Raw genomic sequence first — 71,871 nt, forward strand, 5'->3', positions numbered from 1 at the left:
TTTCAAGACAGATTTTTAAATAACTATGAATAACAAATACAAATGCGTGACGTATAAAACAGGACACGGTCACTTCTACAGAGAAGCAATTTACTCCCTGCTTGGCAGGGAACCCAAATATATTCAGTTTATCTGAATAAGGATACCGCTCCTCGCATAAAGCTGAGAGCGATTTCAAGCAGCAGAGCCAGGGCCCCGGGAGGAGCCGTGGCGGTAGGGGAGGGAGGGGGTTTTTGGCTTTCTTCTTCTTCGGCTTAGTTCTGGCTTTTCCAAACGCTCAGTCAGGGATTTCAGCGGTGCAGACGGCACCTGTGCAGAAGTTTCCACATACCCAAGCTGAGCTTCAGTCCAAAAGGGTCAGAAAGATTGCACCTTCCATCGCCAGTAGCAAAATATGAGAGATATTTGGGGTGTCTGAAACGGCAATGTCTCTTTTTCTGCCTCGGTAATCAGTGCTGTCTTCCTGTTAATAATGGTAGAAGCAATTCTAGCTTCCTTGGTAGGCTGAAACAGGATTTAAAAACATGGATCAAAAAAAGTATGTCTAGCCAAAAATAACATGCATGAAATTTCTGTAAGATTTATATTTATAACTATCTGTGTGAGTTGTACAACTGATAAAAAAAGGATTTGTGCTGTATTCTATCGATTCTGATGACTCATAGGGAATGTTCCCCTCAATGTGGTAATTTCTGCCATCTCCAGAAGGACAGATTGGCATTTTATCTCTTATTTACATGGGAAAAAAGGTGGGCTTGGGCAATATCTAGGGTCCTAAGGTGTGACGCTGGGAGAAACACATTTATTATATAAATGACACGTTGCCCCCAAGCCATTCTGGCTTTTCAGCCTGAAGACAGGACAAGCTAATGCGAGGGGTTTAATCCAGCTGTTAGTGAGTCAGCCCAGCTGTGCAGGAGAAGGAGCGGTGGCTTTAGAGATCTCCATTTTGGGGGGATCCCAGGGAACCCCCAATACTGTGGAGGCCTGAGCAGTAAGGGGAGGGCTCTGGTGCTAAACAGGACGAGGAAGGCAGAGCAGAGGTGATCCGAGCACTTACCTTCTGTGTGCAGCCTGAGGGGCTATGACCAAAGAATGAAAGCTAAAGAGAAAAATAAAAACAAAAATAAAAACTGAAAAGGGGAGGGAGGAGAGGAAAAAATGGAAGAGAAGAAAGAGAATAAGAGTTTACAGTGTGTTTAGCTGAGAAATAAGCTGTGGTTACAGACAGAGTACAACAAAACTTGCCGCTGAGAAGAAATGCGAAGGGTGCGGTGAGCGCCGGGGCTCGGCTGGGCTCAGCAGAACCCAGCAGCTCCCACATGCTGAGAGTCGTTCTGCCCAGCAGAGCCCAGCCCAGCCCAGCGCAGGGCTCCGGGAGAATGGGGAGGAAAAAACCAACAGCTGAATTCTTCTGATACCTCAAAAAATACCCCAAACCCACACTGCTAAGGTTTGGGTTTGGTTCCAGGTGAAAGTCCAGCTCAGCCCCTGTTGTACCAGAACAAGTTCTCCCCTGGAAATTTCACTAGATGGCTTCAGATGAGGGTCATTTTTGGGGTGAAATTCAACAGTTATGCCTTGACCGGAGAAAGCTCCATGACATTGACTGTGGTGAGAGCGACTGTGGCGACAGCGACTGTGGCTGTGGGCGAGGAGAGGAGAGGAGAGGGAACCCCCTCGTTCCCTTGGAGGGCAGGTCTGCACCACTGCACGTGCAGATGCTGCAGGCGAGAGGAGGAAAGATCCCGAATCCTTTCCCCGAGGAAGACCTCCCCCTCTGCAGCCAGCAGCCCTCCAGCATCCCTGCCCAGGCACGTGGAGCCCACGGCCTTGCAAGCCCTGCGATTAGGACTTTACTGAAGGATAACAGAAGGAAAGACTCCATTTAAGCTGGTAACCTTTCCTTCTCAGAGGGACTAATGCAAATGCAAAATGGTTTCCTCACGTTAGCTCACTGCACTAACGAACACAAACTTCTTATAAGGCTGTTTTCTTAGCCAAGGTGAAATGAATATATGGTCATGTGCACATACAAAAACTGTTTCATCTGCATTACCTTACCTTTTCCTCTAACTCTTTTATTTGTCTTTTTTGGCCTTCAATTCTTTCTTCTAGCTCTTTAATTCTCTGTCAGATTTCAAATAAAAAAATATTTATTAACCAACCAAATACAGATGTACCCAGAAGATGCATTATTTTTTGAGATATAAATTGTATGTGCTTGCCCTTCTAAAGAAAAAAAAAAAAGGGTTTTAAGCTGTAAATGAATTCATGAAAATCAAGACGCCCTGTTTGCAGGGATTATCCAAGGCCACTCAAATCCTGGCCCCAGGACCAGCCATTTCTGGGCCAGCTCTATGAGGAGAGGCTGGTGCTCCCGGGTTCATCACGGTTCCATCCAAGGGACCGTCCCACCCCGAATCTCACTGTGCCCACGCACCAGCACCCACCTGCTGTGCGTGTTGAATGAGCTCCATCCTTTCCCGCAGGATCTGGGCGTCCCTCTCCCGCAGCTCACTCATCACCTGCCGCTTCCATTGCTCTACGGCGCTCTTCAGCTTCTCTTTCTCCTCTTCTGAAAGAAGTTCGGAAATTTTGGCTCCAGCTTCTTGCTGCAGGGCATCATAGAGCATGGCTTCTAATTCCAGAATTTGCTAATCAAAAACAATATAAGGCTGTCAGCTGGACCTTGTTTCTGGTCGGATGAGGATTTTGCGAGGAACTGGAAATCCTCCCCCAGGAAGGCCAGAGGAGCAGCAGAGGGTGTGTGCTGAGCATCCCACACAGGATGGAGCAGGAAGCTCAGGACAGGATAAACCACTGCAGGCTGATGTGACCCCGTGGGCTCTGAGCATCCCACACGGGATGGAGCAGGAAGCTCAGGACAGGATAAACCACTGCAGGCTGATGTGACCCCGTGGGCTCTGAGCATTCCACACAGGATGGAGCAGGAAGCTCAGGACAGGATAAACCACTGCAGGCTGATGTGACCCCGTGGGCTCTGAGCATCCCACACGGGATGGAGCAGGAAGCTCAGGACGGGATAAACCACCGTGGTCTGATGTGACCCCGTGGGCTCTGAGCATCCCACATGGGATGGAGCAGGAAGCTCAGGACGGGATAAACCACCGTGGTCTGATGTGACCCCGTGGGCTCTGAGCATCCCACACGGGATGGAGCAGGAAGCTCAGGACAGGATAAACCACTGCAGGCTGATGTGACCCCGTGGGCTCTGAGCATCCCACACGGGATGGAGCAGGAAGCTCAGGATGGGATAAACCACCGTGGTCTGATGTGACCCCGTGGGCTCTGAGCAGCACTGGGGCTGGGCCAGCCCTGGGCCAGCCCAGTCTGCCTCTCAAAAATACATGAGCGTCAGCTTCTCCTTTCTGGAGATGGGGAGATAGCCATGGGGAGAAAAGGCAAAAAGAAAAAAAAAAAGGAAAGGAAAAAGGGAAAAGAGAAAGATGTTCATAAGAGACTTATTCTGTGAGTTACAGATATTTTTTAAATGTCATGTTCAGTCTCTCCATTCACCTTTCCCGGCTGTTGTGTCAGCAGCAGGAGAGGATACGGCACCACTTAATACTCCTGTTGAGTGCTTACAGTGCCTTGTACCAACGAGATTAAAATGCCCATGTGAAGGCATTTCCAGCACATCCTCTGGCAGAGCTGCCAGCTCTAAGAGGCTTTATGCTCAAGAAAAATAGATCTGGTAGCTGGGCCCTGCTCCTGCAGTCTCACGGTGATGGATGTACCCTCCAGATTTACTGAGATACACAAGTGTGTAGGACACGGACTGGCAACGTTTCCCCAGGGTGACCCAGCCTGGTACCCTCCTGGGGCAGGTGACCTGGCCAGACAATGTCTTCTGCTTAAAGTCCAAGATGAACGTTATTCCTTCATGCAAGCCAACAACACGACAAAATCTTCTTCAGCAAGTTTGACATAGAGCCAGATAGGAAGCAGCAACTGATGGCATTTTTGCACACCCTCTCCAAAGCTGGTGGCATCTTGCAGAGCTCTGTGGCCTTAGGAGAACACGACTGCAGCAATGGTGTGGTTTGAACCCTGCAGAGCTCTGTGGCCTCAGGAGAACACGACTGCAGCAATGGTGTGATTTGAACCCTGCAGAGCTCTGTGGCCTCAGGAGAACATCACTGCTGCAATGGTGTGGTTTGAACCCTGCAGAGCTCTGTGGCCTCAGGAGAACATCACTGCTGCAATGGTGTGGTCTGAACCCTGCAGAGCTCTATGGTCTCAGGAGAACATCACTGCAGCAATGGTGTGGTTTGAACCCTGCAGAGCTCTGTGGTCTCAGGAGAACACGACTGCAGCAATGGTGTGGTTTGAACCCTGCAGAGCTCTGTGGTCTCAGGAGAACATCACTGCAGCAATGGTGTGGTTTGAACCCTGCAGAGCTCTGTGTCTCAGAACACAACTGCAACAGTGCGGCTTGAACCTCTAGACAGGCTGTCTGAAAATGCCATAGATGTCTGCTGTGATAATTCAGGTCAACTCGAAATCATCAAGGTTTTCCACCTGGTGTTTTCTTACTGTGTCAGCAGAGTCAGGACAGAAGAGCACAAGCATTTACAACACTAACACCGTGGCAGGAGTTACAGATACCGATGGTAACTGAAAGACAGCAACCGTGGTATCTCTGTGGGGAAGATCACGTCAGGTCTCAGAAGAAGATTCTGCTTTCACTCTTAAAAATAATGCCAACGTCCTTGCTTACCATGTCTCAATAAAATGCTGTTATTTGAAACGTGGATTTCTGTTGGCCCCAAACCTCCACTATACAACCGCCATCCCTCTCTGATTGCTCTGACTGTGAAGCACAAGGAGCGTGGGGAAATTCAGGGTCTCCAGAGCAGCAGCAGTGTCAGGAGTCTCTATGTGAGCCAAATCCCCCGTCAGCAACCAAAGGGAGTGAAAACCGTGCAAAAAGCTTAGCGGTTCCAGCTGGTAATCTTGTTTGCTGTAGGTAGCGGGGGAAGATTAGTAGCTCCTCATCCCAAGGGGCACAAAGGAAACATGGAAGTGAAACAAATTATACAAATCTAAAGAGCTTTTCCCACTTGAATTTTGAGGCAAAACAAAACTTTCTTGTTGCTTTCAGGCTGCATTTGTGCCAGGAGCAAAGACCATGGCTTTGCCTGGGGACATTCACTGACGCCGTTAAAGAACACCGGACAATGCAAACAACCCTCAGCCAGTCCTGTGTGGGCTGCGATACATTCGTTATGCTCGTTCCTCCTCCAGGAGAGGCAGCGCCAAGGAGCTTCTTGTTGTTGGCCCTTTGGTAAATTTGGGATCCTGGACCTGGGGACCCACCTCCCAGAGGAGGGCGAGCGGCTGGCCCTGAGCCACAGGGATGCTGAGGGATGGACGGCCAAGGCTCCAGGCTCCATGATGCTCCATGAGTTCCCAGCAATGCCAGATGATGTTTCCCACTCTGCTGCTATTGCAAGTTTCCCCGTACTCAGATTTATGGATCCGTTTCAGATTTACAGATCTGTTTCAGAGCTCGCCCCATGCCCGAGGATCGCCCCTCTCAGGGCTGATCTGGGAAGATGAACCCCACAGGCTCAGCCCTCGGCAGAACCAAACTGCTGCTCAGAGTGGCCCGAGGCTGCACGACATGATCTGGCGTCAGGGCTGAAGGTAAGCCAGGGCTTGGGTACTTCCCAGGGCTTCCACTGTGCACAGACTGGCTCCAGATATAGCTCAGCGTTTGGCAAAATCAATCTTAAAAATCATCCTCAAAGAACAGAAACCGTGCTGAGGAAAAGCTCCCTCAAATGGTTTGAGATACCGATAATAGGTATCCAGCAAAAGAAGCATAAATACTCATGGCTTCTCAGGAAGCGTGACTCTGCTCAAGATTTAAATGGAACTGAAAGAATGAGATAAATCAATATGAAAATTTATGCATTTATGTGTTTCATGAGTATATATTGACCTTTTTTCTAACTGAAGGTAACAAAACAGCTGATGACTGAAGAGATGGTTTAAATGGCTTAGGATCAGCTAAAGATGAACCCGACCTAAAAGCAGTTTCATTTCAGCTTCACAAAAATCACAGAATATTTGCAGCTGTTTTGGCTACAGAGGCTGTAATCTAAGGTCTAAGGAAATGTCTAGGCTAAAACCTCTATTTTGAAAGGAAAAGTTACTGAAAACATCATTTTCTTATTAGTCATTTACCAAAACCTCTACAAATAAAAACTTGTGTTAAGTTAATGTTTGGGTCCTAATCCTGCAAGGATCACCCAAACACGTGGAACTCTGTCCATAAGGAACTCATCATTAGCGCATAGTATAGAGGATTTGTTTAAAATTCAGCCTATTTAGTCCTCGGGTCACTCCACGAGCAGTACTGCCCAAAGCAGAGAGTTTTTCTATAGAGGACAGACCACACATATTAATACCCGCCACGGGAAGTCAGTTGAGGTGTCAGACTTCAGCCGAGACCAGCTCTCCTCACCTTGTGAGCCTGGTCCAAGGACTGTTTCCTGAAGTCGAGCTCATCATCCAGGTAGCCCTTCTGCTTGCTGAACAGCTCCTGGGGACACAGCAGAGGCGGTGGGTGCCCGGCTCTGCTGCTGCTCCCCGGCCCCTTCCCGCCCCCCTCGGTACCTTCTCGTTCTCCAGGTCCAGCATCTTCTGCTGCAGCGCAGACTCCGTCACCTCGATCTGCTGGAGCCACTATGCACAAAGCAGAGCAAAGTGAGCCCGAGGAGCAGTGACCACACGGGGTGTCAGCACACACTGCAAGTACTTCGGTACAGTCACCAAATAAAGGGGAAAATTAACTATATTATCACATTTTTTCTTTTATATGTACTGGTGATGGGAAAAAAGCATTATTTCAAAGCCAAGCCATTTACCTTCTAACATAATTTTGCTAATTAAGTAACATTTTAAAATAAGCAACATCTGCCTGTATTGCCTGAATGTTGCCTTTAATATGACAAAAACTGGTGCAAGTGTAATTCCACGTAAAGAATAATGGCACTTGGTGATTAAGCTATCATTTACATCACCGTGGCTTCAAGCGAACTGTTCTGAGAGGGTCAGATGCTTTCATGACACGCGTTTACTGACGAGTGATGCAGCTGTTATTACCTTTTCTGCCAGCGTGAGAACTGTCCTTGCTTGTATGACAACTACTTGCTCTTCATTGGTCAGATTCTGCACCAAAAGCAGAATAAAATTACAACAAATCCCAGTGTCTGGTTATTAATCCACTACTTGGGCCACTGCTGTATTAAATAAATATGAAATTAAGTATGTTCGAGGAATAATAAACTAAGGCAAAGAAAACTAGTATTGTAATGTAACATTGTTGTAAAAACAATTGTAACTATTCATGCTGAATTCTTATCATACATATAGTTAATTCTTCTAAAATTCTCACATTTACCAAAAAAAAAGGTGACACTGGATCTATTTTCACCCAACAGGGGATAGACGTACAGTTACACAAGACAAGATCAAGCTCAGCGCAATGTGCTATTGAGAAAAGAGATGCAGTCTCCAGGCCTTAAGTCCATTATACGCACAGTAAGTTAATACACAAACCTTATTTTGCACAGCCAAATGATGATTTTGGAAAACATCGGTTAAGATGTTAGCTATTCAACCCAGATTTTGTTGCTTTCCTAAAAAACTGAAGTACTGGAACGATGTTTGGCATTTCACCCCAAACTTGGGTCTTACTTAGTAGAAGAGGTGACTCCTAGTTAGGGACCCGTATTTGCTCAGAGCCAGCGAGGCGCTGGCTGTCATTGCCCAGGGTCCCTGGGGAGCAGGGACACAGGGTGACGATGGGGACACAGGGTGACGATGGGGACGCACCGCTCCCCGCTGACCTGCTCCTAGACGTACTGGCTCCAGGGTTTGCCTTCCTCAGAGCAACACTGAACTCACAACAGCTCAGCTGAAGCTGCTGGGGGGGGCTTTACAGAAACACAAGTGAGAAACAGACAGAGATGCTGGAATCCCAGGCGGGACGCGGGTTTGCTTCCCCAGACTCCCTACAGCCCAACAGGACAACGGGCACCCCCGGGTCTGCCAGCAGGGGCTCAGCCTGTGCTGTCCAACATGCGGAAACAAGAAAAAAACCGTGATAACGAGGGTCTACGGTCAGCTTAGAGCTATCTGAGAACTGGGAACTCCACCTTGTGTCGCGTCTGCAAGTTAGCTGTTGTATGTAATAGCGAAAAAATAAAGCAGGAGGAAATAATGCTATAGAGATCATTAATACAAATAAAGAAGCCAAGAGGAAAAGAAAGGGAATAGAAACTGTGAGAAAAGCTGTCGCTTCGTCTGCTCCTGTTTCTCTCCAGTCGCCTGCTTGGGACCCTGCCTGGGACTACCCTGACATTAATAATTTCACTGAAGACAACATTAGTACAGGGATTAATAGATTAATGGGTATTATCTTTCTACACATTAGTAGGGTCAGTCTTAGCTCTTAGGCAATTAAGCTTATGTGTATCTTTTCTTTTTATTCTTTGCATTAAAAAGATTTTAGGATTCCTCACACTTCTGCCAGTGTTAATATCATAACTGCAGCAATGGTGAAAATTATTAACGGCTTCAATGTGTTTCAGCTCCTCCTCTAACTCCTGGCTTGACTTTGTGGGGCAGAGTGTGCAGATATATGAGGGCATATATATATTTTATATACATACATTTCTTCTATTGTGTTTCTTTTCATGCTGCTGTTGTGACTTTTTTTGTTTAATATCCTGGTTACTATCAAAGGCTTACAGGTTATTAGACAAAATTAAAATACGCAGCTGCCAAAATGCAAAAGCAAAGCAAAGCAAGTGCAGAGTAAGCAAATAAACAAACCATGTGTGAACAGTGACCAGAAAACAAACCAAACCCAAACCAAAGTTTCAAAATATTTTCCAAATAATTGAAACTTTAAAAGCAATATTGTGACAGCAAGGTCCCCCACGGCGCTGGCCAGAAGGCTATAACAGAATCTCCAAAAGCCAGCGAAGGCTTGGCTGGCAGCGCCAGCTCTGAGCACAGGCAGGACAGGCTGTGCAGCAGCAAACCAAGAAGGCTCTGCTCGCTTCACACGAGGACAAATATTTACCAAAGCATGCACAATTTATTAAAGGAACATACACTTACGGCGTTATCCCCTAAAATGTCCAATTTTTTCATCAGCTCTGCTACTACTATGTCCTAACAAGAGAGAAATGGAAAACCAGGAGTCAGAACAGAGCGGCTGGTTTCGTTTACGAGAGGGAGAGCAGGAAAGGAGAATCCCTTACGGTGACACCTTCTGCCTCGCAGTACACCTGGAGAGGGCTCTTCCCCTCGGGGAACGGGCCGTGGTGCAAGTTGATGGCAGGCGAGCGTCTTTCTCTCTCCTGAAATGACAGCAAGTGCTTGGGATGTCACACCGCAGCTCACCAAGAACTCGATCAGTATGGTTCGAAAAAGGCCACTCTGATAGCAGGCGTCCCAAAGCAATGCTGCCGCAGGGTGGCTTTATTTGGGGTGCAGAGCATGGAAACCCTTTCCCTGCAGCCCATGGCTACTGGCACAGCTGGGAGCAGGGGACACTGCTGCTGGGAGGCACTGGGGGCTGACGGGGACAACCCCAGCTCACTGCAAAGCAGGGCAGACATACAGATTGACAGCACTGGGATTTTCCCACCGTGCGGCTTCATTGGGCGCCCATCACGACCACTTACCTATTATTTTGACTACATAATATATTTGAACAAAACTAAACACTTGTACCTAGCGTAATATAAATAGCATTTAATTTTTTTCTTGTAAGTGGTTGCTTTGTTAATCTCTCTTTGAGAATTTGGAAAACAGTTTCCAAGAGCTTACAGATTCTGTTCATCCAGGTAAGGATACAGAAAACAGACAGCTCAGTGGAGTCGATAGAGCGGTCTAGGCCATGTGATTCATTCTCTGCAGGTTTAGCGAGAGACGAAACACGGCAATGAAAAAGAAGTTCCTTTTACTTTTTGCCTTCCCATGTGTGATCTGTTCTGGTTTTCTCTCTCTGCATGTTCATAACAGATGGAGTATAGTGAAACGTGTATCTACATCGTGAGCCGATCTCCTGGATTTTAAAATTACTTAAGCAGTAAGACTGCCAGAACAACCTATCAAGATATCACTATTGATCCCTGCGTGTTCGTCTGTTTTTCTCTCTTATTAGCACTTTGTCCCAAACCCTGTGGTCTCATCAGTGCAATGTGTGTCTCACAGTAACGGTGGGGGGTTCCCAGCCCGCGGTGCCCCCGGTTCGCTCCCCAGCCCGCGGCAGGGCTGTCCCTGCAGCATGTGCTCACTTCCAGCTCCAGGATCCTGAACTCCAGGAGCTCGTTCTGATCCTTCGCATCCTGGACATCGTGTTTTAAGCGAGCTTCCTCGGCTTCCATCTGCTTTATCTGCAAAATAAAGCAACACGTTAGCCCAAGCTGTGCCGCGCGTGGGCTGTGCCGGGACGACGCCGGGTCCGGGCGAGCACCGGTGGTCCCAGCCCACCCGGGACAGCAGTGGGGACAGTGGCACCAGTGCTGGGGAACGCGGGGCTCTTCCCCACAGCCACATCCCCACAACACCGCGACACTTCATGGGGCAAGAGGGAATGCCAGAAAACCACTTTTTCTGGCAGGTTTACAAGGATCTTGTTATTATATGTGAATGGTCTGTGGGATACAGATTAATGTACTGCACTTTCTGCATTCCTTAAGCTACAAATATTATTTGAGTAATACAAATAGAAACATTGAGCACCTTTTCTACCAGTTCTTGGTTTCTTCTGTACAATGCTTGCTTCTCCTCAATCCATTTCATGTCCTTGAAAAAGAAATAACCAATATTGTAGGTGAAGCACAAACACAGCAGCATTTCATTAAATCACACATCTAAAGATGGACAGAATAGTATTGCATATGAAATTGTAATTCCACTATTTCCTATGTTATAAAAGCTCACTCTGTCATGTTTTAACAGTTTGTTGTATACAAATAGAATAGAAACACTACAATGATTCAAGAAACCTTTTCCGATATAAGATCGGTTTGCATTAAAAGGGGATATTTCTAGCTATGTAGTTACTATTAAATTGCAATTATACTGAATAAAAATTACACATTTCTGAACACTAGGCAAACCAAATCTTATTTGGAAACTAATTTCTTTGTTTGATGGATACATAAAAGCCACAAACTCAGACATTCTTTATCAGTAAGGCTAACTAGCAGCCGCAGCATCGCAGGGTGAGGTGAACAGGAAGGTTTCCCGAGCCAGGGATGGCTCTGGCCATGGCATTACCTGCCCCTGCTCGGCAAGGGCCTTCTCCAGATCTTCTATCTGCGCCTGGGAGCGGTGGATTTCTGCCTGGAGCTGCTCACGCGTCTGTAGGATAGCAGGGAAACAGGAAAAATAACACATCAGACTTTTAGGGAAAGACAGAAGCTAACGCAGGTACAGAAAGCACTTAAAACATCAAATACTTTTAACAAATAAGTTTTGAAGTTCTTTGGCAGAATAAATTGGCAGCACACAACATTAGCCGTTAATCGCAAGAAGAAGTCTGTAAGAAAGGGCAGTAATTTTGAGACTTAGGTCCAGATTGACATCAGCAGCATCCCATGAGGCGGACGGCAGGACAGCAACGCGTAAGTGGCTCCTTGGGGCTGCTGTGGCAGCTGCAGCGAGCGGGCGGCCCCGGGCCAGAAAAGGGGCTGGAAAAAGCCCGTGTGACGCACACAGTCACCGCTCCGTGGACACAAAGGAAAATTATTATGCCACAATTCTGGGCACACCTGATTCCTTTACATTTTTGATGAGTTAAAAAGCTCAGAACAGAGTCTACGTATGTAACGTTACAAACTGGCAAACTGCGTTCCTCCTCACGCATTCAGTACCCTGTCTTAGGGTCTTCCTGCATTGTGTGCAATTTTTTTACCATGCCTGTAGCTTCACACTTATTTAAATATATACCACCTTCCTACACACGTTTACTGGAACAGAATTTGTCCCTTTATTTACTGTATTCGCCCTTAGCATTCTCCGCACAAGTCCTACCAACTCCTTGTAATATACAGTATACTTATAACAAATGTCACATCTTATGCCGTGTTTGAAGCCACATGGGCCGTGTGAGGCAGGTAGAATAACACAGGCCACTTTGCAATTTAATTAAGAAAAAGAAACTCAGTTTAAGCCTTCTAGACATTTCATGAGGAACCATGTAATCTCACAGACTCCAGAAGCAATTAAATACCAAGCATTATATATTGAAGGTTATCTGTCCTGGATTTTTTTAATTTTAATGATTTCCCATACAAATTCCCACTAGAATTTCTATTAAGCCGATCCAAGGTGCAAAGACTGAACGGTAGGACGGTGGCTCCCCAGCCCAGCAGCCCTTCCCGGGGATGGGGGACACGCCGGAGCCCCCGCACACAGCCTGAGCACGTGCGATCGGAAACCCCCACACAATCACACTCCTTTATTTTCACGTAATATAAGCCATTTAGACCTTAACTTCTCGCTCTGCATCCAATGTTCCTCCGACCTGTTCTTGCAATAGGGCGTAAGCTCGTTGCAGAGCCTGGTACTCCATCGTCAGCTGCCGAAACCGCAGTTCTGTCTCTTCCTTGGCCATGCCCTGGAATTAAACACAAATACGCATCGCACCAGTTGCTTTTTTTCTGCAATGAAAGTATAAAAAATTATAAGAGTGGATTACATTTCCTTTCTCTAAAATGTGCCAAGATTATTACTTTCAAAATGCACTTTGGGAAGCGCAGTACTGCCGAACTTGTTTATGTGCCCTCAGACTAATTCTCTTTTGTTCTTTAAACATCTCTTGCATACACTTACTTCAGGAAAATTCAATATAGAAAAAAAAAGATGATTCCCCCCACCCTGGAAAGATAAAAACTTGCCATCCGTATAACATACTAATGACTGAATCAACCTTTATTACTGTAACAGGCAAAGTCATCACATTTAAAGGTGAAAACACAACTTTCCTCAAACAACAAAAGGTTTCGAATCTGGAGAATAAGCCAAGCCTGACAGTCTCACTCAATTATTAATACACTAATCTAGAGTTAATACTTGTAGAAATGGTGACATCAACATGAAAAGAGCCCTTCATCTTCCTCACTCTCCTGACAATATCCAGCATTGAATGCTTTCACATCGGGTTGATCGGAATAGTTCATTCGACATGAAATGAAATTATACTGCTGGTTGCATGCATAAACTCCGTACTGTCTGAACAGGGAAAAAACTGTCAATATAGGAATGAAAAATAGATAGGTTCATACATATAAAAATACTTTTAGATTTCCTGCAGCGCAGCACGCACCTGGTAACCAGTCATGGATCTTTTATGATGGAGATCAGAATCCTCCAGCTTCCCTTTTACCAGATCTAATTACAACCCATGAAACAGGTGAAATAGTGGACGAAAACTTGCAGGCAGCAAACTATAAAAAGGCTGCAAGTCTTAAAGAGCAATTTTTTGTTTATTACAGGATTCTTGTTAAAGCCAGAACCATGTGATGGTTCAGCAACCTGACACACACTCGGGAACACATTTATAGGGAAGCCCTGCAAAACACCAGGAATAGTCACGTTTATTTGTATTACCAGCTCCCTTGTGTACTCGGCATCCAGAGCCTCTGGAAAGTCACAATCCCAATATCCCGGCGAGGAGCCGGGTGCTGTGTGACCGCGTGATTTCCTTCCAGAAACAGTCTTAGCGCTTAGGGCCACGCTTTGCCGAGGTCAAAACAACCAGAAGCACCTGAACCAAACTACACATGCACAAACCTGCCGTAAATCTCTGCGTGAATAGATCTTCCCAGGGTTGTCCAACTTCATAGTCTTTTTAGACCTATAAACTCATTATAAATCCAACATTCTTAGGATATAATATTTCCAACCTGGCTAAAAGTTGTGAAATTACTGAAGACTTGAAATCCAGGGATATTAACCAACAAGCACAGTATGAAATTTAACATAAGTTTTAAGTTTTCTGGTCAGAGGTGATGGACCAGGAATTTAACTAAAAATCAGTAGTGAGGTTTCAAAACAAAATAGCACATATTTTTCATGAATACCTCTTCCAAGTCATCTTCAGGAGTGCAAGGGGTTTGATCTGTCCGGTCAGTTTGGTACGAGATAGAGGAACCATCAGACTCCAAGGAAGCTTCTTCGTCGTAGCCGAAAAACGTCTCCACAACCGGCTTCTGGCAGAGACAAGGGGTCAGCGAGCGCAGCCGTGACCCGCGGCAGCAACGCCAGCGGTGCCATTGGCCGTGCCACCAGTGATGCTATCGGCCGTGGCACCAACGCCAGCGGTGCCATCGGCCGTGCCGCCCTGCGGCAGCAACGCCAGCGGTGCCATCGGCCGTGCCGCCCTGCGGCAGCAACGCCAGCGGTGCCATCGGCCATGCCACCAGTGATGCCATCAGCCGTGGCACCAACACCAGCGGTGCCATCGGCCGTGCCGCCCTGCGGCAGCAACGCCAGCGGTGCCATCGGCCGTGCCGCCCTGCGGCAGCAACGCCAGCGGTGCCATCGGCCGTGCCACCAGTGATGCCATCGGCCGTGGCACCAACGCCAGCGGTGCCATCGGCCGTGCCACCTTGCGGCATCGCGGGGACAGCGACAACTTTGGACACACGGCAAAGCCCTGCACCTCTGTAGGATTTGAACATATATACCTTTGGAGGAATCTGAATCCCAGATTATCGGTAATTTTCACTCTGTTGGTTTTTGGAAAACCACGCAGTTCTTTACACGCATTTTGCAAAGCTTTCTCAGCCCGATGGCAGTGCTCTAACGACAGCTGAATCTTTTCAAATTGCGGAATTGCCGTGTTTGTCATTAGGTATGATGGTGTGCAGCCTCAAAGCCCTTGCCTTGCTTTAATGTATTTTCCTCCCGATTTCCCTAGCTAAGGCACATCACCCTTTTTACTGCTCTGTGTGTTCACGTCCCTGTGAGGTGGGACATGCGCATTCAAATGTCTCTGTTAACACATCGTCACCACCACCATGTCCCTCCTGTCATTACCACAACTGTCACACGCAAAGTTAGATTTTCAAGAAATAATTTACTTGAAAATTTGAAGCTAATCACTGCAGCAATGTTTTTACAATTTGAAGAAATTAATTTTTCCATTCAAATCTGCTCTCTGTTTAAAAGAATGAGGGTAGCACTGGTAAAAAGAAGATTTACTGTCAAATGCTTGAAAGTCAAAGATGACATTTCAGTTTTTAAAGATATTTTAATTGTTGATGTACAAAAAACCATTTCTAGACTTGGGCTTTTTTTATTTTTTTGATTTGCAGTGGATATCTTTTTGAAGGAGACAAAACATAACTCTCCTTCACAGGCCCAGCTGCCATTTGCAGGCTGCCAGGAGTTGAAGATTTATCTTGCATCGCCCACAATTCATTGTTTATAGATTCATTAGCTCCATCACTGCCTTAATTGTTCATATGCAGAACACGGCTTTCTCTCAGGCCCCTGACAATATACCTTACGAAGTCACTACAGTGTTAATATTTATATTAACATCCTGCCAAGTATTCATTAACTAACATTTTCTTTTTCCCTGAGCTCTAACCACTGCTCCTTGTAACCAGCAGTTTTTGCATGTTACTAAACTCCATAGTGAATTATTTACAACCTACATATGTTTTCAGGCAGTGTCATTAAAAGATCATTTTGAGATGTGCTAATTCACAAATTCTGTCTCATCTTAAGACAGTCACACACCACGGAGGTCCCACGGGACAGTGAAAGCGCTGGGGGTAACCGCAGAGCGTGCAACTGCTTGTAACGCACAACGCAAACAGCTCCCCTGCTCCTGCCCCGTCTTGTCTGAATTATCCCGACGCTGTCTGGGAATGTCCTGCAAGCCAAACTTTAATCAGGACCCGTTTCTAGACCCCTGAGAACGTCCCCGCCTGGCTCCGCAGCGCTCGGAGCACCCCGAAGCCAACATGCCCATCACCATGCCATGACATAGGCTTTTTTTACCTTAGGAATTCTTGTCATTTTTTTCCTTTGCTTCCTATACCGTAACAGCTTATCACGCTCCTGAAAGAATCAGAGACATACGTTAGATGTTTTCAGAGAGCTGTTACTTAAATTAACTATGTCAGTACTAGTAGTCATTAGGCAATCAAGACCCCCTCTATCTTTCATTTTAACCATTTGGTAGAAGGATGCGACGGCACTGTGGACACTGACAATGTGCCGCCACCACCAGCCCCACGGCAAATCCTAATAACAGCAGCAGTGACAGCAGAAAATTAAATACTTGTTTTGCTTGACAAGACAAGCTTTGCTGCACACCTGGCAATGAAGAACAAACCAGTACAAGTTTTATCAACACATATTAGTGGCTTAACTTCACGAAATCTTTCCTGACAAGAGCGAAGGGGTGAGATGGCGGAGGGCAGTGACCGAGAACATGCCAGCGTGGGTGAGACAAAGCTGCACTCTCACCAGAGCTTTGCTCTCCACTATCACTATGTTCTTCTCTGCTGAACAAGTTCTGATGAACAGTCTTTGATAACATCTACACTGAGCAAAACACAGAGATCGCTTGCTGCCTCAATAGAGATGTAAGTAGTGATAAATATTATTACATCCTGCCTGCTTTTCATGAACATCAATTTAAAGCTTACAAAGATGAGGATGAAGTTAACTTCATTCTTACCATGACACTCTTCACATAGCCAGCAGTTTCCAGCGTCTAATAAAAAAGAAAGAAATAATGTCAGTAAATGTAAAGACATAAAAAAAATATAAATTCTTGAGGTGTGTTATGATTTCAGTATTTGCTCTTTCCAAAGACTGAGAACACAACGCTACAGAACACCCGCCTCGTACACAGCAATCTTTAGCCCTGATGCTGTCTCCAGCTACAGCAGCTCTGACTTTCTCTTGCAGGTGCAGGATCTGGGTATCAGCACATCCACCGGCCATGCCGCAATGGTTCTGTCATGCAAGTACAACGTGGACTGAAAGGATTTTTCCAAATACTGTACCACAGATAACTTACATTCAGCTCAATCACTACTGATCACAGAAATATCTACCATGTGTCCGCTGCTGCGAGCCGCGCTCGTTAGCCCACCCCTTGCTTCGGTCGACCTCCCGTGAGAGCGGTGGGGTTACATCTCACCTTGGAGAGTTCGTCAATGATGTTCTGCTGTTCAATGACTTGTAGTCTCAGGATATCGACTTCTCTCTCTTCCTGGCTGTGGTCGAGGTCATTTAAAGAGCTCGGTCTCCTTATCGTTCCAGCTCTTTGCCTCTACAAGAAACCCAGAGGGCAGAGGGGGAGATGGTGAGAAGGCTTTGCCGCAGCACAGCGCAGAACCCTTCCCTTCCAGCGGGGATGTGCCCCCGCTGCCGGCGGTGCTGGCGGCTGCCCCGCTGCCCTTTGCTGGGCCATATGCCGAGTGCAAACACGCCAGCGGTTCCTGCTCCGCAGGCCACCGCCTGAAACTTGTGGCCGTGGGGGACAACGGGGGGAAGTTTGATGGCCCGCAGGCTTGCTCTGGGCAGAGGGGGAATCCGCAGAGCTGGGACCACGGGCGCTTCTCCCCGGTTCCCCTGCTTGGCTTTGATCCGCAGCACCACAGGGGTGACCTCAGCCCCGCCACATCAGTACAAAGCCACAGCTACGTGCTGCCAGCTTTTGCACACTACCAATATTCAAATGAAAACAAAGGGAAGAGTCACAAGTGCCGATTTCCTAAGGATTCCGAGGTGATTCTGGCACAAAAGTCCCAGGTGAAGCGGGTGATTTGTGCTCATGGGAAGCTGAGCAGCCAGTGCCTGAGCAGCTGCCTGATCAACACGTGCAAAGCTCACACAATCTCTTTTCTTCAGGACTATTTCTTTTAAAAGTAAAGTAAAACATTTTATGTAAAACAAAACATGTTGAAGGCACAAAGCACTCAGCAGTGCACCGCAGAGTGCCTCTGCAAGCACCCGAAAGGGGACGATTCCTATTGAACTCGCAGGTTTGGGATGACGCCCAACTCCATCGGGAGAGCTGAACTGCACGTTCTCCCTGAGCACACACACACTTACCATTGCTATATTTTCTTGGGTTACAAATTTTAATTTGTTTTCCATTCGACGTAAGGCATGTGACAACTCTTCATTCTTCCTACTGAGGCGTTTGTTTTTGTCCAAAATGGGCTTATACTGACTTTCAGCTTCTCTAAGACGTTTTAACTGAAAGATAAAGAGAGAATTAACACCTCCCCTTATTTTTCACCAGATAAATTAATCATTTTCTTTCTTTATCATGCCAGCAGTATTTTCTCTGCAAAGCAGAATTGATCAAAACCTCTTGGTATTTTCCATGGGGAAGCAGATCGTTCTTCTTTCGTGAGCTATTCAATCTGCGTAATGAGTGTACCATGTGGGGAACGTATTTATTTTTAAAAACAAATACAAATAATTCCAGTTAACGTCACCTTAAAAATTCATTGTTATGTGATTGAAGACGAGTGTGATGTGGCGTACCACCAAACACAGAGCCCAAGGAGGAGCCAGCTAGTCCTGCAGTGATTTCCAAACAGCGCAGGGGAAAAATCTCGATATTTTGTGCATCATGTGCACTCACCAGCTCGTTCCTCTCCTCCGACAGCAGCGCGTTCCGGTCCTCTAGCTTCCTGATGATGGAGCTCAGCTCGGCGATTTTCAGTTGGAAACGCCGGGCATCCTTTTCATCCAACTGCTGTTCCTAAAACAAAGATCAACTGCAAATAACTGCTCGTAAGTGCACGTGCAGTATCAATATTTTTCAAAGCTCAAACTTTTTCTTATCCCACAGCCAAACATTTCAAAACATCATACAGCAGAGTGCAACCTGTGTGACCTAACTGATCGCTGAAAGCTGCGGGATGAGACCAACGGAAAGTTAGGAGTGAAAACATAACAAAGTATGCAAATGCAGAAGTATGTATATGCAAATACAAAGGCACAAATGGTAAACTTGGAAATAGAAAAGAAAATATCAAAAATTGAGGCAATGGTTCCAATGTATGCCACTGTTGAACTGAGTGCTTCAGACACAACACCCACTCGGAGGACTTCGTTATAAGAAAATGATATTAAAAATATGGAAGTACAAATGGGGAAAATCCATGCAATTATATCATTGCATAAGCTCTTCTTCCATAAAGCTGTGGCCCTTATTGGGTTCTAAAGGGTCACTCATAAAGCCAAAAGAGTAGCACTTTATCTGAGTTAAAATGTTTAAATCAAATTATAAATGGAGATATAGGTAGACATTCTCATTCAGAATCAGAAGTTACAGCTATTTACAAATGTGACACTTTTTCCCCTTCTCTGGAACTTGTTCTGGTGTTTGGCAGAAGTCGAGTACAAATCAAAACGAATTAGTGTCTGTAGTGCTGGTGGCACTTTTGGGATGTCCAGGGTTCCTCATTCAACAGGTGCAGGAGAGGCTCGAGGCAAAGAATAAAACAGATCGGTTGGCTCGTGTCTAAGTGTTTACACTTCTACTGAGAAAATTAAGGCTGTTGCAAAAGAAATCTTGATGAGAACCAGCAATGGAGAAAATCTGCATACGTCAGATGTATGAGGTCAGTTAACTGAGGGTTTTTTAATATTAGCAAATTAAGGCAAAAGCAGATAGGACCCATAGCTATATTCAAAAAAATTGTGAAAGGTTGACTAAAATTTAATGTTCTGGATATTGCAGTGTAAAAAGGAAATAGGAGAGAAGAGGTTAACAGGTGTTTAATTCACTTTCTGGTGCACTGAAAGCGAGACAGCAGCAGCAGGAGATCCCGAGCCCACAGCGGTGTTTGGGGATGGGGACATCCCGAGCCCACAGCCATATTTGGGGACAGGGACATCCCGAGCCCACAGCCATGTTTGGGGACAGGGACATCCCGAGCCCACAGCGGTGTTTGGGGACAGGGACATCCCAAGCCCACAGCGGTGTTTGGGGACAGGGACACCCCGAGCCCACAGTGGTGTTTGGGGACAGGGACATCCCGAGCCCACAGCGGTGTTTGGGGACGGGGACATCCCGAGCCCACAGCGGTGTTTGGGGACGGGGACATCCCGAGCCCACAGCGGTGTTTGGGGACGGGGACATCCCGAGCCCACAGCCATGTTTGGGGACGGGGACATCCCGCACCTCGTGCACCCGTCACCTCCCCCGGCTCCCTCCGAACACTGGCCTCGTACATCTGCTCACAGAGCCCGGCATTAGCGGTTCCGAAAGCGAGCACACATACATCACTTGGGTTAGAAATGCATTTGCATCATTTGTTGGCAAAAGGGTGTCAAAGTGTCAAATCAAGGCAGGTGGCAGCAGCATGGTACAGTGAGGAAAAGGAAGAGAAAAAGAACAGAAAAAGATCCCCCACTAAGAAAACCAAACCAAACAAACCAGAAAACAAACCAACAACAAAGCAAAAGCTCTCCCATAACAAGGCTGGATTTTAAATCTGAGAGTTTTGGCTCACAAACGAGAGCAAGACCCGGGTGCGCGGCTATGGGAAAGCTGTTGCTCCGGGGCGCGCTCATCAAGATTCTGTCACTTGGTGCCATTTGGTCACTCTCTGCTCATTTGTGTAGGTGAAACCACGTGAAAGTGCTTACGGGGCTTCCCGAATGATCTGAGGCGTCTCCTGCACCACTTGGATAAGGAAGTTCCCGCTTGGGGCTGCTCAGATGCCGATCGGCCTCTTTGATCTGGGACAGTTGTTCATCTAAAGCCTCCTTTTGGAGCTGCAGTCTCTGAGCATGCCCGGCTCGCACCCCTAACTCTCTCTCCAGCACGTAGACTGCTCTGTCTTTAAATTTAATCTCCTCCATCTACAAGGAGAACAGAACACAATCACACAGGCAGCAGCGGCTTGAAACAACACAGCATCTCCCGACCCCGACCGCGGGCAGAGCCCAGCACGGAGCTGAGCGCCCTGGGGACATGGTAACGCTCAGGAGGCGACAAAACAGCGACCAACACTCGACAGTGAACGTACCACCCAAATCGCTTCGCCAGCTCGGGAACGCTGCTCTTCTGGGGGCCACCCAGAACGAAGCTTCTCTTTCCAGCAGGAATTTTTTCATTAAAATTATTGGGAAATACCCCATATTTTTAGTACCATTTCAGAATATCTTTTAAAAAGATTTAAAACCTAATACTCATATCGCAATTTGTATCAGTTCGCTCAAACATTTTAATGATTTTGCAGCATTTCACTTGGCCACCACCTTTTGAAAATCTGGATTCATAATTTTAAAAGAAAAACATTAAAGCCTGAGTACTCTTTAAAATTCCAAAGTACAGAAGCAATGTGAACTTTTAAAACTCTTTTTTTCCAAAAGGATCCCATGTGAGCAATTTGTTTAATTACCCCTTCCCATGACAGTTCTGCCTATGCATACTAAACCTTATGTGAAATCATTAAGCAGGTAGATGACGGTGTCTCTGATTCTCTTGGTGGCCCTGGCCCGCGCTGTCCCCAGCTCAGGACCCGGGTGCCCCTCGCCGGTGGGTCGGGCACGAGGAGTCTGCAGGTGCTCCAGGAATAGTTTCTGGATCTTTTTTCCAAACGCTAATGAGGAATTAGAACCTCTCTCACTGCAACAGAATCTCCAGCTCCCCCTGGCTGGATTACATGCACATACATTATACATGAATGTAAAGTATTAATTACACTCGCACACCACAGGGCTGCCCAATGTGCTTACAGATAATGATTCTGTGGAAAGAAAGAAATCACATACATCCCTAAAATGTCTGGCGAGCTGGTTTCAGACACCATACAAGCAGAAGATTTTTGGCACAAGTTTTTGAGACTTTACACATTTAATTTCAATGATCAGTTTTTAAAATGTGGCCTGCTTGAAATAAGTACATTTTGCCTTGTGAGCACTGTGTTTGGTACTTTTATATTTGCTAGCTTTGTCTGTGAGCCTGGAAAAAAAATGACGCTGTGAATTAATTACCAGATCACTCAGAGTACTTTGTTTCTAATAACTGCAAAAAACTGCGAAAAAGGGCAAACCCAAGTGCTGGGCGTTACACAGAGCCAGCAGGAGAACCAGGTACAAAGGCGGGGGTCCCGCATGGCCCGGGCAGAGTCGGCCTTCGCCAAAAGCCAGGCTGGACAACTCCGAAATACCTGCACCTTCAAGGTTATGCAAAATCTAGATTCTTTTAGTAAAATGGAGCAAATCTAATGCACTTTGGGTGCCATTTTATTAAGGGTGCTTTCAACAATTTCCATTGGGGCAAGAGTCTACTGACTTGGAATGAAACAAAGAGATGCCAACTGAGGTCTTTCTGCTACATACCTATCAGGTAGAAATCTAAATGGGTATATAGATGAAAAGGTAACACAACATCCAGTGAAGATTTGTTTAAAATAAGCAGAATATTGGGTAGTTGATCCCCATTTATATGAAAACAAATACATGGTACAACACAAGCAATACTTTAAATTAGGAGGAACAAAGAAACTGGAGAAAACACAAAACATTTCACAGTATTTCATTAATGGCTTGTACTTCAGAAAAAACCCTAAACGTAATCTTCAGAAGCAACAAAGGAAACATCAGTATTCACATGATTAAATATCAGCCTTCATATGATTAAATTCACATTCATGAAACATGCATAACAGTTTGGTGTTTGCAGCCCATTATTAAACAGAAATGCTGTAGAGATAGTACAAATGCAAGGAAGCGTTTCACTGAAAAATATTATTCAGCACATTTCTTCCTAGCATTAGTAACATTAAGGAAACGTAAAGACAAGAAACAACTTGCAACTCACTGGAAGAGGTGCCGGTCCCCAGGTGCTCCCCCCAGATGGGTGCTGCGCACCCCGAACTCATCCTGCGTGGGGAGGGGACCGGTGGGCCCGCTCCTCCCCACCCGCGTCGGCTCCCCGGCCGCGACGGCTGCAGACACGCAGCGCTGGGGAAGGCGTCAGCACACGGGAGCATCCAACCCCCGGAGCGGCCGCCCTGCTGTGGATGTTCCCACCTCGGTTCTCACAGCCCGCCTTGACTTGGGATGAATATTTATGTGGGAGCGCTAATTAACAGCCAGCCTGTGAGCGCAGCTGATGCCAATTAAGCAAGCATAATCCCATGCAAAGTTACATTTGTTATTCCCTCCTTGTGCTACCCAGCGCAATGCCTAGCACGGCATGACATGCAGCCAGTTTTAAACTGCGCGATTCTTTTTAAATGTATTATTTCCATCACGTAGGTTCCCTGGTTGGGGAATTTCTCGTTGCGCCGTTCCTGGGGTCTCTGCAGCTCTGCACATTCACAGAGGCCACTGGGCCACAGCCGCACACCCCAGAATCCGCCTGCAAGGAACCGGCGTGCAGTGAACAGCCGGGCGGCCGCGGGCAGCAGCTCAAAGGCAAAGGAGAAGTTGCCACCCAGCTGGGGCTACTTGTGACAAACGCGTGTCCCAGGGCACGGTGTCAGAGCCAGCAATTAGCACAGGCCAGCAGCTGCCCGGCCCTCGGGAGCAGAGGTGACGCAGCTGCCATCGCCCGGGCTGACGGCAGCGGGCGCAGGTGGAAGGGGACGGGGTCACCCTTGGCGGGGTCACCCCCGAGGGACGGGGCTCCCAGGCACGGGCTGCAGGAGGGGACGTCTGCCCCGCCAGCCCCGCAGCTCAGTCACCTTCCCTCCCAGAAATGAATGCGATTGCCTCTTTGTGCTGCTGCACACGTCACCGCGCAGCAGCAGCCAGCTACGTCAGGTTAACCAGCTTTTGCCAAATACTCCACAAGAATAACTCCGGTCAGCGTTCTGACCCTGCACATTGATATCAGCTGCCATGACCGATGTTTTCACAGAATCCCAGAATGTCAGGGATCGGAAGGGACCTCTGGAGATCACCCAGCCCAATCCCCCGCCGGAGCAGGAACACCCAGCTGAGGTTCCACAGGAAGGTGTCCAGGCGGGTTGGAATGTCTGCAGAGAAGGAGACTCCACAACCTCCCTGGGCAGCCTGGGCCAGGCTCTGGCACCCTCACCGGGAAGAAGCTTCTTCTCAGATTTAAGTGGAACCTCCTGTGTTCCAGTTTGCACCCATTGCCCCTTGTCCTGTCACTGGCTGTCACCCAGAAGAGCCTGGCTCCATCCTGTGACACTCCCCCTTTCCATATCGATCCCCATGAACGAGTCAGCCCTCAGTCTCCTCTTCTCCAGCTCAGAGCCCCAGCTCCTCAGCCTTTCCTCACACGGGAGATGCTCCACTCCCTCCAGCATCTTGGTGGCTGCGCTGGACTCTCTCCAGCAGTTCCCTGTCCTGGAGCTGAGGGGCCCAGAACTGGACACAATATTCCAGATGCGGCCTCCCCAGGGCAGAGCAGAGGGGCAGGAGAACCTCTCTGACCTACTGACCACCCCCTTCTAATCCCCCCAGGTCCCATTGCCCTTCCTGGCCACACGGGCCCAGTGCTGGCTCATGGTCACCCTGCTGTCCCCCAGACAGCTCGGGGCCGGCAGTCGCACACCTGCACAGCGATGCTGCTGGCTCGTTCCCGTTGCTAACCCAGGGCGTTTGAACCCGCTCACACGCTGTGCACCCCAGCCCGGCTGTCACACAGCGCTGCAGCACAAACCCTGGTCCCGCCACCACAGGCACGGGAACACAGCTCACACAACACAGGGGCCAGCTGAGGCTCCTTGTTTTGTCGACCAAGGAACATTCTCCCTACTTCAGTACAGACGAAAACCAAAATGCAAAGTGCGATCACCTCTCACGCTACTGTAACATCGTATCACAATACACATTACAACGTATATCGCAATGGTAAGCTGTGCACTGCAAAGTACATGATGTGTTTTCAGAAGAGCAAAAGTGAAGTATGTTAGATGAGAGAAATAATTGTGCATAAAGAAAGACTGAAAGATTTTTCCCACACTTGTCCTATTTTGCACTCCTCTCTTTTGCTCTACTTTCACAAAAGGAAAAACTGAGAACTAGGAGGATTATTCACCCTCCGAAATGTAGGAACAATGTTGTATAGTTGTTAATATACAACAAAATCCTCTGTGGTCCAGGTTTAGTTGGAATAAATACTGTTGTAAATGAGGTTCAAACCACAAATGATGAAAAAAAATCCACATTTGCAAGAAGGAATTATTCATCTTGAATAATTTGTCTACCTTTCGGTATAGGATGACTGCTGAGATACCTTTATAATACCAAATATGGTATGTTTTCACCATATAAGGGAACAAAAAGGAGAAGATAAGGACTAAATCAGTCACCAATAAAATTAATATTTAAAAAGTCAGCTTCCTCTAATTTTCATCCCATAGTTTCCTTTAAATCAGACATTTTCACTAATTTACCACTGCCTAATAGAGAAATCTGAGGGAAGTGCCAGTACCACGGAGGTTCAAAGTGACACTGGAACACTGATCTCTGTGTCTGGGGTGCTCGTTGCCATCAGGAAGCCACAAAGGTCTCACCATACAATGGTCTTACATGAGGTATTACAGCAGGTTATCAAACCTTTTGCTGATCACCATCAACTAACGCTTATCTTAAGTTGAAAATAAACACTTTCTGGTCTCTAACAAATCTCATCTCTCCAGTTTTTCTGATTTCTGTTTTATTTCCCTTATAAATGAAACAGAAGGGAGGCTGCAGTGGCCACTGCTGGTCAGCACTTCCATTTTTGACCCATCTACATGTAAGTAAAATTTAAATGCTCCTTACCACATCGAATTTTAGTCCCCATTAAATAAAAATTAAGGCCAGTTAATGTCGGGGAATTTTGACCGAAGGGCTGTTTTCCCTGGACATGCACGCACTAACACAGGGTGTGCAGCTATTAGCAGGGGATCATAGGAATGTAATTAAATACATGTGTGTGGCATTTTTAAATGCACATTTTTTTAAAATAATAAAATTAAGAATTCTTTAGAAAGGAAACCATTGTCATATTTACTTGTTACCATCTGCAAGGGACCTTCACCTTTGACATTAGCATTTCTTAGGGTTGTGAGCCAGGGACAGTTTATCGGGTCAGGTGTACTTCTCTGGAGAGCGTCACACTCAGACTTCACAGACAGCAACAGCACAAGCTGCATGTGCAAACAGAAAACGCAAGGCCAGAATAATTTGAGCAGACACTTTTGGAAAACACGTTATTTCCTTTCCTACGCTGTTCACGGGACTGACAGACGCTCGGCTCTGCTGGATGGGGTCACACCCAAGGCACTGGCATCACCAAGCCATCATTACCCTGGCACCTGAAAAATAACTACACAGCTAGAGCTTTTATTTCTAAATACTAAGAGGGGACTGTTTCTAAAGAGAGATTACACCTTGTTAGCTGTTACAATCTGCAAGCCTCTGTGTGCCTATAGTGCAAAACTCCCCAAATGACTCCCTGAAAACATCACATCCCTACAGTAACAGCTGTTTGCTGTGTATGTAGGGTCTACTGTAAACGTGTTGTGGCACAAGAGCCCAAGCTGGGGAGGACCCAGCGTGCCGTTGCATTTGGCAGCCTCCTTTTGAGTACAGGCACATTCTGGGGTTCATTTTGCTGCTGCAGATGAGCACAGTGCACAGACAGGTACATTCTGGGGTTCATTTTGCTGCTGCAGATGGGCACAGTGCACAGGCAGGCACATTTTGGGGTTAATTTTGCTGCTGGAGATGAGCACAGTGCACAGGCAGGCACATTTTGGGGTTAATTTTGCTGCTGGAGATGAGCACAGTGCACAGGCAGGCACATTCTGGGGTTCATTTTGCTGCTGCAGATGGGCACAGTGCACAGGCAGGCACATTCTGGGGTTCATTTTGCTGCTGCAGATGGGCACAGCACACAGGCAGGCACATTCTGGGGTTCATTTTGCTGCTGCAGATGGGCACAGTGCACAGGCAGGCACATTTTGGGGTTAATTTTGCTGCTGCAGATGAGCACAGTGCACAGGCAGGCACATTCTGGGGTTAATTTTGCTGCTGGAGATGAGCACAGTGCACAGACAGGCACATTCTGGGGTCAATTTTGCTGCTGCAGATGGGCACAGTGCACAGGCAGGCACAGCAGCTGTGCCTTCCCCAGATCCCTCTGCTGGGAAAGGGCAGAAATGCAAGATTCCCCTGAAAACCAGGCGAGGACAAAACGCAAGTCACTGGCATCAGGTCTGGCCTGATGCGACAATTTAATTGCATTCAAAGTTGGAGTAAGTCAACCAAACAGAAAGGTTTGTGGTAGAGCTGGTTCTTTTGAAAGCCTGAGCAGGTACACCCTGCACTTCCCTTGGCAAAAATCTGATAGAAGAGGGTGATGCTGAAGAGCAAAACAAACTCCACTTTGCTTGAAGCAAATTTGATGGCTGTACAGTTCCTTTTGGCAGAATGCTGTCTCTTTCTATCACACCTGTTACTTTAAAAGCCATTGAACATTTTTCCAAAAGTCTAAAGTGAGACACAAACGTGTTCCTCTCTGTCCAGTTAAAAACAAAAACAACCCAAAGAAACAAACAAACCAACCCACAACAGCCAAAAAAACCCACAAAACCAACAAAAACTAGTTTTAATTTGAAAGGAGAATAATGGATTAGTACTAACTCACCTTTTTAAAACAATCTTTGCCTGACTATGTATGGAAGTGTTTTCCATAAGCCAAGCCTGCACAGATGTACTTGACTTGGAAATGAAAATCTGTACCTTTCAGAGATAAATAATTTCAATAAATTACTTTATGTTAAAGGACTTGACATCAGTGCAAAGCTAAACATGAATGAGTACAACTTGTCTTTCTCTTTTCCGACTAATCAAAAAAAGCAGGCGTGAAGTAGTAATTTTCTCGAAGGTTACTTTCCCCTTGGCTAGAACAGCTAAATAATGTATTGTACATGAATGACAGAGCTTCGAAAACCCCGAGGTGAGCCCGCTACCAGCTCAGGGCTGGCTGGGGACCACAGCTGTACCTGGAGGTGCGGTCCCTGCGGTGTGGGGCTCCTGTGCGGGCACACGCAGAGACGCGGGGACACGCAGAGACGCGGGGGACACACTGGTTCTGCTGGATGGACAGACGGACCCACTCCCCTTGGGCCATTCTCTGTTTCTCTCTCATTGCAGCCCCAAGAAGGCTCAACAAATGCACTTTATTGATGGCCTCTATCTTAAAAAGGGAAAAAAAGCCTTGGTTTTTAGCAATAGGTGAAGTGAATTGCCCCATTTCCCAGGCAGGAGAGCCACTCTCACACAGCACGGCACCAGCCGTTCCCTCTGACATGGCACAGCCACCCCCAGCCAGGTGCCAGGAGCCCACAGCTCCCACCAAAATCAATTACGGTTGAGCCAGAAGAGCTGAGAGCACTTCAAGTCACTCAGGAAGCACTCAGGGCTGGGTAAAACAATGGCACCATGTAATTTAATTAGTACAGTTAGATGATGTGGTTCTTTCATGAAGGAACTAAAAAAAAAGTTTGATTTTCAAAGGCAATTTAGAAAACATGACATCAAACCACCCTATTCCTTATAACTAAGAACATACTTATTTTATAGCTTCTACATTAGAGGCCATTAGCATGAACTTTTCATGTAATGCAGCGAGTTTGTTTAGGATGTTCATTATCCATCCTTTCCTTCTGATGTATTAAATCAATGCATCTAGTAATGCATGTTTAGAGAAGAAAGTACTTAGACTGCAGGATATTTGAACAGTATCAATACATCAGTTGGTTATAAATTATTTTAATATCCTCTTGATAAAAATAAAATAATCTATGAGGGGGAAAAAAAGCCTTAACAACCTGAAATCTGAGAGAATGGGTGGCTAAATAAAGGGTGTGTAACACTAATCAAGCAGTGCCCAGTGCATCAGTCAGTGCCAGTCATGGAATCACAGAATCATTTTGGTTGGAAAAGACCTTTGAGATCCTTGAATCCAGCCATAACCCAGCCCCGGCACTGCCCCATGTCCTGAGAACCTCATGTCCGTCTGTCCAGCCCCTCCAGGGATGGCGACTCCAGCACTGCCCTGGGCAGCCTGTTCCAATGCCCCACAGCCCTTGGGGGAAGAAATTGTTCCCCACATCCAACCTCAACCTCCCCTGGCGCAACTTGAGGCCGTTTCCTCTGGTCCTGGCGCTTGTTCCTGGGGAGCAGAGCCCGACCCCCCTGGCTCCAAGCTCCTTTCAGGCAGTTGTAGGGTGAGAAGTCGCGCTGGTTCGTTAGGACTCAGCTGCTGCTCGCGGGGCCACCAAAGGAGGGGACGGCACCTGGGGACAGCCACCAAGGAGGGGCAGGGAGAGGAACCCTGAGCGCCGTGCAGAGTGACGGGGTCACTGCCTCACGGCAGGACTCACTATGGGATGCAAAGACCAACCATTTGGGGATTATGTAAAGCTCATTATGAGATTTTTACGGGAACTAGCAAAGGCAGGGAAAGGGAGGGAACGTGGTGGAACAGCATGGGGCAAATGGTGGGGAAAGAGAGGCAGGAGCCAAGAATCACTGTTGTGTAAATTCCCCTAACCAGTCAGTAAATCAAGACCTCTTCCTGATATCTGAAACTTGAACAATATTAACAGGTGCTGACACAGATTAAAAAGTTCCTTACAAAAAATGCTAATAGTTTTCAAAAAATATTTTGACAACTCTGTTAGTAAACGTAAAACAGATTTGAAGCAAGCTCCAGAAGTTTGAATGCCCGTCCTTATCCATTCATCCAAGTCCAGCACTGAACTTTCATGTACTATCAATAACATAAGTGTTAATAAAAACAAATGCAGATGGCAACACATACCAGTCTACGAATTTCTCTCTCACACTCCCTCTTAATTCTGCTGATTTCCTCTTGATGCAGGTGATATACACTCCTTATCTCTGCTGCTTTAATTTTGTCAGCCTGGATGACCATCGTTAAAGCCTCTTCCACTTGTTTCTTAGCCCCCTTCAGCTCTGAGATTTCTTGCTGCATTTTTATTTTCTCAACCTCAAACCCCTTCTTGGCCTCCTCCTTCGCCTCCGTGAGCAGCACCGTTTTCACCTTGTCAGGAGCCCCATCGCGTACAGCATTGAGAAGGGTCTGTAGTCTCTGGATTTCGTTATCTTTAATTTTTATTACTCTAAGAAGTTCAGCTTCGTGCTGTCTCAAAAGTGCTTCTCGAACAGCTTGGAGCTCCTTCATTTTCTCTTCATGAAGTTTGACTTTGAGCTCTGTTACCACCACTGTACTTTTATGCTGTTCGTGCTCTTTGATCTGCTTGACTTCCTGATTTTTCTCTCTTTCCAACTTGCTGACCTACAGGGAAAGTCAAAAATGTATTTTTAATCAACAGAATTATTAATACAAGTTAGAATTTATCCAAAAATTATATGGATAATTTTATAATATTAGACCTTAACGTTGTATGCCTGTGCCTTAGAGCCTTAGTCAATTAGTATCACCTCATGCAGAACTACGTATTTGGCATTTTGTTCATTCTTTATGATCAAATACTTTATTACGTTTTAAACATCACTTTTTTTAAAGAGGTTCTGGGTAAAACTAGGGTCACTGAGCACTGCTGTATAGCCTTCATGCCGTAGACATTAAAAAAGTGAAATTTCCTCCCTGGAAGCATTTCCTTTGAAGAGAATTCACATTCCACTTCACAGGGAAAAGGTATTTTAGAAGTTACAGCCAATTCTTTCAATGCACCGTCACAGCTGCCGTTGGACTCGAGGTCTGGCGGGTGCCTGCGGGATCTTCAGTGCCGCAGCTCCTCTGGCAGAGCCGGCGGGAGGACTCGGGCTGTGCAAGTGGTTCTATAATAAATCTGCCACTAATGCTCTGGGCACAACTCTGCCTGAGCGCGACAGACCCATCCTCGCTCCAGGAGCACCGGTGAGTGTTCACCTTGTCACCGATGAGTGTTCACCTTGTCACCGATACAGTCACTGCAGCTCCGCGTGGCCAAAACCACCAGTGACAGTGACTGAACCCCTTCCGATGGCACCTGTCCCCAGGGGCTGCGGCCACGAACCCGCATGCTCAAGCACCAACACACAGGTGCTGTCTGTAATTCCGTCCATCGCTGCAGTGCGGCGCAGCCCTGCCCAGCAGCTCACACCTGGGCACACACACCGGCGGGTGGGCATCGCTCATCTTCTGGGCTATAAATGAGAATCCTGTGTCTCAGGGGAAAATACGACCCGCTCCAGCTCTTTCTTGAAGCGTTTGCTGCATAACAGCAGGTGCTGCACTAGAAAAGATCCCCAGCATGTATTTGCAGGGGCATTCGCAGTGGCTGCGTGGCTGCCCATCTCCTCCGGGCAGGTTTATTCTGTGGGAGGGAGTGCACGGCTGTTTGCGTCACCTTTTCTGCCCTATAATATTTACCAGAACAGACTGTGCACATATTTAAATACTAAAACCGGAAAGTGGATATTCAGTACATGGTAATTAACTACTGAAGTGCTCATTGGGAAAAAAATGTTCAGGTCAATTCTGCTTAGTAAAGATGTGTTCTTCTTCCTCAGCTGACACAATAAGGTTTCCTTGCTAAGAATACTCCACAGCCTCCCTTCCAAATGAGAACAGTCTGCAGAACCAAACCGTGCAGGTGTGAGGAAAAAAGTATGACATTATGGAGAACTTCGAGAATTCTTCTAAGGAAAATGGAATTTGTGAAAATAAGAAAAAGAACCCTGAGAAATTTGTTGAAAAGATTGTAGAAAAATCTGTTTTCTTTCACTGGAGATCAGCATAAGCAGAAATATCTGCATATTTAGAAAAAGAGAAACAAAAATATATCATTGTCATTTTGCAAATTATTGATATTGAGGATAAAAGTCTAGGCACCAATGCTGATTTTAGCATCATATTTTGGTTTTATAATTAAATAATAACCCCTTGAAATCTTATGGACTCTCTAATTTACCCAATTCAGTGCCCTAAAAAGCACAAGTTAACACAATATAAGTATCATCAATGTACACAAGAATCAAAAACCAACACTACAGGACGGACATGCTGAGGAACTAGGCTGACGTGTAACTGGGGCTGGGAACGGGCTGATGCTCCAGCTAACACATATTTCAGAATTAGCCTGTGTGTCGTGGGTAGGTCTGAGCCCTTTATTTTTCAGGTGGGTATCTGCAGCAGCTCTCATTACATCCCTGAAATGCTAAGCCATTATTTGGCACACAGATGCAATCTGTGCCGTGCGCGCACACATACGCGAGACATAAAAAGCTCTGTGCAAGCTACTGTGAAGCCCCAAGCAACTGCATTTTATCAGATGCTTTTTCAGCCATGAATTATGCATTACAAATAACTAACTGAATGTGACCACAGAAGGGTCAAAAGATATTTCAATTTAAAACCATACCATAAACTCAAAAGAAGCCACGATGAGAAGTGTTGTATCAAAAGGACTGGGGAAGACAGGCGGATGGAAAACAGGGTCCTCAGTATTTAAAGCTGCAAATGCTGCTTCACAACAAAAGGATTAACAGATGTTCTATTTAAATATATACACACACACCCCTAGAAGCTTTCTTAAAAATTAAGATTCATAGTCTACGATGCCTAATAAAGATGCAAATGAATGGAAAAATGCAGAATATCATTCTGTCCCTGCACAGTAGTGCACATCTCTATTAGCATTCTGGAACCAAAAAGCCCCAAAGTTTATCCATGAAAACTAATTTGGGGGATTAGGGAAAAGCAAATAAATGTTTCACGCCCTCAGTGACAAGCGGCCTGAAGGCTATGGCTGAAAGTGGGGAAAGCTGAGGCTGGAGCTGCATCTGAGACCTGGTACTGCACATCTGAAAGTTGTTTGCAGCTAGTTTGAAGGATTTTGAGCATAATATCCAAATGAAATTAGTGTAAATGTGCAAGAAGAGAATCAGCACAGAGAATTTCTGAATAACACAAGATTGCGTTCAAAACCCTCAATGCAGACATCCTGGTAAACAGGTAAATATTTACTAGAGAAAATTCCAGCCAGAGAAACAAAGGACGTGAGCAGCTTTCAGCCCACCACTATGATTATACCATCTGTTCTGAGTGGATGTTTGTTTTTCTGGGTCTTTTGCTGGCATTTAGCTATGTGACGTTTCAACTTCATCTCGCCCGGGTGTCGGGAGCCAACGTGCTGCCCGCAGCCCGGGACCGGCCACCGAGAGCCGCGCCGCTGAGCAGCCCCGCTTGCAGGGGTGGGAATTTCTGTCCCACACGTGTGTTTGAAACAGAAGGAGAACATTCAAAAACCTGCAACAGAGGGGGTGCCTCGTTTTCCCACACCAGGCTAGCTCCCGGCGCACACGCTCTGCTTTCCATCGAAGTCGTGTACAAGTCAGCTACAAAGAGTGCCTGGCAGTCAAAACCAAAAGACCGTACTTTAATTCATGCGGAAGGGAAGGAAGAGATGCACACCTTACTCTTTTCCTGCTGGAGCTCTATCTGGATGTCGGTGAGCTTGGCCCTGAGCTCTTCGTTGGCAGCTTGCAAGGCGGCCAAGGCGTCCGGCTTGTCCCCCCGCGCGCGGCCGCCGGGGCCCTTCTTGGACATGGTGAGGCCGTGGCAGGGAGGGGGTCTCGCTCGGGGCGTCTCGTCCTGCCCTCCGGCCCACTACATCTTCTTACCTGCCTGGAGGGAAACCACACAGCCTGTCAGCGCTGGAGAACGGCAGCGGACACGACTCCCGCCAGGGGCAGGGTGAGACGCACGACATTTCTCAGAAGCATGAGGTGCACGTCAGCCGGCTCAAGTGGCTCTTCCCTGGGTTAAGTAAGGGCTGCACAGCATTCGGGTGCAATAATATTTTGTATTACACCTGTACAGAGCAAGACATTTAAATCACAAACTGTAAGTGTTTTCTGTCACTCCATCTTTACTGGAATCCACACGGGGCAGGGATGGGATGCTTGGGAGGGACATCCAGCACCATCCGCTGGCAACGTCACGGCTTGGGGACAGCAACAGCTGGGAAAACTGCTCTCAGTACTGGCAGAATGCTTTATGTGCTTTAAAACAAAGTCTTAAGAGGAAAAAATGCTTCGTTTCCTATCAATACTTTCCAGATATTCGTGATGGAATAAATAAAAGTGATAAAAATAGTAAGAAGCTACAGAAGCAAGCGGAGGTGACACAAAGGCAACAGAAGCTTTCCATGCAGGAGTGTGCCGTGCATCATCAACGCAGCAATTAAGGCTTCATTTACCAAATATCAGTTTATCTAAGTCTGGTAACAGTATCAGATTTTTGCTTACACTAAGAGGCTTTGAGTTAAATCTAAGAAAAAAATGAAAACTGAGACAAGCAAATTCATTCTATTAAACAGCAGAGCACTGGGCAAAAGTGGACCCAAATTCACAGAATTCATATATTAATAGATTATAGTTTGCACTCTATACCAACCCATTAATCTCAACACATTTATAAATTATACAACATAGACAATTTATAATGGTAACTTCAGATTTGTCAATAAAACAGATTCTATACTACTAAATATAATACTAAAAGCTATATGCACTTGTTGATTTTTATTTCAAAACTCTCCAACAGAGACTTTACCCAAGAATAAAGAGCAGTGTTCTGGAATGGGTAAGCATCATTCAAGTCTGTAGAGGCTGTGCCCAAGTTAGAATGTCAATGAAAACCAAAGGTCTTTTATAGTCAAGAAAAGAGCATAAGGGTTATTGAAAACTCATATCCTTGAAAAAAAACATATTCTAGCTTAGTATAACCATCAGGTGTAGGTAGCCTAAGAACAAGACAAACTCACTCCAAAGAGTTCGCAATCTGAGACAAAGACAGATAAAAGTAGGGAGAAACATTATATCTTTACCTGTTAGTGCTATTTTTATGCTGCATCCATCCTATAGGTCAGAAAACTCTATCGCAGTTCTATGCACAAATAAATAATTATTCATTAAAAATTATTAATAAATAATAAATAAATAACATCCAACGAGGTGAGATCCCTGCGACCTGTGGGGTGGCTGTGCAGAGGTGAACCTGACGGACTCTTTGCTCCCAGCTGTTGATGCCGACAGCTCCTTAACATTGTGCACTTGGCCATTCGGGGCTGAACGAGTCAGCAGGAGGGCGTTCAGGTCGCTCTCAATTCCTCCTCTGATCAGTATTTAACTCAGTGCTCATCAATAGCATGAGCAAATTTAATAGAAACCTGAGGACAGAAAGAAATTCTGGGCCAAACGCTGTGTCTTGCAGGCTCTGGTTTGCACCAGGGCAGTGGAATGCGGGTACCGTATGCTCCATCCCAAAACACTGATGTTTCCTCAGTGTTTCTGCCACAGTTTGTTTGCTTCCTGAAGAGTCTCCTCTTATAACAACATTACTTTGTCAAAGCACTATGGAAGGACAACCCCCACAGTGCTGCACAAGCTCCTTGGGAATTACCTGGGGCAATTTTTCAGTCTGTGGGTACAGACCATGGCTGTGCAAACCCAGTTCATTCCTATCGAAAAGATAAACAGCAACACACACAACGGAACCGTTGCCGCTGCTTCTCTAGGCAAAGCCGACTCCTCTACCCAAGGTGGCTTTTTTTTTGGTAATGATCAATGAAAAAAATGAATGGGAGCAAAATAAGGAATGAAATGCCTAGAGAACCAGCTAACAAGCTCACACAAGAGGTACAAACAGTAACACTAAATGGGGAAACACCAAAGAGAAGGATCGAAACAGCGTTCAGAGCACTCAATGATCCTGAAAACTTGCTTAAACAAAACTATATCCTGAACAGGTTACGTGCATTTCACACTCAAACACTTATTGGGAATCATTTTTAAGCGTCACTGCAATATCAGCTTGAAGTAAACACTTGTTTTAAAGATCTGTTTAATTTATACTATAAAAAATAAACGAAAAGTTCCAAATTGGAAAAATATTCCCAGCCTTGTTAATACTAACCTTGTTAACGTGGATAGCAATCTTTCTGGATGCCGACCTTCAATGCACTGGTTTATTCATCCTGCCTCATGGCCACAACCACACCGGAGCAGCACTGTTCCCTGTACAAGCACGGGTAAGGAGGCTTAACACTCCAGAGCAGCTGTAATAATAAAATAACCATATAATAAAGTAAACCAGCAACATAATAACAGTAAAATAACAATATAATGACAGTAATAACAATCATAACAACATAGAACAGCCTGATTTGAGTTCTAAAAGCAAAAACCCGCATCCATTAGTGAGAAACGAGGCGACAGAGGCAGCTGCCTCAGGGGATGCAGAAATGGGATGCGGAGCTGGGAGAGGGCTGAGGGCTTGGGGGTAACGGGGCAAAGCTGCCGAGTCAGGGAGATCAAGGAGGACAAGCGGGCACCACAAAACTCCATGGGGTCAGAGTGGGGAGGCTGAGACTTGGAGAAAAAAGCAGGAGAAAAAAATTCCTGATATTAGTCGACCAAACCAACAGTCGTAATTCTGTCGATTCTCAGCCACGCTTGACGTTATAACCTCGAGGTTTCTATAAAAAGAAATGTGTTTGATTGGTCAAAGAAATAGGAATAAATAAAGTTTTACAGGTATTGCCTGAAAAACCTCTAAACAGGAGTAGATGTTCTTAGCATTTACAATTCTTGCCTCTTTGTGAAGAAAACCTAATACATCAGTGGTTGTTCTGCAATGAGGGTCTCAAAACCCTCTTTATAGATAAAAAACAGGGCAGTCTATAGCCACAGGCACCGAACTCTACCTACCACAATGAAGAATTTATGTGTATTACAATTATTTTCTTAAATGATATATTACAATGACAGATGTAGTAGGTGGAGTCAGGTTATTTCACAACCAGAGGAAATGGGAAGCAGCACGATACAAGCTTTGAACTGCTTGCCTTCGAACGTCAGACAAATAACTAATTGAATGACACAGGGATTTGTGAAAATCATTTAAGTCAGAAGGATTATTTTTGACAGACAAGGGCTACAATAATTTTTGTTTGTTTACTTGCAGAAAATAAAACTAAGGAATTGATGCAAATAAACTATTTAAAATGTTACCAAGATCTAATTGTATGAGTTGACACTTTTCATGCCAAGCAACTGCCCAAATCTGATTTTTCGCTACTAAACTAATAAAATTTAAAATTGATTGGCTTATTTCAAGAAAGAAAGGCCTGTATAGCAACGCTTGCCCTGAGTGGGTCTACAAAACCTTTAAAGCAGATCTGAGGTATTATGAGCCAGGCGATCGCTGTGGCCCGTACGTGCAGCTCCGGCGCAGGGAGCGCAACAGCCGCTGGAGCCTGCAGCCGCCTGCCTTAAACCTTAAACCGAGCTTTGCTGAGGCTTCACCAGCCAAAGTCCCCGCCTGGTGCTGGCATCCATCCCACAGACACCGACGCCAGGAGACTCTGCTCTGCGAGCTCCACTGTGGCTCATGTCAGCGTGTCCCCCGTTAAGTTAGGTGACAAAGGACAGGGGACAGCACTGACTTTCGGATCCTGCGGGCTCCCATCGGCACAGCGCGGGCACAGGGGCCGTTGTCGGAAACATCTTCCTGGCAGGAGTGCTGAATGAAGCCTTAATGAGCTTTTCCCACACAAAAATCAGCTCCCTTGCCAGCACTTAAAGTAATAAGACCGCTTCAAAAAGAACTTCACAGGAATTAGCTGAGGATTTCTTCAATTAAATCTTTAAGGATGAAAAGGGACAGAGTGATAAAACTTGAATGTAGCCAAGAATAACATCCAGGGATTAAGAGATCCAGATAACAGGAATTTGATCAGCTTTGGTAAGGGTCTGCCTGCATAAACAGACTCACAGCTACGAGATCTGTAGTGCAATGGAAACCGGCTCAGCAGCTGCACCTCCCAAATCCAGGGGGAGGCTGCTCAGAGAACACCTGCAAGAAAGGAGCACATTTCCCCATCTCAAGGCAAAACCAGGCTATGTTAGCTGCAGATTTGCTCGTATGGAGAGGATGAAAATGCTGCCAAGAACAGGCAGGAAGCAGAGCGAAGGGAACCCCAGCTCACGGGAAGGGCTGTCGGGCATTGGAACAGGCTGCCCAGCGCAGTGGCGGAGTCACCATCCCTGGAGGGTTTAAAAGGCGTTTAGATGAGGTTCTTAGCGCCATAGGCTAGTGCTAGAGCTGGGTTAGGTTATGGTTGGACTTGATGATCCTGAGGGTCTCTTCCAACTGAAACGATTCCGTGATTCTCCCTCGCACAGACGTGCCCCGCTGCAGGTTCACATCGCGCCCACACGGCTGCAGGTCAATGGGGACATCACCGCAGAACCATTCCGGGACAGGTCCTGACCAAAAATTCTCAAATGCCCAGGCTGCTGCACAGACTGAAGGGCAAAACCCAAAAGCAGTGGTTTTAGTTCCAAAAACTGGCGATACACATGGAGGCTCCCTCCTGCGTTCATTGTCCTGCAGAACATAAAGGGATTTACAGCTTGGAGTCATCGGGCCTTTTGCTGCATGCTAGGTTGTTATTCCCAGGGATGATAATGGGAAATCAGGCTGGGCAGAGTAAGACAGCTTTCTAGTGACAACCACGAGCTTCTGTGTATGCACGGGGACAAGCATCATTGTCGGGAACCATGAAAGTAGTTATTTGTATTAATAAAAGTGCTGCTCTTGTGGTTCAGAGGCAGCAGTGTCTGCTGGTGCGTGCCTGTGCACCGCAAAGCCAGCTGGGACCGCCGGACAAACGCCAGGCTTCAAAGAATACTTCTCCCAAATACTGGGAGAAAAATCTTTCTGCAAAAGATGCTTCCAAGCCAACATCACTGTGCTGATCCAGCCCAGCAAAGAGGTGGTTTGTGAGGCTGGCGAGGGAACGCAAACCTGCCCAGGTGGCTCTGACAGCCTTTTCATGGGAAACCACTCATGGTGCCTTTGTATTTTTATTTCTTCTTCAATGAGTTATGCAGAGGGGGACATCTATAAGACACATTATTTTAATAGAACAGAAAGGTCTTCACATTTTTTATTCTGGAAGAATATATTATGCATATGATTCCTGGCATGTTTGATATTGAAAACGGCATTAATAATGCATCATAAGCTGCCTTTAGCAGGGCTCATCATTCTTCTTGCCTCTTGACTTGTGATTCAGACATCAAGGCTAATTGGAAAATGTGTTTTCTAGATAGTAGTTTCTGAAACAAATGAATAAATCCCTGCCCAGAGTACCAATATTTTAAGCAAAACATAGCTTAAGGAAAATGCCATTCTTACAAATACTGACAATTTCAAATGTATGATATAGCCTTGTGAACACTGTTGTTTTCTATTTTTGACAAATTGTTATAATTAAGTAGTTTAGACAAAGGTCTTTGAGCCCTTGGTGCATCTCTAAATATTATAATAGAAAGATAATGTAATATTGTCTACAGCTGAGTTCTCATTTCCTCATACGGGGAAGCTCTTCTTGAGAAATCTCAGTTTTCCATTCAGGATTTCAGCAGCCTGTAAATCCAAATGCAAGAAAAGGAGTTTTCCTCTGAAAAGGTATTTCATGCTAAGCCAAAGCACTCTGCCAATGTAACCACATCACGTGCTGGTTTCGTGGCTGTACAAACATTTCTCACAAATAGTGTATTATTCACTCAGCTGCAGCGTGAGGAGAAGAAAATCTGTTGGAAATTACATGGAAAAATACAGCACGTAGCAAGTCTTGAAAGCACTGAGATCAATAACTCCCAAGACATATTGTCACGTACATGAGGTTATGTTGCGTATTTCCTGTATACAGCCCATGAGGATTTTCATCCCTGTGCTGGTTAGAGAATAATTAAATTGAGACTAGTTTGATAAAAAACTTGGGAAAAAAAAATAAAACCAAATGTGGGTAACTGAACTCGCACTTCCAAAGGAGCGTATCTGTCTTGACCTCGACCACACCTTTGCTGAGAAGGTTCCAGGTTCAGAACAAACCTTCTCCCCCAAAGCAGCAGCCGACACCGTCCCGAGGACACGGGACACTCCAAACACCAAACGGGCTTGTCTGCAGGATTCCCACTCTAACTTGATGAAATAATAAAATACCGAACACCGCCTGCTCCCGAGCCCCACCGCACAGCACCAAGTTCCTGCAGATGAAGTCCAGCCAAAGTTTTGCTAAGGATTAGATCGATTCCAACAACGGCTTTAACAGACACATGTCAAATCCTGACTGACCTGAATCTGTCCTCAAAGATTAATCCTCCCGCCACAGTTGGCTTTAACTCATTGATGGGTGGACCATGTTTACAACCCCCATGCAAAATCCTGCACCTGGCAAGCCACACATGTGCAGTCCACACAGATTCCTACACACGGACTCAGCGCGTGAGGCTGGAGGTACCTGTTTGCACCACACACATACACATTTAAATCACATCCACTGATTTTTCACCTTAAGTTTTACAAAGCTTGCCTTTTTTTTTTTTTTATTAACGCAAAACATAGTTGGGTGTCAATTATGTGCGTAGTTAATGTTTATAGTACAACAGAATTGATTAATAGAATTTCAGTACTGGAAGATGTAATTGCTACTGAATCTCGACACGTATATTTTCACACCACAAGTTTAATGTCACCTTAGCACGCCACCTGCTCAACTTTTACGTTTCTTATGGCTAAATTGCAGAAAGCGAAATGAGAAACAGCAGCTATTATGCAGGAAGCTAATTTTTCTTTTTTCTCAGATACCCCACAACACTTTAGGTACAAAAATATACTGGAGCTATTGCAATAATATGACAACAATACACCTATGCAAATTCCCAGTTAAACTGGAGCAACTCAGAATAATTCCACTGATTTGCAGAGGATTATTAGCAAGGAATGCATTTCAGGCTTAATTCCGTCAGTTAATATTGTGTCATTCCATTATCTTGATCACAAACAAACTGTTTGAGTAATGCCATCCATTTTCCCAAGGAATTCATGCCTGTATAATTAACTACAATCAAGTGTAACACAGATGGCATCGTATGATCCAAAAGCACTTTCTGGAAACATTTTAAGCATGTTATTAACATCCCTAAATAACTATTTAACACCAGCCCTCCAGCCCCCTTCTGCATGAACACACAACACAGCTGGATTTGAGTGGGAAAGGCAGTATTTAACTGCACCACTCGTATAAAAGATTTTCAGTTCTTGGATTGATTCAATTTATAAATGAGCTCGAAAATAACAGACTCTACAGTGGCAACAAAAACATTGCCTTTTAGATTTCAGAATTAAGGCTGATTTCCAGAACGGCTCATCCTCACCAAACTCGGCTCTGAAGAACAGGGCAGTATGGAAGGACACCGGCAGGAGGAGGAGCCTTTCTTTAGGCTGCCCATGCTTATCCAGAAAAGATATTTGTATTTGGCAGTTTGTTTTATTTCACAGAATTATTTCAGTTGGAAGAGACCCTTGGGATCATCAAGTCCAACCATAACCTAACCAGCTCTAGCACTAACCCACGTCCCTAAGAACCTTCTCAGTAGACACGTGCCCACATCTAAAGCAAGATAAAAATTTGCACTTAACAGCAACTGACAAGAATTTGAATGGAAAGTCGCTTCATCTCCCAAATTAAAATATTTGCAAATTTTTACATGCCCATCAAGCTCTAATAAAAAGCTGCTCCTTCAGCCTGAAAAAACTGGGGATCAGAGTATTTCAAATCTGACTTTTTGTTGCTAAATATCCTAGTTTAAGTAACCTTTTAATGACAGTTATTGAGACTCTGGCAAGAACATTGCTAGAGAAGATAAAGCCGGGAGAGATATCCAGCTTCGAGACGACAAAGGAGTTCATAAAAAAGCAGCTGTTCAAATATCACATTAGCATCACTTCGGATTTAGTGCTCAATGTCGCACAACGGGGCTTCTTCACATTTGAAGTGGGCGGCACTGAACGAATCCTGGGTGCGAGAACTGGAACTAGGGTGGGAAAACCATCACGAACGTAACAGTCATTTGTATGTATTGTCACACAATGAACTGGAGTTGTTGTAGGTACACGGATTTCTATCACATGATAACATCATAGCACGTGGAAGGGAAACAAAAAACAGTTCTGGAAATTATTATGTGCTCTGGGGGTTATTAGCTCAGCCTTATATTCCTTCCTGAAGGAAACTGGCAATTCAATATATCAGAGCTCAGCAGGATTCGGCAAGAGTAGCGCTTTTTAATAATTGTTCATCCATGGACTGGTACAATCACTCATAACAAATATAGCAAAGTTTGTTAAAAATTCCTAAGGGAGACAAGAAGGACAACAAACAGACCAAACATCCACTTATTTGTAAATCTTGCTGAAGAGATCAGAACCAGCATAGTTAGCTTACACATTTGGCTACAAAACAACAGGTTTGTTTGTTTGTTTGAAACATCAGAAAAGCTATCGGATTTACCACTGGTGCCCTCAGGGACAGCAGATCACTGTTTAAGATGAAGTGCCGCATATCTAATTACTTTGTAAGTTTTCAAAGATTTCATGATTCAGCCAACAATCAGCACCTGAGCAGTGCCTCTTCACAGCTAATAAACGTTAGGAAAAAACAAGAAGTCAAAATATCCAGCTCATTGATACTGCACATTTTTGGTTATGCACTGAATAAAATACATTTCAAGAGAAAATATAGGAATATTTAGCAAGCACGGAAAGGATTTGAAAAAAAGGGGGAAAAAATCCTGTTAGCCAGCTTAACACAGAGCTCCACTACATGTTTAGAAAGAGCGTGTCTGCAGGAACGCAGGTGGGAGCAGCCGTACCCCCCAAAGCCGGCTCTGCCCAGCTCTTCCTCGGGACACGAATGAGGCACTTGAGCCAAGTTCCGCTTAGGTCAGCAGGAAACTTTCCATCCAGTGTAATGATCTGGTCATTAATATACTCAGGAGTCAAAAATAAGTGCCTAAAAGCCACTTCTCTAGAGCTTCAGTTTAAAAGCAAAACATCCTCTCTCCAGAGATGGACCAAGGAATGAGGACAGCAGAGTTGGATGAGTGCTTTGAAGAAGAGCACTGTATGAAGCTTTAAGCGTAGTACTCAATCCTTACAACACCAAATAGGATGAGTTTATTTCCAGATGACCATGAAAAAATACTGCCACCTTGAAAGAATTTTGCATGTGAAAGCAAATTTATATTTAGCCATGGCTGTACCCAATCTAAGCTAACCTCCCTTCAACAATGCTTCTTGTATTTGCTGTTGGTACATAGAGGGCCCATTCTGATTAACCATTTCTTGGCGAATAAACTGTCAGCTTGGAGAGCAGAACTCGGACACGCTCCTGTAACCACAGCCCGACCTGGGCACTGATGGGCAGGGACAGGGACCCGACTGACACTTGGGCTGTGAAGTAAACGCTAAAGCAAGAACCAGCAGATCCCGTATTCATGACAAGTCCTCAATATTTGCATAGAAAGGGAGGAGTACTCCAACTTTATCTGGTTAAGTATGTATTTCCATCTACAAAGAAAAGATCCACTTTTTAAAAGATTTTATAAACGAAACAAAAACACCAGTCCAGCCCATGGAAAACGAGCGAATAAAATCCTAAAGGCAGAATGCCCTCCCTGGTAACAAAACACAAATACTGAAAACCTTGCAGTACGAAAGCTCGTGTTTCTCAAAGGAGAGACAGAGCAACACGCAGGAGAGAACACGTGGAGGAGCAGCAACCGCGGGGTGCGACACCAGCCAAGGCCTCCTGTCCCCGAGGCTGGTGACGGAGTCACGGCCGTGCGAGGACACACGGACGCGGTGGCGTTTCACCGACCTTGGCAAGGTGATGTCTGGCAGTAGGTGCCTTGTGCATTAACCAGATGCACACGGCTGAGAATTTTTAAGCTATAATCTGATTTTTTAAAGCTGATTTGGTTTGAGATGCTGCATCAACCTTCTCATTTGATTCGCTTGGCATGCAGATCGGCATTTTTCTGTAGTTTCCCAGAACAGCTCTGTTCCTTTCAGCACGGCAAAACCAGACCCGTTCTTAAATACTTCAGGCTTTTAAGGGAGATAAAAAGAGTACGGGTTGTTTCAACCCAACTTTAACGTTTGAAGTCAAAGGATTAATTCCTCTGGGAAAATCCTATTTTCAACACAAGAGCTCTGTAACTTTTTTTAACCAAGACTAACAACCAGAAGACAGGCTGACTTTCATGGAAAACCACGGTTTGTACACATTATCATACTCAAGATACAATTTCAGTTAGTAACAAGAATAACATAAACTGTTCCCTCTAATGCAACACTAAATGTAATACGTGTTACCTTGAATATAAATATAATCGGAATATTTTTTAAAATGTAAAAATAATTGGAAGGAGCAACTCAGGGCAGACCATCCACACCATGTGTGTACGTGATGAAAGTTAACGAGTAATAACGTGTTATAGAGCTTCCTGCTACCAGGACCAAGAATGACAGATGTACACAGAGAATTAAATCTCCAAGAGCAACATGTGGCTCGTGTGGCCTCTACCTGCCTACAAAAGAGACCCAGGGACCAATATACAAATTATTTTTAAAAATAAACACGAAACACCCTACCACAACAGCATAAATGCTGCCATAGCAGTTTCATTGACTGGCTAAAACCGACCAGCAGTTTGGAAAGTTCTCCTGATCTTCGCTGCTCACCAGCTGCGGATTACACAGGACAGGACCCCTGGCAGCACGGCGGCACCAATATCCATTGGCTGAAGTTCAAATTGGTTTGCTGGTTCTACTAAGGGTCAAAATTGGGGCAATCTCAGGATACGTACGTGTATGGAAAAGTCTCTCATTTCTCTATTGTGAAGGGGGGAAAAAAAAAAAAAAAGAAAAAAGGGAACCTCAGCAGCTGCTCCTGCTCATGCTCTCTATTGTGTCACTAAAATAGACTTGCTGGAGTTCACTTCTGTGGCCAAGCCACCCATTCCCAAATGGCATCTTTTGGCAGCTGTGCCTGCTGATGTCTCATCTTGGGAGAACTTCCTCCCCTGCACGTATCTCCCTCTCAGAGCTGTTCAGATGATTTGGAAAAGTGCTATAGAAAAGAGCTGGGAAAACATTCTCCCAAACGTCTCCATTTACAGGTGGGAACAGCCAAAGGGAGCTCTGCCCTAGCTATCTGTGTAGTGTGGCATCTGGGCCATCTGCGATTTGCATTCAGGATTTTCCAGTCTTTTAGCCTCTGCACTTACTCCTTCAGAGAAAGTGGCTTCTCACATGGGTCACACCACCCTGATCTCTGGCTAAGAGGATGTGTCCATCTGGCTTCTGACTCTCCAGCTGACAGTTGCTCCCAAAAGCAGAGAGCAGCCGGCACTGGGAGCGGAGCCACCGGGCTCTGCCTGCACGACGGGGGCAACCGAAATGCTGCTGCTGGGCCTGTGTCCCTTCCAGCTGCTGGGCCTGTGTCCCTTCCAGCTGCTGGGCCTGTGTCCCTTCCAGCTGCTGGTGTCACAGCCGGGCACGTTCTCCGGCAGCGGCAGAGGCTGGAACTATGTGTCCGCAAAGCTGCAGGAGGCTGGAGATACACAACATGATGTACAGCAATAGCTGTGGCTGCTCTGCCCAGGGGAACCTGAACTTCTTAAAGGTTTGACAAAAAAATACGTAAGAACTGTGCAAATACACACAGAATGTTAAAGCCGTAAGAGAAGCACGTGCCCAAGCAGACGGGCTGATGCTCCACCTGCACAGACACCTGCTCGCCAGCAGGCAGGAGGGTTTGACAGCCTGAAACACGAGCAGCACTTGGGCTCCACACATGACCTCAGTGAAACCCGGCACATCAACCTGTAAAGGACGTGAGAACGTAAATGTGAACATCAGTGAAACCCGGCACATCAACCTGTAAAGGATGTGAGAACGTACACCGGAACCTCACTGAAACCTGGCACATCAAGGTCTAAAGAATGTGAGAATGTAAATCTGAATCTCAGTTTCACAGCGTATACTTAAGGGTTGGACACTGATGTCATTAACTGTATAAGAAGATTTAGTAACATGTTGTGTAGGACAGTCTAGTCACAGATGGGGCATAGAAACAATGGGGGAATTACTACTAAAATGTGGAGATGCGCAGCTGCAAGCTCCAAGGAGCAGAGCAAGGGCTGGCAGTGATTGATATTCTGCTAGCGACCTGTAAAAAAGAGTAAAGGGTAGGATATCAAAATCTCCTGACAATAGAGGATTATTTAGGTCAATCAAAATGAGCGAGGAATATCAAACAAGAAAAAGGAAGAAAAATTACAACGATAACCTCAAACTAGAAAATTAGGTAACTAAGCAACATGAAATTCAATATGGGAGGTACAAGATAATCTATATTTAAAAATACAATTTGACATATCCTCCACACAGAGATTTAGAAGGAAAGATCAAGTCATCACTGAGGACATCTGTTGTGTACGCAGCTAGGTAAATAAGATACTAGATTGTAATAGCAATAAGACAAAAAGCATTATAATGTTGCAGAAAGAGAAGTGGTAGGTACTCATTATTATACTTGTATTCATCTAAAAGAAACATAATAGGTACAGCCAGGTGATAACAGAATCAGGATCTGTGATTTTTTTGAAGAGACATTAAACAGGCATCTATGAAATGATTGATATTGTGTAGGCAAAAAGGATGTTTCATTCACTTTTTCATACTAATGCCAAGAACAAGAAGCCACCCTGCAGCACACGGGCAGGAGGCACTTACACGAATTTCCCGGAAAGATGAAACTTCCATATTTTGTATTGCACACCACACACTCTGGCAGCAGTTCTGCCATTGTGCTGCTCCTGGGGTCAAACCAGCACAGGTTAAATGCAACGGGGGTGAAAAATGCTGCCACTGAGTCACCAGGTGCAGGGTGACAGAGGCAGAACTGGGAGCAGCCAGCCCCAGCATGACCCGTAACAGCGTTTATAAAAGTACAACAGCTAATATTAGTCTTCTGGGGTTCAGTCTCAGTAACTAATGCAGCAGCACAACAGGTTTTGCTGCAAACGCCTCCCGCACTGCTCCGAAACCCCTGCTTTGAACATCCATTGCACAGACCCTTCACCAGTGACGCTGGTGAGGACGAGTGGAGGAGCCTCTGCCGCACCGATCACAAACCAGCCTGCACCACAAACCCTCTGCTGTGACCTGCTGGGAACGGTAACGCGGAATCTGGAACAGACAACTACCTTCATTTGCAGGTATAGCACCTACAGCAGCCCTGAAAGGCACAGCTCTAGCAGATCCTTGCTTCCCCAATCTGTTGCAGCTTTTACATACCCTCACTGTGGAAGGATGCTAAAAGAAATACGATTAAAATGATGCAGTCTGCCTTTGTAGTGCACAGGGTTTGGTGGTGGGGTTTTTTTAAGAGGCCTATAGTAAAAATATTGCACATTTCGCTTTTGGACTGTGGAGCTCCATGATGGAGGGGAGAATGTGAATATGAACACAGTTTACATGTATTTTAAGCCCATTTTGTTTTGATGGGCTGATAGAAAGGAGCACCATGTGCACAGAAACAGGCTCAGAAGTTTACCTCAATATTGCCCTGAATCAGCCTGTAATCAGATAAGAATTAAAATATTTACATGGCCATGAAAAATATGTACGCTACATCCAAGACAATATTTTTTCCTTTCACAACTGTTTGCTCCTGCAATATCATTAAAACGACGATACTGTTCCTACTGATGTCAATTACAAAATCCATCCCCCTAGGAGGCACGATAAAATAAATAACACCATATTATGGCTGTAACAGCCCCCCAGGATGCGCAGGAGAGCGCAGCCTGGGACGCCAATGCTGTCAGGCCCCGCGGATCCATCCACCCCCAGCAGATCCACCCACCCCCAGCTCCACTGCCCTTCCCAAGACACCGCTCTCAGCTCCAGGTCAGTCCCTATGCACCTCTGCCTTTGCTAAAACTGATCAGCTGCTAAAATTTTTTTAAAAGGCTAGGAAATTCATTTAGCAGCAAAACATATGAAAAACATAAGTGTCCTCAATGGACTTTCAGAGAGGGTGATGGTTCCCAGTACTGCCGGGCAACCCTGGCAGGCACGTGCAGGACAGAGAATCACTGAATCATTTTGGTTGGAAAAGACCCTCAAGATCATCAAGTTGAACTGTTCCCCCAGCCCTGGCACTGCCCCATGTCCTGAGAACCTCACGTCTGTCTGTCCAGCCCCTCCAGAGATGGTGACTCCAGCACTGCCCTGCGCAGCCTGTTCCAATGCTGACAGCAGATGTGCTGCATCCTGCCCAGCCCAGAGACCTGGCCGGGGAACACAAGTGCAGCACGTGCGACAAAACTGCAGAGGTGCAGGTTTCTGTGCTGCAGCAGCCACAGCAAGTTTGCTTTTCCAGCCCCTCAGCCCAGGCCTGGACGGGTCACAGCCCCGCTGCAGCTCTGCCTGCACCATGCAGCAGCCGGACAGACACACAGACGGGGCAGGAACTTCTGCTTCTGCCCTTGGGGAGCCCTGCTCGTGCTACGGAGTTTGAGCTGGGCTGATTACCCATGCAGCAGCAAAACCACGGCCCCTAAAGATATGGCTGAGCTTTTTGTTTGCTTTTAAAATACCTACTAAAAAGCAGATGGAAAACAAATATTCAGTCATAGCATCTTAAGTTCAATATTTGCTTTGAAATTTTCTTATTCTTAAAACACAAATCTTCAATTTACAAGTAAAGTGACCACAAATTAAATGTCCATGTATATTTTGATATAATAGCAAGAGATTATTTTTCTCTCTAGATAATATATACTTTAGCAGCATTTCAACAAAAAGAGAATTACTTTCAAATGCCAAATGCTCCATTTTAATGGTGATCAGTGAAGGCTGCTGTACTACCTGCAGCTTCCCTGTTGTAAGGAAATCTGGCTGGCTTTCCTCCAACAACCACAACTCCCTCCTTCCCATATAAACTTGTTCTCTGGATTTGACACCCAGTTCTGTAGACTTAAGAAGAAAAAGCCTCAGAAAGCAAACAATCTTTGATTGTGCATCTGAACCACTGAAACATGGTATAGAAGCAAGAATAAATAAAGCTGTTACAACTACAGCAAATAAACAACAATGCAAAGCATGGAAGAGTACCAGGCCTTAGCTACAGAGATATTTATAAATGCGAGGAAAGCAGAATAGACTCAGGACGCTAAGAGATAATCGTTGCCTGCCTTACTGCAAGTATATTAGCAGGGGAGGAATCAATGCACCTGGCTACCCACCACCTCACCGCTCAATCTGCGAGAGGAAAACAAACCAAATTTCCCTCTCCATCAACAAGAAACCTCCCCAGCCACACAGGTCATCTCCTTCCCAGCAGAGCCACCCTGCGTGCCGCTGCCTCCTGTCCCGGCAGGTCCAGGCTCCCCGACCGCAGAGGTACCGCTTGTGCCAGGGACGGGGGACACGCAGCGCTGCGTCCCGACAGGAGCGGGGACACCACAGCCCGTCCTGGGACGGGGGACACGCAGCGCTGCGTCCCGGCAGGAGCAGGGACACCACAGCCCGTCCTGGGACGGGGGACACGCAGCGCTGCGTCCCGGCAGGAGCAGGGACACCACAGCCCGTTCCCCGCCCAGGGATGCGCTCTACCTTCAGAGGCCACGGTACCACTGGGCTTTGCCTTAGAAGAGCTATGCAAGCCCCAACCCTGCAAGACAGAAATGTAGCTGCACACTTCTACATGCCGAATTTAACTTACAATACACTTTAATGAGATTTTTAAAAATCATTTCAGACAATAAATGCACTCGGGAAGGATTCTGGACAGCCTTTCCTCACCTTTGCTTCAACTCCAGCAGCGCAGCAGCTCCCGGCTTGTCACAGCTCCAGCTCCAAGGGGGCTGTGACTCAGCAAAGGGAGCAGCTTTTTATTTTTCAGATGGAACTTACCAAACCGTGCCAGTATTACGGGGAGGATCCGCTTCCTGGATCCACTGCTCTGCCAGCCTCTCCTGAGATATTTCCACTGAACCCTCCCCATCTGGTTACGTTATGACAACAGGAAACAGTTTATTTGGAGAAAAATCAAACACAAGCCTGCACGGGAATCAGGCTGAGTGAGAAAGAAAAAAATCCCAACCTCTGTCTATGCTGTATTTAAAAGAAAAGCTGGCGTCTTATTATTAGCCCAGGAGTTATGCTGCTCCTAGCCACACATCCTCAGATCTGCGAGTACCTGTGGTGCAGCTCAGGGGGCAGAGCAGCCCCCGGCTCCGGCTGAGCAGCCCCCCAGGAGCCAGCAGCTGCCCCCATCCTGCCCTGTCATCCTTCCTGCAGACGCAGATGGGCTGGAGGGTCACTGGGCACCCCGTACCCCACGGCTGGGTCTGGCACACTGCAGGGCAACGGGGTGCATGGAAAGAGTTCCTTACCCCTGCCTCTCTCTACTCTGCACTCCCGAAAACACAGAGAAACGGCGTGGAAACCTCTGCGTAGGATTTCAGGCGAGTTGTGCAGACTGAGATCGCTCTCTGTCAGGCTCAGCCTACGCAAGGTGGCATTACTTTGTGCTGCAGGTACAGGGCGTATGCCCTGGCTGTGCAACCTGCAGCTCTCGCTGTTGACTGTGAACTCCAACAGCTCAGGAACAAAAAAGCTAATTAACACCTTAAAATCTGAAGCTTGTTCCAGTGTAAAACCCAGCCTCTTACACTAACCTCAGCAGCCTAGCTCAGCATCAGGCAATACATGCAACACGTATTCAGGTACAGAAACGCTGAGCACCCCCAGCTCCCGGCCAGCCCTTCAACGGGTCTGGGACACAAACCTGTGACCTCCCAGCCCACGTTTGGTTTCCTCTCCCTGTGCTGTCCCTGCCAGGAGGACGCTGCTGTTTGGGATGTGTAGGGCTCCCCTGAGCCCCAGGAACACACAGCAGCTCCCAGCAGGATCTGGGGTGCTCCCAGGGCCACTGTATTGATCCGGCAAGATTATTTTCCTTATCCAAGATGTCCCAGTGCCCCGTTACACCAGATAATAGAGGACTGATTTTTTTGCTTCCCTGCGGTTATTTTCCAGTTATTTTTTTACTATCTCACTTTAAAACAAAGATAAGAAAGATGTTGTCGCTGCCACTATAAACTCTATTTGCTAATAATTCACAAAAGCAAGCGCAAGAGAGAAAGCAAAGGCTCCAGGTCCATCCTGTTCAGCTCTGGGCGCAGCAAGAGGTTTATGGGTGATGCTCAGCACAGGAGATGGGGATGTGCCCGCAGCCCCAGCCCCACTCCACTGCGACCAGGGGAGCCCTGGCCCTCGGAATTGAGCACCATGAGCAAGCGTGATTGCTCAGATGAACCATCAGCCCGTTACTATGGAGAATGAAAGCTGAAAGTTTACTTCCAGAAGCATCTAACCAAGAAGTGCTTGAGAATTCAGCCTGTGACAAATTATCAAATGTACTTTAATTAAAGCCTTTCCCTTCAATTTTTTAATTAGAAGTAAGATGGATATCATTTACATACAAGGATGTTCTTGTTTTCCTTCCACTGCTGGCACAACTGAATCCAAATCGTACCCAGTGTCGGGAACAGGCTGCCTTCCTTATTGAATTATTTGGTATACTGCTTCTTACAGAACTTGTTTAGAAACGGCTTATACAGAATTTGCTTAGCATAAGTAAGTCTGCACAGACTGCAAGCTGTGAACTTTTGAACTTTCTGCCTCGTTAAGCAAAAAAGGCCTCAGAAAATAAGGAGAGCTGCGTCCCTGGAGATAATCAAAGGAAGGGATCAGAGCATCTCAAAGGCAGCAAAACAGACGAATGTTTCGGTTATTGCCAACAACTGCTTTTTCTCCCCAACTACAGGTGCAAAATAACAACTGAAGGTCAGGACTTTGATTGACATCTAGTCTGGTCTGTGAATCTCTACCAACTACTGGTAGAGATAAGAAACCACCGCCTGATGAAAATGGAGGAATCCAATGAAGAATGGGGAGACTCCAGGCTCTAATTTTACAATTGGCCTAAACTGATGTGTGAGGGGTGGGAAGCTTGGGTTAGAAGGGTGTAATTGCCTAAAGTTATCTTTGTTTGAGGTCCCTCTTCAGGAGGCATCAGCTCGAGCTGCTCTACACTGTACTTGCAAATAAATTGTTTCCTTAAGAACCATTTCTGGAACCCACGCCTGAGTCTCCATCAGGGAACCTGGGGAAAAGAAACTTCCTTAACACTCTGCAGATCTCAATGGATGTAATCAAGTCCCCAGAGTTACAAACACCTGACCTGGCTTTTGAGATGCAGGGTACTCCAGCAGCAGCCAAAAATTGGTGCAGAAAATATAAGCGTACGATTTTTATATCTCTCTGCAGCCATAAATCTCTTTAAATCATTAGAATAATAAAGATCATCAGCTATAGTTTGGCACATGTTCACCAGTGGGAACTTCAAATATTTGTTCTAAGAAAGGGCCTTGACTCCGTACATCACATGAGATAGCCCATGGTGGAGGGATGTGGGGCAAAAAGCAGCAAAGGAAACTTCATAGCCCCCTGAGAGGTGTGGGTACCAAACCCTCCTGCTGCTGCCACCCCGGGCCCTGCCCGCAGCATCTCCAGAGCTGGCATTTGTCCCCATGTCCCACCGCCAGCAGTGTCAGAGGTGACACACCAGTGCCACAGGCCACACACCAGTGCCACAGGAGGGACAAGGGGCAGCAGGAAGCCATACAACCATACAATAATTCAGGTTGGAAAATAACTTTAAGATCATCGAGTCCAACCGTTAACAATCTTGATATCCAGCTGCTAGAAGGATGATGCCTGATCTCAACGGAAAACGGTGGCTTTTGTCTGGAAAGCTTTTAATAACATTCCACACAAATTTAAGTTCAATGCTGGCATGTCCACTAGTATGAAATTTTAGAGCCACCATTACGCAGGATATTTAAATTGCTTTTAACTTCATGATTCCGAGAAGCGAATATATTCATTAATATGAACTTCAGCTAGGTGAAACTACTACATTTATCCACATTCAAGTTGGAATTAAATTAGTAAAAGAAAGGAGACTAAAAGGGACTTCACGTTAGCAGTACGATACTGCTTCAAGGATTAAGCTGGGAGTTTTATTTTTTGTAATGCTCTTTTGTTACTATAAATACAATGCAGTGAAAAAGAACCTATGAAAGTGAGTCCACATTCGGGCATGGTGAACTCAGAATTTGATGCTGTTGAGAAGCATCTGTCCACTCCAGCACAGCAGGACGGAGAACACCAAGAGCCAACGCAGCTGCTCCACCATCGCTCTTGCAATGAGATGAACAGGAGGAGCCTGCTGGTGCTGACTGGTCCATACTGGGAGGGACGCGCTGGCTGGGAGCACACACTGCAGAGCCCGTGCTGCACGGGGCAGTGTCACCCGCTGTCCCCGGGAACATGACACCCGCAGCCACTGCAAAGCTGCCGGTTCTGTCACCAGCAGCTGTACAGCAAACGACCACACAGATATAGAAACAGTGGCCCCAAGCCGGTGCAGCCACTGGTATAAAATGAGAAACAAAAGGTACAGCTGGGAGTTTTAGAATGAACTAAAGGAGTGAATGAGGAAGAGAACAGAATAAAATTATCCTGGCATGCCAGAGACCATGAGGTGAATACTTCAATAAAAAAGTAATAATAAAAAAATCAATATCAGCCTGAAGTGCTATAGAATCTCAGTTTAAAATAGCAAGACTCAACCCCCTAAGGAAGCAGCAGGAGCAATCTGGGCAGCCCGTTCCGGGCTGTCCTCCCCTGCAGAAGGTGCCGCTCACAGCCGGTCAATACACCAGCCCTCCTTCAGAGCCACGGGAGGCACCGGCCGAACCCTCCCCCAGGGAGAGAACCCCACCAGATTCACCCTAATTATACATTCACTACAGTAACGTCTCTAGAAGGGAGGGACAAAGATGGGAAGAAAGGCCCTAACATCTCCATCTCTTCCTCAGAGATCTTGTGTGCACTCTGGCTCCTGATTTCCACTGCGTTGTTTTTGTTATGATATCCTTAAAATGCAAATAAAATATCCTGGTTTGAGCTAAATAGACCTTCCCTGTGATCAAAGTTTGCTTTGTCTCGCCCTCCTGCCCTTCCTGCTTTTCTTCATAGTACAGGTTAAGAAAAATAAAAATATTTTGGTTTGACCTACACTTTGACAATTTCTTTAGCATACAACTATAAGCATGGAAAAGAAAACAATTTTTCTCATGGGCTTCTGCAAACACAAGTATTTGTGCCTTATTGCCAGGTGAGAATTTCTACTCCCTCCCCACCTCAGAGCCCAAGATGCAAACAGGTCCTGTCCTTTGAGGCTCGTTCCGTGTTCCTCCCCAGCGGAATCGTTTGGAGACGCAGCCCGGGTGACACGACCCGCGAGGGCTGAGCCCAACTCGGTCCCTGTGCGGGGACATCACCGCTCATGCTAACTGGATGTAGAGATGACGCTGTTTGCTGGCAGACGGGCTTGTAGCCAACAAGATTTTGAAAACAACTATGTGCTCAGGAAGGACTTATCCACGCAGCAGCTTTAACCCCCCGAGCCAGCAGCAGCTGGAGCCAGGAGCGGCTGCAGTTGCCATGGAGCCGGGATGCTGATCTGCTCACTGCACTCCAGAGCATGGGCATTCGCTTTTTTTTTTCCTCTCTCTCTAACAGATCAGTAAATTCTATTTACAGTAAGATCTCAAAGGACCATAGGCAAAAGGCAATATCTGAAGCACACAGCTACCATGATGAACTTTGCTGACTGAAGAGTTTTTATGATGGATTTATTTCTCAATCATTTTAGTCAAAATATTGAGATAAAAAACCAGTAACGATTTCAAAAAGGAAGCTAAAATGTTTTAGGATTACATTTACTTTTTTTAATGATTTCTTATATTTAATTTTTTTAGAATAGTTTAAAAGACCTACTTTAAAATATTTTCCAAGCAGTATGCATTTGTGTCAAGTAATAAGCTCGTGTTCTATCTGGAAATGGCTTAAACGGATAAGGAAATGTCCTTTTCTAATAAGGACAAACATTCCTGAGGCATTTCAGCAGGGCTGGTGCACGAGCTAAGGCACTAGTTGTCACTGTTGTGTGCTAGTGCAGGCTGTCCCTCTGTGGAAAACCTTCAGAAAGGGATCCAGACAAAAGCTGCAGCTGAGCCCAGCCGGTGTGCGAGGGCAGCGGGACCCGGTGCTGGCCCAGCAGACACGGGCACAGCACCCAGGGGCGATGCCGCCTCCCCGCCCGCTGACACCCGCACCCGAGCAGCTCACCCACAAAGCCTTCGTGCCACTTGCACTTGGCTTCTTTTCTAAAGAAACACAAAAACCCCAGCAGCTGCCTAAAGCGCAGTCAGCAGGAGGAACAGATCTCTGCTGCTCTAACCTGCTCCACTCCAACAACCCTGTTCAGTGGGGCTGGGGGGGACACTTGTTGCCTCTTTTCCATGTGACAAAAAGTCTTCACTTTCATCAGTGAATGTAACTGATGTGTGTGTCTAGGCCCTTTGGGCAAAATAGTAATTCTTGCTCTTAACAAGACAAAATATCTCAGGTCATACTGATGAAAAAAACAAATTTTAAAAACCCAAACAAACAAACACAGAATGTCAGGAATTGGAAGGGACTCAAAAGCTCATCCAGTGCAATCCCCCCGCCGGAGCAGGAACACCCAGATGAGGTTACACAGGAAGGTGTCCAGGCAGATTAAAAACCAGAGAAAATCAGTTTCTCTTTTGTACAGTTTGACTTCCCTTACCCTAAAGAGTTTATACTCTTTATAGACAGCTTAGATAGCTATAAACATATGTGCTTACATATCCCAAGTTATTCCAGAAAGTGCCACTGAAAACACCTGTCCCAGCACTAAACTGTCACATCCACACGCGACACGATGTGCCTGGAGCTGTGGGTACAGACACGGCAACTGCAACACGGGATTCACATGACGATAAAGAGCCGGAAGAACACTCCTAGTGCTCTTCAATCACACCCAGAGTTACCGTGTACATCCCTAGAAACTGCGGTACTTAAAGAAGCCATAAAGAGATAATGGATGCTGAGGGAATGATGAGGTGTTCATCCTGAGGGCTGGCTAGAGGCAGCAGTAATGTCTTTCACAGTTTCCAGGACAGTTTTTATTAGTAACCAAACTACCTGGTTTCACTTAGTGTTGGTAGACAGTAATACCTTCAAACTCTGTTCCAAAGATGCACCTTCTGCTCTAACAAATCCTTGCATCTTCTGCTCCCTGTCTTTCACTTGTGATTTGGAGATTTACGTGTACATGTGTTTCCACGCAGACATCCCTTCCCAGGAGGTACATCTACTCCTGAGCTGACTAACACTACTTGATACCACTGTTTGTTGATTGACGCAGAAATATAAGCAGAAGAAAAAAACATTCATGCCTGTATAATATCATTCAGTGTCAAATGCAGTTGAGTAACTTATTTTTAAATGACAGTAATGATACTTTTAGCAGAAGCACCTATTTTTCTTTAGTTTCACACATTTATTCATAACACTGAGTTAATCAGCAACTTCCCCCCCACCGTCCCGTATAACTGTTACTGCTCTTACAGTAAAATACATCCGAACACTTCTGACGGTATCAGGGGACTGAAAGTTACTACGTTGAGACGGACAACGAAACCAGACCAGTTACTGATGCCCAGCCCCCTGCCAACACCAATAAACAGACCAATGCCAATTAATACGTGCCTTGCTTGTTGGGAGCAATTTCAGACTTTTCAAAAGCATGTGCCGCTGGTGTAAGCCTGCTCCTGTTGAGTATCTTGGCTGTCCAGCCTCCAGCTTTAGCTGATGGAAGAAATTTCCTACATCTTTTTCTTCCAGGTGAACTCTGCACACACAGGGTGTTCCCGGGGCTCTCACCCAGCACAGCACAGCCCGTTAGCAGAAGGGCAACGGGGACTCCTCCACCCCAGCTTCACTTTCCGCAGAAAAAAAAAATTTCTCACCTTGTATTTCTCAAAGTGGTATGTATTTTACAAGTAAAGGAGGGGAAAAAGTTTTATGCTAAGAGCTTTTCCCCAATTTTTACAAGACCTTTATAGAGTGGCACATGACACAGTAGCAGGGCCCGTCCCAGCTGCCTGCGGGTGTTCTGAGAGGTTTATACGTCATCTCTTCTGGGTTTGGATGTGCCATCTCTGTCAACACCAAAGCGATTCTGGCCATCTACTGCCATTTCACACACTTCCCTATTGCAGATTTTCCCTTTGAACAAACAAAATAATTTAAAAAACCCAACCACCACCACCAAATAAACAAAAAATGCCACCACCACCACCAAACTTAGAGCAAAAAGGAACATAGTTATATATTTCTGCTCCCAGTCCTGGCAGGAGCCTGACACCCAGCCCCAGTTTCTGTGCTGCTGTGCCTGTCTGACCCCATCCAGACACCCTTACCCGCTGCTGAATTCCTGCAGCACAGCTCCAGAGCGTATCAGCCATTCTTCTCCATCCTCTTCAAATCTTTGGTAACTCCCATTTTCTGGGCTGCTTCCTTCTCCACTTTGTTTTTGCTTAACTTGTACTTATAAAAATCTTAATCAGGCCAAAACCATAAGCCAGTCTTATGCAACATGCAGATATTTTAGCAAGAGAGGAAAGGAAAAAAACCAATCCCCCCCAAAAAAGACCAAAAAACCAACCAAATTGCCTGTGTTTCTGAAGAGCTGCCTGCCACAGCTCACTCAGCCACCCCTGCAGGCTCTGCCCAAAAGCAGGTCAGCCCTGCTGGGCTAACTGACAGCGTAACAAGGGGCACCTGGAGCAGACGACCAGGGCTTTGACTCCTGCTAAGCTTGAACGCGTCCTCGGGGCAGTTAAACATAATGAGATTTCCCTTCCACTACAAACTTGCAAACCAGCGAAGTTCAAAGCTTTGGCAGCAATGGTTTTTTCTCTATAAATTGCATGAAGTGGTATCAGCAGTATGTGGAACTGGAATTTCTGCATGTGCAAACCCAGGAACTAGCCGTGTCTTCAGGAAAGCTTGGGAAAAGTAGAGAAAACTAAACTGAAATACCTTCCTTTGTTTCAAAAGGTTGTTTTGATTTTTCTCTTAACTGTGCTGCTAAATGTTGCTGTCACCCCAGGAGATAAAAGTCAGCCTTTACTGCGCTTTCAAAAGTGAACTAGTATTTATCAATACCTAACCCGTGGTTATTTGAGCTGTTCAACAATGAATGTGAAACGAATTTCCAGTCTGTACTATGGAGCAGGACACAAACAAGCCGGGAGGTGCAGAGGAGAGAGGCGGCACAGCCGTGTCTGGGGGGTGACAGGCGCACCTGCCTCCCCCTGCGCCCTTCGCAACCACTGCGGGCAAACCCCGGCAGCGCCTGGTGATGCCAGGCAGAAAATAGTGAAAAAAAGAAGACACAAGTAAAAGGTGAAGGTGTCAAACCGTATAATGAATCCTTCTCCGAGCAACATAAATAATAAATCATTCACTGCAGCGGGACAAGGCTGCCCTGGCCCCCCTGGAACCTGCAGGCACCACTGCAGCTGAGGGACGTCTCAACACGCAGAGTTGTGGCCATTGTCACACAAACTGCTTTGGTTGGAGAGAAAAGGCCTTTAACAACTGCAAGCTTTATTTGAGATAAAATGGATTAATAAGTCAGTGTATTTTCCATTTACTTATTATTACTACAGCTCAAGCTAACAAATTTTCCTTTAAGACCCTTTGGATTTTCACTTTACTACCTTCATGCAAATATTTCCTTTGCCTGCAGCTGCCTCCGACATTGCTTCGAATGCAAACTAGAGATCCCGAAACTTCCAGTGACCACCACACATCACCTCAGCAAGACCTGACCCTCCCTCACACAACATTTACTGTCAGCAAGATGTATATGTATGTATATATAACCTGCCTCCCCATCCAACAGTTCCAAGGAACACTGTCAAGATAATCTGGCCTCACCCAGCACACAAGAAGTAGTCATGATATTAGACAATAATGAAATAACGAGTTGTGATTAATCATTTTATTTTGCTAACAACAAAAGCAACATGTAAATATAAACATGCCAACAAGTGTCCCATAAAAACTATGGATATTTACTACTATGGGCCAAACACTTGGTACTTGCTGGCTCCTGGCTTTGAACCACAGCAAAATTCCGATATCACATCGCGGTACACAAATCTCTGCAATTCTCCAAAGCAACAAAGGCTGTGGCTATAAATTATTGTCTACTTCAACATACAAACATGACCATATCACCTGTTTTTAGGGAATTTTTTTTTCCTGCTTATGTGAAAATCTGAGACTTCATCTTTGATGTAAAGAAAAATCCGTGTTTTGCATGGTTTAGATTGATAGTATGCCTTCAAGTTTCTCATTAACTTTTTTTCCCAATATTTCTTTACAGATAGAGTAAGAAAATACCACATACAAGAATGAACCTGGTATCTATAAAAAGCCAACAGTATGGAACATTTTGATGGAACTTCAAAATCTAGTGTTATGCTGTAGTGTGAGCACTAGTTACTGGTTGAAAAACACCTGGTTTAGTTTTATCCAAAAGGAATCCAGGTTGTGGACGCTGAGACCACACCACGATGCAAACCGAAGTGCAAGCAGGTTTCATCAAGAGATTTGCTTTAAAAGCACTGTCCTCATCCAAACTAGAGACATTCTTATTATAAACCATGGCTAGAATTCATTTGTTATGGAGGCAGCTACAAAAGCAATCCAATATCAAATGAATCAAATCATTATTTTAAGATAGAATTAGTTAAAATGCAAAACATAGCAAGAACTTTTCTGAAAGGCCATGGGAATATTAGTAGGAGTCCTACTAGAGGTTAGTGCAAAGCAGTAAATCTTCAGACTCTTCACATATTTAGCAAAGTTCTCCCTCTGGGTATATCCTGAGACCTTGAAGTCAGTAAGATTTCTGACATTGACTCAGTGGCATCAGAATCAGGCCCTTTGAGTGCAATTTCTATTTTAATTAAACACCATTAATACAGAATTTGTTTCAGATTTACAGCCCAGTAAAATACCCTATGTGCCATCTGGAGCTCATTAATGCTGCCCTTTACCTGCACTACGTGCCAGGGGACACATCTCTAAGGGTCGTGCAGGACAAAACAGAGCAGTCAGCAAAAACATGAGAAGGCTTTTTGGCATTAAAAGCCCAAGTTGAATCAGTTCCATCTCTACCAATTGTCAGGGCGTAGAAATAGTGGACTCAGGATTCCCCTAGCCGGATGGCCAGTCTGAGCAGCATCTCACCCCGCTGCAGGCTTGCACAGCGACAGTTGGCTCCGCAACCACCACCAGCCTGCTTCCAGCAGAACAAATTTCAGCTATAAACCATGGCAAAACCAGCCTCATGTAACATCCAGCACGGTTTGGGCAGCAGCTTTCCAGAGCAGGAGCAGGTTCCTGTTAGTCCTGGGACACCTCATCCCGGCTGGGCTGGGAAAGCTCCGAGGCCAGAACCCAGAAACATTAGTTAAAATGATCAGAAAATACACATTCTGCACCTTAAACTGACTCTTCTTGTCACCCAAGCTCCATGAAAAATAAGGTCCCCGTTTGCATGTGACCTTGTCAAGGTCAAATGACTGTGGCACGGGTGGAATAACTCAAAAGCAGCACATCAGGATATTCATTGGGCTTGAAGACAGACAACACTCCACACCCTGCCACTTGCCTCTGCATGTGAGGAAACAGATTTGTCCTCCAGACATTTTCTCCAGCCTTTCCAAGCTGTTTCTCTTCAGGCGCTGCCTCTGCTTTTACAAAACACAAAAGGGAGGCTCGCGCTGGGGGATATAAGAAGCTGCACAGATGGAATTTATTGAACCTGCATCTTGATTCTGCATCATCAGTGAATAACAAATCCCTAATCACGTGTTCCTGGAAATAATGGCTTGTGGATTTGCACAGAACTGAAGAGTTTTTAAAAAATCTACAAGGATGTCATTCTCGATTAGAATAATTTCTACAGAACTATATTAAATTCCTGAGACCTTTTGGGGTTTTAGGTCTATTTGACTGCAGAGCACTTGGCTATAAGTGCCAAAGAAAAATCAGGGAATTGCCTTTCTATGTTGGACAACTGGCGCAAATTGGTTAGTATTACTATTTTGCCACCAATAACAGCCAGCACTTGATGCTCTAGGGACAAGCTCGCTCCCCTTTTCCTTCCCATGCAGATAAATGCTACTGGCCAGTTGGGGTGAAATAAAGATAGGATTACGGGAGTGATTTAGCTTGGAAGTCTGAAGTATCGGCTAATATTTGCTGATTTGCTGATTTTGTACAAGTGCTGTTATCTGTTGTAAAATTACTCAGGGATGTTAGAGTCTCACAACCAGAGTACTTGGACAGAATAGCTTTGTGTTCAAATCCTACATCCCCGTTATTCGGTTTGTTAAAGTTTTTAGAACCCTATTTATTTATTTTTCCTCTTAAGCTGAAGCTCTGCTGTTGATTATCCATGGAGAGCTGCACTGGAGAAGATAATAGACTTAGAAGACGTGTTTTAAAGGAAAGTGTTAAAAAAGATCATTAAAGGCCTTCACTTGTTAACATTCATTTGCTAACACTATTTTGAATTTGAGCTATCTTCGATAAAAGGTAGTATTCCAGAGATGCATTTTGGAGGTGGGGGGGGGGAGGGCGGAGGGAAAAGTGAAGCGAAGTATTATACTTCATATAAATTGACAGTGCGCTTGGAAACTTCCTGAAACTTCCTCAAGTAGGAGGTGTTGACAACTGTCACTTTCAGAGCGTATAATAAAGGAAAGATCTATAGGCACACAGTTCCACAAATATGTTCAGGACTAGAATTTTTGAAGACAACCAATGGGCCTTAAGCACATTCTTAAAAGTCACCTTAAAATGGGGTGTTATTTTTCCATCAGGGCCATAGTGACACATGCAACTTCCTCTGGCCGAGGCGTCCGTGTATCCTAATTCCAGTGCCATTTGCCTCCTAATTCACCACTACAAAAGCTAAACTTTCTACTGGCCTGATACATCCAGGTGAAGAACAAGCAGTCACCATCAGGAAGCTGACAACAGCCAATACAAAACAGAGAGAAAGTCCACTGCAAAACTAAAGTATTACGACAGCCCCTACACCAAACTTTCCATTTCTGAGCATACGTTGAGCACCTACCATACTTCAACATGGAGAGAAGAGTGAAGGTGCAGAATAGGTGGCAGGTTCAGAATTCTGCATGTCAGCTGGGAGCTGCCAGCCTCGACTGCCAGCAGTGAATGAATCCTGCAGTGAAGGATTATTGTATACTATACACATTCCTCTGGAAGTATCATGATGTGAGAAATAACAGACAAAAGTCAGTCTGACTCCAGTGTGTTTGTTTTCTAATTTCTGATTTTTAAACAGTGTCAGTAGGGGTGCAGTCACATTAACTGAAAGGAAAAGAAATCTTGATGAGATAAATGACGCTTCAAACCAGCAAGGGAGCAAGTAGCTGGGAAAAAATGAACTTTCATTTTTCAGTCTAATGGGTTAAACAGAACACAATAGGAAGCAGTTCTCAGGATATGCAGTATATGCATTCGAGTTCAGAAAACAGAAAATGTCCGAATCAGTTAGTGAGCAGAAAAACCAGATTACTTTGTTACAGAAATTCATCATAACATGTATTACCCTGAGACGCCATATTCCCAGCTGCACAGGACATTTATCAACAATTAAAGACTCTGATATTTCAGCTCAGTCACATGTGACGGGGACTGGCTGAAGATGCTGGGGAATAAATGGAGCAGGAAGGTGCAGCCCACATAAGCGATGGAGGCAGAGCCGGGACCTGACGGGCTCGCTGCTGCAGAGCAGAGCTGGGCTCATCAACACCCCGCAGAGAAACCAGGGATGGGGGAAATCCCAAACACAGAATGCAAAACAGGACACTTGAAAATGGATTATACAAAGCCTTCAGGCAGACGATTCATGTGGAACATACAGAGATACATATAGCACACATTATGTACATATTGATATAGGCATAAACACATATAGAACTAACCTCACAGGCACGCTCCATCATGATGCACACTGCTTGTCTGCTCTACCTGAGGACAGCACCATTCCTTGTACGCAGTGCACTTCATTTTAAAATCTGTAGGCTGTTCCTAGCAGACAGATTTGAAAGGATTTTTACGATTCATGCTGCAAAAGGCTAAAAAAAAATAATCCATCCCTGCTGCACAAGATTATATTTTCCATCTCTATCCTCTGAATAGTGGAATCGGATGAGAAGTGATTCATCAGTCAGTCCAGGGAAGTATTTAGAGGACAGAGAAGAAAAAAAAAAAAAATCAACTGTACCGTAAAATCAGCTCACCATGTACACACCCCCAGAGCGAAGAATCAGAGCAGGCGGAGTGAGGAGAGGCTGGAGCTGGGTTTCAGAGCAGGTGCAGGTGCAGGCGATCGCTGTGATGCTGCTCGGGGGAGGATGAGCTCAGAGCCCGGCTCCACAGCCGCCCCGCAGCCATTGCGGTTCGCTGCAGCTGCAGCTCCGCAGCACGTCAGCACCCACGGCCCTCCCTCGGAACAGCACCCGAGTCAGAGCCGCTCACCCCCTCAGAACAGCACCCAGGTCAGACCCACTCACCTCCCCGGCACCGCCAGCTCCCCCTGCACTGGGATGCTGCTGGGACTTGCATTTTCAGCTTAATTATTAAGCCAGAGATTTGTATCCAGCACAGACTGAATCTGAAGGAAACTCCTCCTGAAGCAGGGGCTAAATTACTGAAAAGGGCAAAGAAGATTGGAAGGATATTCGGATTTAAAACCAGCTAGCAGCCATTGAACTTGCTCCTAGCAAAGGAGACAGAACCGAGTTATCTGGAAATCCTTACATAAGTGCAGGGCCAGGGATTGGAGCTTATTTCTGACAGGAATGGCATTACTGAATCAGAGAATCATTTTGGTTGGAAGAGACTCTCAGGGTCATCAAGTGCAACCATAACCTCATTCTGGCACTAAACCATGTCCCTAAGAACCTCGTCTATGTGCCTTTTACACCCCTCCAGGCATGGTGACTCCACCGAATAATATAACCCCTACTCTGACATAATGTGGAAATGCTAATATGGTGGAAAAAGGCAGGTTTCCTTGCAAACTCTCGTAAGGTATGATTTGAGATTTAAAGCACTGCAAATATGAAAAGCTCGTCTTTAACCCCTAGCTTGCGGTCTCTCGCTGCTTTTCATAACTGAAGAATTATTCATTTTCAATATTCAAACTCACCACACTGCAAATTCCCCTTTACATCAGAACTGAATAGCAAATACAGACAAAAAGAATGGATTTGGTAAAAAAACCTCACTTATAATAGCCCCATACCGCAAAATTATCTAGAAGTAAAGAGAATATACAGCCTATTTATTTATTTCTTCCTGACAGGGAAGACTGGGAACCATTCCCAGTGAATGTCTGGGAACGGCTGACAGGCGTGACAGAGCGATCTGAGCACAGGGCTGGAGAGCAGAAACCTCCCCTCAAATATATTCTCAGTTTTCAGAAAGGAGGGAGGGTGTGAGGTTGTTTCCCCTTAGAGAAGCAGAATACCTAAATATCTGGAACTTTCCATTTAAAAACCTAGCTTTCCCCAGTCCAAAGTCCTCAATTCTGTGCAGCACTTGAATGCAAAGCCAAGAAATTTGTGTGACTTCTAGCTAAATTCCTAGAAACATGTTTCTATTTTTGCAGTTACCCACTCCTGTGTTTCTCATGCCCTTTCCCCCTGCACTGCAGTTTCATTATCATTTGACAAAGGCACATGAAGCGGCACTTTGAGAAAATCATTAGAATAAGTTTCTATTGGCTTCATAGAAACACCTAGAAAGAGAAAAATATGATGAAACTTCTAGTGATAGGAAGCTGCAAGAACAGAATCGCTTTGCGTTTTTTTGTTATCAAAGCCACAGAGTCAATTTTTTTCTTTTTTCTGTCCACCCATCCTGTGCTGCATGATGTGAAACAGTGATATTATTCCCAGACATGGACTCCTCCTTCCCAGGGCGGTTTTTCCTGAGCCCCAGTCCTGGCTGTTGTTGGCAGCTCTGCCTGGTTGTTGTCCCACTGCGGTTGGTGAGGCTGGCGACACAGGGCCAGTCTGCAAGAGACACTGCAGGATCAGGGCTTAAATCTGCAAACAGAGCTGCCCAAAGTAGTGCCAAACACAGGCAAATGTGCGCTGCCCACTCCAGAAATCGCTGTCTGCAGCTCTGGCAAAACCTCAGCACTTCTTCTTGCTCCTTTATCACACAAATACTTTTAAAAATTAGAGCATCTTGCTACAGCTCAGCCCGCTCCACGGTGAGCAGACCAGCAAGTCCCACGTGTCCCAGCTGCTCCCCAGCTTAGCCAGGAACCAGCTCCCCAAGGCACAGGGACAGGCTCTGGCTCTGATGAGAGCTGTGCAAACAAAGGCTTTTGAACCCTTGGATAAAGAAAACTATTTTCTATTTTTAGAGTTGAATTGCAACATTTTGTGGGAGTAAGTAAAACAAATAACATTGGAAGCAGTGTTGTAAGTGATATAACGCAAAAGGCCATCACTAGTTTACATCACTCAAAGAATCGGGTTTTGTTTTTCAGTTGGCAAGTGCTAGGCAAAACATGTTCTTCTGGCGACTTCCATTTTCTGAGCTGGATCCACCGCAGGCTTGTCCAAAGCACTCCATGCACAGTGCTTTATCACGCAGAACAAAAATGCTAATGATCTTTAAAAACCTGAAGTTAGCAAGTAAATAAGAGAGTTGAAAAAAAAATATTTGCTCCACTTTTCTGATTCATATAAGAAGCGGTCAGAATTTCTTACACTTGAGAGGCTGAAAAGCAAACCAACAGAAGTCTTGTTTTTTGTTTCAAACACTCTGATTTCTGTCTTTCCCAGCTATGGCAGCACACTGTTTACAACTTACCTGTAACACAGATCTGCAGGTCATCCAAGTGATTGTACATGTAGCACTATGTGCAGATATCTCCAGAAACTGGGCAGGAATCTTGTCTTCGGCCTCTTCCTCAGCAATTGCTGGAGATACATGTGAAAGACACTGTACAAAATGCACAGCGAAGCCCCAGGATTGCAGTAGTTCTGCTAGAGGCAGCTTTACTTTTTTTTGGTGCTCTCCAAATGGAATAAAATGAAACCTCGTTAGTCAAGAAAATACTGTGATGGGTCCTGTTTCCTGCACCTGTCTAGGCTGCAAAGCCAACGGATGATTCTGTAAGGAATGAATGATAATAATGATCAGATTTTTGTCACTGGGCCGTCAGAAATCGCTGTAGGAAAGAAGTAACACACAGAAAAGACAAGCACGTGCAAGAAACAGTGATGCATGCTCATAAATTAAACTTGAAGAAATCAAATATTGCAAAAAAGTAACAAGATTGGCCCAAAGAGAAGACTTGGGCTCCTTTTTCTTTTTGTTTTATTTCACCCGTAACAGGATCTCATTTCCTCTGTCCTCTACTCCTGTAGTCCAAATACCTTTTAAAACTTAACATTAAAGATTACACAAAAGTGCATCTGTTAGATCTCCTTATGTCAACAGCCTGGATAAGCATAAGCTCAGAAATGAGTATCTGAGAACATTTGGGTAGTTAATGATGAACAGCATTCCCAGAAATGCTCAGCATAAACCTGTGCACGCTGCTTTGATCTCCAAAGGCAGCCAGGAAGGTTAATAACTAAGCCATTGTTGGCAGTGAAAAAAACAGATGAAAACAGGTAGTTCTTGGATTTCAGCAGCTTTTGAGGAGCTGTGTTTTGCAGAGGTGAGCAGGACGGCAGTACCGTGGTGCAGAGAGGACGAGAGCTGCGAGCCCGGTCCCTTGTGATGTGCAGAGGGATGTCACAGCTGATGTCACAGCTGATGTCACAGCTGATGTCACCAGCTGATGTCACCAGCTGATGTGGGCATACGCTCCTAGCTGGGTCCTGAGGTTGCCCTCTGCTTGCACCAGATCTTAGAGGGGATCCATTGTAAAGTCGGTACAGATTACTTTGATTTACAGCAATAAGAAAACAAAAAAAACCTTAAATCAATATTATCCACTTTTAAACTAATTTAAGATTATAATCAGTTCAGGACTACAAACAGTTTTTGTGTAATGCCTGAAGTATCTGTCCATCACAAGTGTGGCAACGTGCCACAGCAGCACAGAAACACACGCTTAAAACTAAACAGAGTTGAAGTTGTCTGAGCAGCAAGTGTGACTTCAGAACTACCCAAAATATTGCCCCTTTCCTCAAGGGAGCAGGTGCCTCACTGTCTCTGATGTAAAAAGAACTGATCAATACATGTTTGTTCCATTGGCATGCAAGTAAACTAAATTAAACGGGGTTCCAACCCGAAGGAGGATCACAGCTTAACAAATCGATGAGCTTTTAAAGATTTCATCCAATACAGTTTACCATTTTCCATGATCGCAGCAGAGTGCTTTTCTGGCAAAACCCAAAAATCTTTTACCTTGAAGATTTATATGAAAATAAATGTGTTCCTCCAATTCCTAATGAAAGACCCCAGAGGTAAGCTGTCACAGCTGTATTGTGTTTTCTGCTAGTACAGAAGAAGATTAACTTGACCCTGTTTTATACCTGCCTTGAAGCAGAAAAGGCTTCTGGTAAATCAGTTTCCTGAAGAGAAGATCTGTCCACAGAAAACAGGACAAAGGGAGCATATATATTTATTATAACTACCTACATAATTACACCTGCTACACCCACAAAGTAAATTTTTTCCCATTAACTTAAGATGACCCAACTCAGAGCAGACTCCTACCCACGCTTTGCAATATTATTTTTCAAAGGCGAGAAGTGTTGAGAGAAAAAAATCCTGAAAATTTAATTTGAACACTTCAGTGTTTACTATCCAAATGATACCTTTCTCTGCAATTTATGACATGTTATCTCCTCTTTTTTTTTTTAATTGAAAACCTTTGTATTTCATGCTTAGGATAACAAATTTTGTAAAATCCTAGATGTGCATTCAGAGGTTAAACATAGCGCCCTTTCCCTGGTGCTTTGTTGTTATAACTTTGCAACATTGTAACAATGCTGCTCCTTTTGTTTCAAAATAAAATCAATTTCCCTTCCTGTAAGGTGGAGAAAGGGATTTTATGTTGAAACAAGCCCTGGCTGGGGTGCCCTCGCAGGTCCCCAGTCTGCCCAGTGTGTGGGTCCCCAGCACTGGCCTGGCCAGGACCCCTCGCAGTGACACTGAGGGAGAACTGCCCAGTATTGATAGAAATGGTAAACATTGTTTTTTTATGAAAAAAGTTCCTACTTTGGAAGAATTTCCCCCACAACCTGCACCTTCTCGTGCCAGAACATTGCTGGAAATCCTTTAGGGATCTCTGTGCTAATGGCAGTGGGCAGTGCATGGCTCAAATTCCCTTCTACACCTCGCTCCCTCCACCCAGTGTGCTGGGGCAGCACCTGGAGCATCCCGCAGCCTGTAGGCAGTTTCAGTACGCTGGACACCAGTTAGATATTTCCACCATGCTGGAAAAAACAGTGGGCTACAATGCTTTGTCTTTCTTACCTTCCCATGCAGGCACCCAGTTGTGAATCACATCCTGCAAAGAGGATGAAGTGGGGTCAGCTCCAGTCTTCCTCCCACTAGAACAGGAGGGGAGCAACTTAATCAGGAGACCTTAACAGAGCTCTGTGCATGCCCATATTCCTCTGGAGGAGAGCCCCTGGCTGCGGAGAAGCCAGTAACAGAGGAAGCCAATTTGGAGACAATGCGATGTTTGTGCTGCCCATGGCAAATACCCTGCTCCACATAGGATGTGTGCAGGGTTTGCACAGCACCAGAGGATAAAATAGTTGTCAGGGGTTTTGTGCTAGAAGGAGACACTGTCAGAACACATTTCCACTGCCATGAGTATCGTGGAGTTATTCCTGGTTCCAGAGCAGAGGAAAACGCTGCTCAGGCCTGGTGACTGGGGGAGATCCTGTGGCTGTAAATCTCCTCCACAGAGATTGTTTTCAGTGGGAGAAGACTGAGAAGGCGGTTGTGTCAGCAGGGTCACAGTTGCTCTGGTGACCCCTTCTCCCTCCTGAGCCGGTCAGCCCATATTTGTGTGAATACAGCCCTGAGCTGCCTGTCCCTCAAACACTGCCATAGTCCCCGAGGCAAGTGAGTGTAATATTCACCTGGAGAAGACGAACACTCCCCTGGAATGATGAACTTGCTCTTTGCTGGAGGCTGCCTGGGTTTCCTTTCCGAGCGAGGTGCAGACGGAGGATTGCGGGGCAGCAGAGAGCAGCAGTGAGCTGCAGCGAGCTGCAGTGTGGGCACCAACGAGCTGCAGCACGGGCACCAGTGAGCTGCAGCGTGGGCACCAGAGCTCTCAGAACCATGCCTGAGCTGCAGCGTGGGTACCAGAGCTCTCAGAACCATGCCTGAGCTGCAGCACGGGCACCAGCGAGCCACAGCAATGGGCACTGACGAGCTGCAGCGTGGGCACCAGCACCCTCAGAGCTGTGTCTGTGCCCGTTCCTCTGTTCTGGCACACGGGGACACCATAAATCAACACATAAGCATAGGGAACTTGCTTCTTGAACAGTTCTTCAATTGAAAATTGTTTTGTTTGTTTGTTTTTTCTGACAAGGACAAATTTGCCTTGAGTTCCTTAGCAGAACAAAACTGATTTTTAATCATGTGAATTAAATACAAATTTCTCAGCAGATTTCCTGCAGTCAGCCATAAGAGAAGACGACTGGGGCACTGGCGTGCTTGGCAAGGCTGCTCTCTGAAGGGGCTGCACGCACGCAATGTGCCCCGGCTCCCACAACCGCCCTCCAGCTGTGCCCTGATGTGCGGCTGCCAGGACAGGCCTCTACACAGTGGGCTCATGGGCTCCTCCAAGAACTGCCCTGGGCTTGTGTGGATGAAGGAGCCCAGATAAAGTCCTACCTAAAGCTCTCTGCTAGTCGCAGCAGGTCTAAGACCGAGGTGTGGAAAACCCATGTGTTAAGGATGGACTAAAAGCTGGAGAATTCACCCCAAAAATGTCTCTGCTCCACTTTGTCCAATAATCCATTGGCTGTGCTGAGTATAATGCACATATAAATAAAATCCTGACCACATCTTCCTGGGAAGGCTGGAGGTTGTCACTCCTTGCTGTTACAGTAAGTCACTGAAAATTGACCAGAAGATGCATTTACTTGGACTGCCTGATTGTCTGCTGCAGAAAGGCACAAGTGAAAACAATTTCCACGTAGAGAAAATGCCTCTAATTCAGTAACCAACACTTTACCCATCCTCTGGCTAAATAAAGTAAAATTTTATGTATTTGTCTTCACGAACTCACAGCAGTCAATCAGTATCTGCTTTCAAATGGCAGCACTAGTCTTTACAAAGTGGTTTCCTATTTGGAGAGCCCCTGCTGTCTGCTCGGACGGCAGTACAGCCTTGGCCAACATTAAAAAAGAGAAGGAATTAATTATTATCTATTTCCAGGGCCTGTGCCATTTGTTTGAGGGCTGTCGGGGGCTGATTTGAGGCCAGTGCTGGTGCTTTTGCAGTCAGACACGGTTCACCTTGCTATCCAAGGCCAGTTTTCTGCTCTTTTGTGTAACTCATGGGGCGGTTACCCCGTTATTCAGCTGAGGCTCTCCCAGCTGCGGCTGGGGTCCAGCACCGGGGGATCTACCGGGGTTAGTAGGTTGCGAGAGGTTCTCCTGCCCCTCTGCTCTGCCCTGGTGAGACCTCATCTGGAATATTGTGTCCAGTTCTGGGCCCCTCAGCTCCAGGACAGGGAACTGCTGGAGAGAGTCCAGCGCAGCCACGAAGATGCTGGAGGGAGTGGAGCATCTCCCGTGTGAGGAAAGGCTGAGGAGCTGGGGCTCAGAGCTGGAGAAGAGGAGACTGAGGGCTGACTCGTTCATGGGGATCGATATGGAAAGGGGGAGTGTCACAGGATGGAGCCAGGCTCTTCTGGGTGACAGCCAGTGACAGGACAAGGGGCAATGGGTGCAAACTGGAACACAGGGGGTTCCACTGAAAGATGAGAAGAAGCTTCTTCCCGGTGAGGGTGCCAGAGCCTGGCCCAGGCTGCCCAGGGAGGTTGTGGAGTCTCCTTCTCTGCAGACATTCCAACCCGCCTGGACACCTTCCTGTGTAACCTCATCTGGGTGTTCCTGCTCCGGCGGGGGATTGGGCTGGGTGAGCTTTCGAGGTCGCTTCCAGTCCCTGACATCCTGTGATCCTGTGATCCCGCTGCTCCGGGAGCTTTGGGGGGATCCTCTGAGCCGCAGCTGATCTGCCCCGGCGGCTCCCGTCCCCGAGGGACCGGGAGGGTCCAGGAGGGACCCCGAGTCACCGGGAGGGACCACGGGAGACCGGGACAGAGCGGGACAGGACAGAACGGAACGGAACGGAACAGAACAGCACAGAACAGAACGTGAGGGAACGTGAGGTGACCTGAGGGGCCGTGAGCGGCCGTGAGGTGACGTGAGGGGACCTGACGCACCGCTCCGCCCCCCCCGCCCCGCGGCGGCGGCCAATGGGAACGGGGCGGCCGCTGACGTCACGGCGCTGGTCCCGCAGCCGCAGGGGCGGCGGAGGGTGCGGGCCGGTCAGTGCTTGTCCCGCCGCGGCCGCCGCGTCCCGTGTGTCGCCTCGCCATGTCGCGGCACAGCTCGCAGGACGAGAACCTGCAGGGTAAGGGCGGTGTTGGTGTCCGTGTCGGTGCCCGGGCTCCCTCCCTGCGTTCCCGCCGGCCTGCGCGGCGCTGAGGCGGCCGGTCGGCCGGGCCGCCCCCCCGGGCCTGCCCGGGCAGCGTCTGTCAGCGGCGGCGGGAGCGTGTCCGGGGCGGCGGGTCCCATTCCGTTAGCCCG

General features: G+C 46.0%; 2 protein-coding genes across 21 annotated transcripts in view; one reads left to right on the forward strand and one right to left on the reverse strand.

Moving 5' to 3' along the window:
- Positions 1-357: 357 nt before the first annotated feature.
- Positions 358-33,607, reverse strand: JAKMIP3 (Janus kinase and microtubule interacting protein 3). Of its 20 annotated transcripts, XM_065638569.1 has the most exons (22): positions 33,473-33,607; positions 29,852-30,349; positions 20,698-20,913; positions 18,683-18,802; positions 18,142-18,288; positions 17,225-17,356; positions 16,757-16,792; positions 16,072-16,131; positions 14,142-14,270; positions 12,548-12,676; positions 11,335-11,418; positions 10,795-10,857; positions 10,347-10,445; positions 9,306-9,404; positions 9,157-9,216; positions 7,138-7,203; positions 6,649-6,717; positions 6,497-6,574; positions 2,454-2,657; positions 2,065-2,130; positions 1,061-1,102; positions 358-504 (listed from the first exon to the last, which is right to left on the reverse strand). In XM_065638569.1, the coding sequence occupies exons 1-22, from the start codon at positions 33,605-33,607 to the stop codon at positions 358-360; spliced, it is 2,679 nt and encodes an 892-aa protein (XP_065494641.1). The 20 variants fall into 20 exon arrangements, with proteins under 20 accessions (XP_065494641.1, XP_065494663.1, XP_065494646.1 ...); XM_065638591.1 differs by lacking the exons at positions 358-504; positions 20,698-20,913 and adding an exon at position 12,936 and having other exon boundaries at positions 1,083-1,133; positions 12,548-12,588; XM_065638574.1 differs by lacking the exon at positions 358-504 and having other exon boundaries at positions 1,083-1,133; positions 9,163-9,216; positions 18,683-18,793.
- Positions 33,608-71,546: 37,939 nt separating this feature from the next.
- BNIP3 (BCL2 interacting protein 3) overlaps positions 71,547-71,871 on the forward strand; it is an 8,224-nt gene continuing 7,899 nt past the window's right edge. Inside the window, exon 1 of the mRNA XM_065638862.1 lies at positions 71,547-71,695. Within this exon, the coding sequence (XP_065494934.1) occupies positions 71,659-71,695 (37 nt within the window). The 5' untranslated portion in view covers positions 71,547-71,658. The remainder of the gene's footprint in view (positions 71,696-71,871) is intronic.

The sequence above is a fragment of the Caloenas nicobarica genome, chromosome 7 (genome assembly GCF_036013445.1).
Source record: "Caloenas nicobarica isolate bCalNic1 chromosome 7, bCalNic1.hap1, whole genome shotgun sequence".
Taxonomy (NCBI): domain Eukaryota; kingdom Metazoa; phylum Chordata; class Aves; order Columbiformes; family Columbidae; genus Caloenas; species Caloenas nicobarica.

Excerpts from the sequence above, each read along its gene's own strand:
- JAKMIP3 (XM_065638569.1), bottom strand. The coding sequence starts at position 33,607 with ATGTCCAAGAAGGGCCCCGGCGGCCGCGCGCGGGGGGACAAGCCGGAC. Across the intron at positions 16,132-16,756 it reads GCTATGTGAAGAGTGTCATG|GAGCGTGATAAGCTGTTACG; the intron begins GTAAGAATGAAG and ends TGATTCTTTCAG. Across the intron at positions 14,271-16,071 it reads AAATGACAAGAATTCCTAAG|AAGCCGGTTGTGGAGACGTT; the intron begins GTAAAAAAAGCC and ends TGTCTCTGCCAG.